This window comes from Thermobia domestica, chromosome 7 (assembly GCF_964235325.1).
Source record: "Thermobia domestica chromosome 7, izTheDome1.hap1.1, whole genome shotgun sequence".
NCBI lineage: Eukaryota > Metazoa > Arthropoda > Insecta > Zygentoma > Lepismatidae > Thermobia > Thermobia domestica.
In genome coordinates this window covers 35,336,150-35,397,097 of record NC_137460.1, presented here as the reverse complement: position 1 = coordinate 35,397,097, position 60,948 = coordinate 35,336,150, and the positions used below count along the sequence as shown (strand labels likewise).

At 37.4% G+C, this 60,948-nt stretch overlaps 1 protein-coding gene across 1 annotated transcript; it reads left to right on the top strand.

The window, feature by feature from the left end:
• Nucleotides 1-818: 818 nt before the first annotated feature.
• On the top strand, nucleotides 819-25,059 carry LOC145688846 (uncharacterized). Its single transcript, XM_081763013.1, has 2 exons — nucleotides 819-973; nucleotides 23,283-25,059. The coding sequence occupies exons 1-2, from the start codon at nucleotides 971-973 to the stop codon at nucleotides 24,441-24,443; spliced, it is 1,164 nt and encodes a 387-aa protein (XP_081619139.1). The 5' UTR covers nucleotides 819-970; the 3' UTR covers nucleotides 24,444-25,059.
• The last annotated feature ends 35,889 nt before the right edge of the window (nucleotides 25,060-60,948 follow it).

The window sequence follows — 60,948 nt, the reverse complement described above, 5'->3', positions numbered from 1 at the left end:
TTGCATTTATATAACATAGGTAACAAACACTCCAAGAATTTGCACCATAGTTGTAAATATATAAATAAAAATCTTTTTTTTACGTAACTCAAAGTATTGTCCCATCTAAACAAGTAAATTACATGGAACACGCATCAACAATACGGGCACAACATATGAGGAGCAAACGAAGTATATTAACTTCCTCATTTAGAAATGAAAGCTTTCAGTTCTTTTACTTGGACAAGATGGATTCTATAATGACATGCACAAAACAAGAATATGGTCTAGATATTTACATATCCATGTTATGAAGGAAAAATCATCATCAAATTGTTTTAACAGGAAAGAGCTCCACTAAGAACATAATATTTATTTTTTCTGGTTATGACCAAAATATTTTTTAGCTTTCTTGCATAAATTATTTTCTCTCTTTCTTCTCATACAAAGTTATTATAATTCGTTTATGGCCATGACCATCTCATTTCTCGCATGAGATTCTTTTTTTTTATATGTATATATTTTTAAATGGCCTATATTTCCGTGTGAAGTACGGGCTTCATTTATTTTTTCTATCATGCTATGTTTTCTTTTTCTTTCCCTTTATGAACAATATTACAACTCTTTCCCTCTCTCACACACACACTCACAGAATATAATTTGTGTAACTTCTTATAGTAGAGTGTTAAGCAAAGGACTTGGGAATATTTGTAGCCAGTTTGTTGTTTAATTAAACAGAAAGTCAACCTTGACATGATCCAATGATTAACTCAATGGAAAGAGAAAAAAAAAGGAGGGACACAGCGCCTAACTTCCATTAGAACAGCTGTGTCGTTGAAGGAAGTAACTTGCATTATTTATAGGCTCTCTTACCTGTTCGTGTGTTTGTGTGTGGTTCTTGACAGTTCGTGAAATAATCTACATTTTTAGTTATCGTTTCTTTGTATTTTGCAACACTGCAGATGAAAGGGAAATTATAAATGACTCAATCATGGTAAGTGAATGGAACAGTTCTGTTTTTGCTAAAAGAGAATATTTTATTTTATTTCGTCTTTTTAAAATACCTACTCATTTAATGACACAATCATTATGGTATAATATTCCGATCTCAGTTGGAATTAATAGTGTGGATTGAAGAGATTTCCTATTTTGGATATGAAACGATATAGTGAAACAGAGGTGGCTCGCGAGGAATGTCACACCAATAAATATTAAACTGACTTTAAGAGAGTGGGGTCACGATTGCTCACTGGTAGAGCTTTCACCTTTGGTCCATGGGGTCATTGGTTCGATTCCCGCTCGTGTCAAGTGGTGGCCAAACACCGTGTGCGTGGGTTTTCTTAGGGTTCCCCCGTTTCCTTCCACTTTCTTCATTCCGCCATTACATTCATTTCTCATCATCACTCTTTCTTTTAGAATAGCCACCATAACCATGGGACTAAACCTCAAAGATTTTCTAAACTAAGAGATAAAACTATTTCTTTAAACTCTAAACTATTTCATCTATATAAAAATATAGAAGTGACAAAGTTGTTTTCACCCAGGACATATTACTACAGATACAAACGTGATTTCTGGATAGAGTACTCCTTTTATCATTAGGTAACGGAATCACGAGGAAATCAAGCGGTAACGGAAGGTAAACTTTTCTGCCAAGAATTGATTTTATTTTAATTTCAGCGTCCCTTTCAGGAACGAGGCTATAATGAAACGTGGACCTACACAGGCCCGTATCCAGGGGGGTCTAGGTTGAGCCGCCCCCCCCTAAATTTTTGCTGGTACCCCTAAAAGTTTCACGGTAGGCTTGTAAATGAACTATAATATGGTTGGATTGGGCCTCCCTAACTTCAGCTGCCCTTCCCTACATTTTTGGGCTGGCTACCAGCCTGGACTACAACTTAAGATGAAATCTGAACCACGTGAGCTCTCGCTGGAAATCGAACTCGGGCCTCCCACGCCAGAGGTGCGTACACTATTCACATATCCACGTAGGAGCTCTTGTCCAGAATTGAAAAAAATGAAATGAAATCTTTGAGTTTAACGTTTCACGGCCGATTAGGCTAAAGGAGACGGTGATGATGAGTGATGAATGAAATAGTGGAATGAAGAAAGTGGGAGGAAACGGGAGAACCCCGAGAAAATCCACGCACACGGTGTTTGTCCACCACAAAGTTCATTTAGCGGGGACTGGGATCGAACCCGGGACCCCAAACACCAGAGGTGAACTCTCTACCACTGAGCCACTGCGGCCTATTATCCAAAATTGAGTATCTCACGAATCCCTGAAGTTAAAGATGAAATATTTTAGTTTAACGTCCCACGACTATGCTCTTTATACTAAAGGAGACGATACTTAAGGCAAATGAATGAAGAATTGGTGACGAAAGAATTATCGGAATGACAATAGACCCCTATGGGTAGAACCGGAAGTGCCGCGAGTAAACCCAAGAACAGGATGTTGTCCACGACAAACTTACTTGGCCGGCGATCGAACGAGGGACCCTACGCTCCAAAGGTAAGTGCGCTACCCGTGAGCCACCCTGTCCTCCTGAAGTTAAAAGTATGAATCTTGGCACTATAAGTTTTCATTAAATACAATAACACGCATGCTTCATCTCGCTCCTGAGAGTGCAGAAAAGAGGGGCATTTCTGTAATATTCTACTTAAATTTCTGTTCCTTTACTCAGAACGTGTTGAATTTAGCTGAAATTGAGGGTATGAAAATTTGTTTATAAATGACAATACGTGTTTTATCGTATTAGAAAATTCTGCTACTGAAGGGGGTGTAAGGTGGCAGTTTCTGCAATAGTACTGAATATTCAAATTCTCTGGTTGTATTTTTACTTATTACACCTTATTCTTCCCATGCAAAATACCGGGCATTTCAGCTAGTTCTTTGATTAGCACATTATAGCTAAGTTCTCCTTCCTTATTTGAGGCAATAAAACTCTTTAATATTTATTGCTGTGACTTACCTTGCGAGCCTCCTCTGTAGTCACTTTAGATAGTGGTGAGAGTGACCGAGCGATCAGAGTTATTTCAGTTTAACATCGCACGGTTATGCCCTTAAGACTAAGGGAGACAATGATCAAGACAATTGAATGTTATTGAAATAATTAGTGGAATGAGAATGTTGGAGGAAACGGAAGTACCCCGGGAAAACTCACAGACACGATGTTGTCCACCACAAACTTAGTTGGCCGGGATCGAGTCAGGAATCTCATACACCAGAGCAGAGGCAGTGAAAGAAAGAAACCACTCTATATTCCAGTCCCACATCAAGTATAATGGTTCTTAGCTGTTTTGATTGTCTATTATGTTCGTATTCCATAAGTTTGAAGTAAAAAAAAAAAAAAAAAGAAAAAGAAAAAGAGAGAACTATTGCTTTTCTGTAATACAAGATATAAAAGTAGATTGCTTACTTTGTCATGAAGATGTCCTTAGTTCCATCTCAGGCTATATAAATTTGTTAGGGTGGTTCACTTTAATTTTAAAGTCAATCCAGAACATATCACTACCAAATATCAAATATTATTTAAAAAAAAAACAACTTTAAATTATAGTGAACATATTGGTTAAAAATAGGCCTATGCTATTAATTTATGAAAAACCGAAGCTTCTTGAATTCACACGAATCCATAAAATTGCTATAGACAGCCAAATGACTTCTTTTAAGTTTGGATACAGATCAGCACATCAATTTGCAGTGTCGCTATTTCTAGGGTCCTTAGATTGAAGTGTTGTAGAGGGTATGGTGGCAGGAAAGAGAGGAAGGGGACGAAGAAGGCTAGAGATTGTGGACGGTATCAAAATTGAAAGATCGTACGTGAAGGCGAAGAGGTTAGCGGAAGGAAGACTATAGAGCATGAAACCTTATCAGTTGCGGCAAGTGACCTGCCAATAATCGTAGAACACCTATGATGAGATGAGATTGGAAAAAATGAAATGAAATCTTTGAGTTTTACGTCCCACAGTTATGCTAAATTAGACGGTGATAATGAGTAATGAATGAAATGGTTGAATGAAGAAAGTGGGAGGAAACGGGAGAACTCCGAGAAAAACCACGCACACGGTGCTTGTCCACCACAAAGTTCACTTGGCGGGGGCTGGGATAGAACTCGGGATCCCAAGCACCAGAAGTGAATTCTCTACCACTGAGCCACCGCGGCCCCGAGATGACATTGGGGTTCGTTACACTTCGATTCAAGTAGATTTCAATTACTTCACATTTTTAAGTTACTATCAAATCTTTGAGCTCCACATGGAACAATGTTGTTAATGGTAACAAAACTGATACGCCTAAATTAGTTCTACTGGGATTGGGTTTCAGATTTGCACCTCCCCCCTAAAAAAAAAGGTCTAGTACTGCAAGAGAGCTTTTGATATAAACAGTTTTGGAGCCGGTGCCCAAACAGAGAAATGTTTTGTAACAAAGAATCAATTTTACTTTGCTATAGGTGGTTTCCTTGGGTTATTGTTTAAAGCTCATCGCTTAACACCTTTTAAGGCTTGAAACGATCTTGATTCGTACTGGATTGGAGTTTAAAGTCTAGTTCAGCAACGAGGCTATATGAGACATGGACCTACAGTTTTAAGGTGGAACCCGAACCACATGAGCTCCCGCCGGAAATCGAACCTGGGTCTACCCCACCAAGGAACGATCTTGAGTTAACGATGTTCGCAAATGACCGTTCCGAAACATAAATTCATGAGACTTTGTTTTTTTTTAGTTTCAAGACCAGTCCGGTACATCGAAATGCATTTCGGTTTTATGCACAGAATCAAAATAACTTATATCAAGAGCTCCCTCGTGGCTAAGCGGTTAGCGTACGTTTCATTGGCGCGGGAGACCCTTGAGTTAATTCCCGGCTGCATCTCATGTGATCCGAATTCCACGTTAATCAGTAAGTTCACGTCTCATTTAGCCTCGCTGCTGAAAGGAACGCCAAAATCAAATCAAAATCAACGAGATATGTCAAATTGTATTTCAGTTTTGTGAACAGAACCATACGCCGAAATGTATTTCAATTCTCTGCCCGAAACACCGAGTGAAAACGTTTATTTAGACTCTGCAATCGGAACCTAAAACACTTTCGGTTTCGTTATCATTAAGAATCTTACACTGGAAAGAAAGTCAGAAGTACATGCAGTAAACATCCAGCTACGCAGGAGTGCGGAATTTATGATAAACAAAATTATACAAAAGCTATTAATATAAGCAGTTACACTTCAGTATTACCGAAAACAGCGGAATTTATGATAAACAAAATTATACAAAAGCTATTAATATAAGCAGTTACACTTCAGTATTACCGAAAACACTGTAATCTTCATTTGTCTACGTTTTCTGCCTCATTTTACAGAAAGAGCTCCTTTATAGCTAAGCGGTTAGCGTACGCGCCTTTGGCATGGGAGACCCCGGTTCGATCCCGGCGGGTGCCCATGTGGTTTCTGATTCCACGTTAATCAGTAGATCCATGTTTCATATAGCCTCGCTGCTGAAAGGGAAGTTAAACTCAAAAATCACTCAATTAATCCTTTTACAGAAACATTATGTTTTTTTAAAAAAAAGAGAGAGAGAGAGAAAAGATAGAAAACAATGCCTAATTAACATGTCTATGTATGATAAGACGATGTCACCTTTATAGGGCAAAATGTCGGAACACTTCATGTGGTTTGCCACTTTTCAAAGCAAACTGTACTTCATGAAGCTCTTCGGGAAAGGGGGGGGGAGCAAGGGTGTCATGTTATGGTTTCCAGGGGGGTGCAAGTGTGAGCGATATTTCAAATGTAGTCTCAATTTCTGCTGTAACTATTCTAAAAAATCTGTTGGGTTTTCGATCTTCCGAAGTACAATTTCCTGTAGAGGTGGGCGAACGCCCCATCTTGCCCCCCCCCAGACGAAAGCCCTTGTGGAGGTGGAGGACACACGGATGAATAATCAGTTAACGGAATTTCCTGTCTTTCTTTTTAAAAGTACCTTGAACTTATTTTGTTCTGGGGGTTCAGAGAGAAAGGACAACATGTCGCAAAACACACCAATGGAAGTTTAGCATTTACTTTAGTTAGCAATTGAAACCGATTACTTTATACAATTAGAAGTAGAGCTAAAAAGTTAAACTAGAAAAGTACCAGTAGAAATAAATAAAGAGCACACGCACGCACGCACACACACACACACACACACACACACACACACACACACACACACACACACACACACACACACACTACATAAGATTAAATTGCTTTTGGGGAGAGCTTATGCTAGTAGAAGAATTCAGGGGTTTGCTTCACGGACAACGGAAACAGAGGCCTTCAAAATTTATTATCTATTGCGGATCTGGGGACACCGTGGCTTAATGGTAGAGTGTTTACCTTTGGTGCGTAGGGTCCCTGGTTCGATTTCCGGCCAATAAGTTTATGATGGATAACATCGTGCTCCTGTGTTTTCTCGGGATACTTCCGTTTCCTCCCAGTTTCTCATTCTACCAATTCTTCCATCATCATTCACTTCCTTTAATTATTGTCTCCCTTAGCCTAACAGGCATAATAGTGGGACATGAAATTCAAAGATATCATTTCATTGCCTATAGCAGGTTTGCCCCAACAGTCGATCTTTTATCGACTATCGGTCAAATCACGAAACTTATTAGGAAAAAAAAAATATTACCTGAAAAGAAACCTCACACAACCATACCATTTTCTTTAAGTGAGTTTCAATTAAGGTAAAATGATTTTGATTAAAAGGACGAAAACATATTATTTTTCCATTTTAGAATAGGAACACTATTTCTTATTTGTAGGGTAAATGAACATGTTTGAGTATGTTTGTTGTGCAAGACTTGTGTTGCTCTGATAAAGGAAGATAATTTGGAAAGGTATTTCTCGATTTTGCAAAAGAAGAGATGTAACTTCGACTTCTTATCTGAAAGTGAATGCAAGGAAATGATAGAACAGCACTACTGAGAATTTAGACAAGTAGGATAGCCAAAGCTATTCATAGTTTGAGGTAGATCACTTAATCAAAAAGTTCGGTCACCTTTGCCCTGCTGTATATTATTATACGAAAGAATAAAAGTGAGTCATTCACCAAAGGGAAAGACATTTGACTATAACTATAAAAACGTAAAATTTGGACAGAAAACTCCTCTTACCACGAAAGTAAGCGACAACATATAGTATTTTTAGAAATACATATCAATAACATCGAAAAGTCGAAAGTCATGAGAATATCCCTTAGGAACGCACTATTACGGATCAGAGTAGAAGAAATAGAACTTGGAGAGGTCGATAATTTCAAGTATCTAGGAAGTATTTTGACGAGAGACACTTATTGCGTCAAAGAAATCAGGACAAGAATTGCCATAGCCAAAGAAACATTCAAACAAGAAAAGATCACTCATAACTAACAAGCTTAATATTGGACTTAGGAAGAAGTTGTTGAAGTACTATATATGATTGTATGGTTTAGAAACTTGGACATTACAGAAGCTAGAGAATAAATATTTAGAGAGCTTCGAAATGTGGTGTTAGAGGAAAATAGAGAAGATAAAATGGACAGAGCGAGCAACAAATGAAGATGCTTTAAAACAGATAGGAGAGGAGAGGACACCTGTAGCCAGCATCCTTAGTAGAGAGGTCAATATTGGATTGGACACATCTTGCGAAGAAATTGCCTTCTTCACACCGCCATAGAAGGAAAGATGGAAAGAAAGCGAGAAATAGGAAGAACAAAAGTAATCGATGATTTGAAAAATAGACGAAAATATTGGGAGTTAAAAGAGAAAGCTGAAGATCGAGAAACATGGAAGAAACATTTTCAAACCTAAAATTTAAAAATAAATAAATAAAATAAAACAATCTCAGGACGTGTCGAATGGCAGAATAACAATAATAATAATAATAATAATAATAATTATAATAATAGGGGAATAACTTCCTTCAAAAATATACCTATTTTTTTTAAATAATAGAGTATTATGCGAATCACTGAAGAGTTATTGAAATAAAACCCGGCATTTAAGCTTTCCATAAAAATAAGAGAATACAAGTTTCAGCGTTTACGAAAATTCCGCTCCTAAAAGGAATAATTGGAGGCTAATTTCTATAGAATTCCTTTACGAGTCTTTATTCACAAGAAAGATCGTGTCTCATATAGTCTCGGTGCTGAAAAGAGATATTAAATCGCAATTAACAAATTAATTAATTTTATTTCTCACGGGCAGTTATAGGAAGAAAACGTTTTGAGGAAAGTTTTATATCAAATTAGTTTAACCTTTAATTGGCAAGTATTGAAAAATTCCTGTAGAAATATTTCAGAATATTTGTTTTAATGATTGAAACACGTCTTCCTCACCTTGATTTCATAATTTCTAAAGTATTTTTGCATCTTTTGAAATACAAAATACAGGATGTGTATTTCCAGGTAACATTGCCTTAAAATGGCTAATAATGTGCTGTTACTGAACAGCGTTGCTCATGGTCAATTATAATTAGGAATATTTCTAAGAAGGAATTAGTCGAAATATTTTTCTATAGTTCAAGGAAGCACAAATAAAACAAATATTCACGGAATTCGGGAAATAAAGCGTCTGTAGTATGAACTTTATTGCCTATTTTTGCCGAAGATTACAACTATCTAGACAAGTGATCCGCAAATCACGTATATTAATATTATATGGAAACAATAATGCTAATCGTGTGATCACTGAAGATATCAATAATACCAATTAAGCGATCACTAGAGATGGGCACGAGCGGGTTCGAGAGAGTTTTCTTTGAAACTCGACTCAACTCGAAACAGATATCTTTGAATCGGCTCAAAAAGTTTCCTCCAACTCGACTCGAATTTGGGTCGAGTTTCGAGTCGAGTCGAGCCAAAATGAGCTAAATCCTGTGTGTAGTTTCAAGTACTCTCAAGTACCTTACATAGACAATATAAATATGAATGATACTACTACTACAATTTATAATTATTAATAATTTATTATTATTATAATTATTATTATTATTAATTTATTATTATTAATTTATTATTATTATTATTATTATTATTATTATTATTATTATTATTATTATAGTTCTGTTCTGGGCTTGAGTTCAGGAGGAGCTATTCAGGCTCGAGTCAAAAATTGTTAAAAATTATATGGCGCCAACCAAACATGTTCAAAATTGCTCGGAACAGGTTTAGGATTGTTAACGCCTCGAGCAGATCGGCTCACAGCTCATTCATTATCGAGTTGAATCGAGAAGTAAGCCGAGCCAACAGGACACCCAACCCAGCCGGCCCGTGTCGATGACTCATCCCAACCGAGACGATGGCTCACCCGAGCCGAACCGAACCGAGCTGATGGCTCACCCCAACGGAGCCGGTTCGAGCTGATCTGTCACTTGAGCTCTAGTCTGTGGCTCATCCTAACCGAGCCGGCTCGAGACATCGGGTCAATTGAGCCGGGTCGATGGCTCATCCCAACCGAGCGGTCTCGAGCTGTTCGCTCAGTTGAACCGATTCGAGCCGGCTAACATCACTACAGGGGTTGAGCTCAAAAATTTGACCGTGCAGGTCTCAGCCTTGATGATAAGAACTACAGTAATAGATATATTGGGACTCACGACATTTGAGGTTTGCTTACATTTTTTATGCTTTCGCTTTCCAGTCTAATCAGGTCATGATTTCAAAACGAGCTGAACGAGCGAGCTATTTATCAAACTCGACTCGACTCAAAACTCGATCTCAAAACCAGTGACTCGGCTGGGAACTCGACTTGACACAACTACCTTTGACTCGACTCGAAACTCGAGTCTAATTCGAGTCGAGTTTCAGCTCGACTCTGCCCATCCCAAGCGATCACTGAAGTTATTAATAATACCAATTAAGCGATCACTGAAGTTATCAATAATGCCAATCAAGCGATCACTGAAGCGACCAATTAAGAGATTTATTTCGTATAACGCAATAAAGGGCGATGTTGCTCGTAAACAACAGGGCCAAATAAAGGGTTGACTAGAGTGTCTTATGAAAAAGAAAATATGATTTCTTTGCATACATTAAAGAAAACTGGAACTTCAGCCGTCCCGGAGAAGGTTTCCAGGCGTATGTGGGACAAAGATGATTAAAACCTGTAGCAGTTTTTAATTTTGAATTTGTGGTGAGCAACAATGAATCCACGTAGATTTTCTTGGAATTTTCTCATTTCCTTCCACAATTTTTCTTTCACGCAAGATCTTAACTAGGATTTTTTCTTCACTCTAGATTCTATTCATCTTTCACATCTTTTCGATATTTATTTTAAATATCTCTTCCTTCCACTTTTTCTTTTTCTTAATTTAAGGCGCAATATTTCACTTCAAACTTTTTCTTAAATTTTACTTTTAGACTTTGATAGCATGCTATGTGCAATTATAGGAGATCTTACAGAATGGCTGTCCGTCTGTTCACATATATCTGAGCTAGTGGTTGACCGAAAATGACCAATTCCGGTACCAACTACTTTCTTTCATCAAGATGAGTGCAATCGTTGGGAATACCTCACTCCCGGAAACTATTATTACAGATTTTACGTTTCAAATTATAATTATTTTTTCACCAACGAAAATAAGTGCAAAATCTTTATTCATGTGCATAAATATAACATCCAATGATATTATTGAGAAGTAACATTTGTTGACACATTTTCACCATATTTTTCTTCTTCTAAGATTCCTTAGCACATTTAAGGTAAGTAGAAAGGGAAAGATGTAACATAATCGAAAACAACTGATACTAGTGTCAAATATGTAGTTTTCTGTGTCGATGGGTTGATTGGTGACATTTCCGATGACTAAGTTCAAGTTCACCTCCCTATGAGGGTAAGACCTCCTAAGACCTAGGAGGAGACATAAAAATGATTGAAAACGGTCGATATTAGTGTAGAAGCCGTAGTTTTCGATGTTGTTGAGATGAACAGTGATGCTTCCGATGCCGTTTAAATTCAAATTCAACCCCATTAGTACTCCTGAGGCGGAATGGTAACATATAAAAATAAACTGAAAATGAGCGATATTAGCGTTGAATCATTAGCTTCCAACGTCATTAAGTTAATTGGTGGCAGTCTTGTTGCCCTCGAAGTCCAAGTTCAGCCCCCACTGGAAGCAAGAACATCTTAGCACTCCTAGGGAAAGTGTGAGGAGCAGACAAAAATGATTAAAAAAACCAACGGATATTAGTGTCGAATCCATAGTTTTTAATGGTCGCTTAGATAAAAAGTGACATTCCAGATGTCACTTAAATTCAGGTTAGGCCCCATTAGCAATCTGCAGAGGAGATTAAATTGTGATATGTAAAAATAATTGAAAATGACAGTTTAGTGTCGAGATCCCTACGTAGATTGGTAGCAATTCTTATGACCTTAAAGTTCAGTCTCCAGTAGGGATAAGAGCCCTTAGCACACGTAGGGAGAATGAAAAAAGGTGATGTATAATAATATATTATGTTATATTATGTTATAAACTTCGGTGCTGGTGTCTATTATGAAAAAAGAACGAAAATAGTAAAATGAAATATGAATTTCCAAACAAAATTGTAGTCATCACAATTATTTACTGAGTTGGTCAGAGTTACTGTAGCAGCCAACAGCGTTACGTTATGCAGCTAGGAATACACTAGGAATAGTCTTTTTCGAGTCCCTGAATCAAGTCTGCATTGACGTTCGCTGACCACATTTTGATTTTTTTTTTATTAAGAAATGAGTGAAATAGTCTGGGACCATAATTGCATTCCAAACGCAGAAAAGTGTAAATGCCAATAGTGAATTAGGAAGGAAAGTATAGAGACCGAGGAAAGAAGAATCATGTAAAGGAGAATGTTAGAACAGAATAATGGGGAAAAGTAGGAAAATTATAATTAGCTGTATTGAGAGGTGGACTACACTGCTGTGCACACTCGCAGGCCACACTGTTTCTTGAGACACTGAACCAAGGATGTTATAAAATGGAGGATCTGCCCTTACAACAAAATCTTGAAGCCACACGTCACAGTTTCGCCACCCATACTCTGCCAATTCCGCCCAATAAGATCGCAATGTTTTGAGCCAATAATCATGGCGGAAACGAAAGTAGCCAAACAGATTATGGAGGAAACGAGAGTAGTCAATCAGACGTGCCGATGTTCGGTTGTTTGTTTGGCTTCATTGCTTTAACAGGATAAAGATACATATGGTCAGATCCTCTATTTTATAACATCCTTGCACCGAACGAATGCGAAAGGCCGATGAGTATGACGTACGTGGTTGTCTGAGCACCATATCACGTGAATGCAGTGCCGGACTGGCTACGTTGGTTACTTGGCTATCACGAAGGGCCCGAGGCTCGATGCCTGTAGCCGTTGATGAATTTTCGCGATCGCAAATGATCTCTTGAGTCTTCCTACCAAAAAGGTTGTAAGAAGCCTGAGTTCGTCTGCGTAAGAAACCGTCAAAATAACTGATGTAACTTCAAGATTACGTATGATTGTCTTGATATTGTAAGTTCTTTTGTGGTCTGTTTTGTACTACATATTTATTTAATACAGAAAATATGATTTTGTCACTTATCATATTTTGCAACTAACGTGTTATACACAGTGGTGTAACTAAATGTTTGGGTCCCCCCCGCAGACATCGTGGAGTGGGGCATCTTTTCTGTGTGGCCCCTGGTGGCTTCGGATCTCCGCAATGCGGTGTCTGCGGGGCCCTTATATACGCCATATTTATTGGGTCCTCAACTTGGCCAGTCCGGCACTGCGTGAATGTAACTCTGAACAGCTGATGAAGTTTACCTGAGATCATCATTGTCATTACGATTGGAGCAGAAGTCAATCTACCATCAGGGTCAGCCGGGATCAACGCCACAGCTGAAATGTGTAGTCGTCGCGGACACAAGACCCCAGCCATTCAAATCTGCAAACTACATTTTAGTCGCGGTTGACAGATCAGAACGAACTGTCCAATGGTATTTGCAAACTACGGAAATGTACCATCTTATAATCAATAAGAAGACCCCGTTTAAAAAATCCGTTTAAACGGCAAACGGCATGGAAACACATTTGGCCTACCTTCATGTGCAACAAGGCACAACACTTTGGTATCATATTGCATTCTTCGTTAAAGTTGATTTTACTAATCCTTAGACGGGCTATTGGTGAAAGCGACCAATAGTTCGCGATTTATTATAATACCATCATCCTATGGTGAAAGTATTGCAAACTCACTAAATGTTGATTGTGCCAGTCGCATGAATATTGCGAAATGCATCGAGGTATTACAAGATTGATTAGACAACATCAATCCTTACCCTTCTTTCAAATAGGCAAACTGCCGTCGGATGCCAAACTGTTCATAGATTATGAGACTAAGTCAAAAATAGAAGTTGAACTCCGCTGGAAACGCCAAACTGGTATTTGAATTGTATAGCAGTCGTTTCCAACTCAAAATTGTAAAGATGTAGGAGCACGGTTTTCAATCTGAGAAAAGCAGAGGCAAACATATTGAAAGAAGGAGGGGTAGGGATGACGTGGTATAGTTGATGAACGCGGATCCATGAGTAGTACGTGTGCAAAAAAAAAAAATAGATTTCGACATCGAATTCTTGATTATCTATCCCCACTGTTTTTTTTTAAAAAATCAACATCACATTACCTGCGAGCTTCTACATCTTAATGTGACGTCACAGAGCACTCAGTTGGAAGTGGCTGCTCTAGAGTGTCCCGGAGAATGTCTGGATATCAGTGCTATAAAAACGTTTGGCATTTCCTATAACTGGAATTGCACAAATAGATACAAAGATGCACGGAAATAACAGTACTTGAGACACTTATCATAAGTTGTCACGAATGTCTTACTGGAAACCATGTCAACTAGGATTGCAGAGTTCATTGGAACCAAAGGTGGCTCTGCCAAATACTAACTACATCAATAATGGATCCTTCTATGTATTGGTACATGGCAATCACAACAGTCTCATTTTTCGGGTATCTATTAATTTATTTATTCCAGGGTAGTGTATATGACTAAAGCATACATTTTTCTTTTTTGCCGTTTACTCAAACCATTACGGAATGTATCTATAAGTATAATTACCCCTCTAACCGATACTTAATTAACAGGAGTAATCTACTCTCTGTCAATCACTGGTCATCTATTATTTAATTGACTGATAATTCAGGAAAAGCAACTGTAGAGTGTAACTATAAATATATTATTTGATGTGATTTTCCATTTACTTGTTTTCTCAGAATTTCCTTGTATGCCGTCTACATTTATTGAACAACCATTTCTATAATTATAACTAAAATAAAAGCACAAGCAACTTCCTATTTTTTTAGCTTGCTCAAATGCTAGGTCATTACTCTTTTCCTTCTTAGTGTCTGTTTGCTTTCTGAAAATAAACTCATCCATAATTGTTTCAGTAAGTTTCCAATATTTTCTGTTTACTATGTGACCATTGTGTACGTCGTGGTTCGGATTAACTTCTTAGTCTCATACCTTGCCCCTTTTTCCTTTTTATTTTCCAGCTATCTCACGACGACTATGATCAACGCCCATGCCTACAGCTTCGCCATGCAGTGGCTGGAAGCACAACAGGCGTAGATGTAGACAACGTAAATAGATTTGTTAGGCTACGAATGTGATAAAACTAAATATTAACTTTACAACAAATAATAGACTCAAACTTAAATAATAAATGTATAATGTTACTCAATAAACATGAATATTACATGCACTTGAATTTAAAATATGATTGTAATTTACAATACTTTACTGAATATCGATATTAAGGTGGCGTGGCTTAAGAATATAACAACTCACGTATTCTTCGGCTAGCCTGCATATCACTCCATCGATGTCCTGGGTTCAATCACAGACAGGCCCGTGCTGGGTCACTAACAAGGGCGGTGGACAAGTCTACCAAAAGGGCGCCCATACAAACGTGAATATATATATATATATATATATATATATATATATATATATATATATATTGTGTAACTTAATATACTAAACGCCGGAAGGTGATTTCTGACACCGGCGATAAAACGAAAAGTACAGACCAACCTGGGTGTAGAAATGCCTCTGAGCTATCACCACCCGAAAATTTTCGAGTAAATGCAACAACAGCCATACTCGAGAACAAAATGTCAGATCGAAATCGTGCAAAAGAGAATGTCCATTACTTTATTCGTAAATTCCATTAGTGTACAATCGGATGCAGTGCAGTGGTGGTGCAAGGGTGACTCTCAAAGAAACTGGAGTATTCAATGGAGTATTTTATCAAACGTACGTGTACACGAAACAGCTGTAAAGAATAACAGTTCATAGTCTGATATTGTCAACCGTTGACCGCATTGCAAACATGACATTGTCGAAGCAAATTTTTCCGCGTGCGGTCAAACACACCTGAAATTTCGGAGGTGATTGCCGCAGCTATATTAATTCGAGCAACAAGTTCTTTGGCTGTCGTAGCTAGTGTTGCATACAAAAGGCGTTTTATAACCCTCAAAAAAGAAATCAAGGGGGCGTGAGGTATTGTGAAAGAGATGGTCATAAGGCAGGTTTTCTCTCAAAAACGAACTATCTGGGAATGTTTCATTTAAGTAGGTCTGCATATACCTGTCAGAATGTCACATTTATTATAGGTAATGCTACCTAATTGAAATAGAAACTTTATACGTCGATACCAAATTGTATCGTTTATTGTTGGGTGTACTGTGTTGACATGATACTATAACAAAACCTACAACTCTGAATGATAACCATATTCCCTAACAATATTTTGTGCATCTTTTATTATCTTATCTTATCAACACAGTACAGCCAAAAGAGAAAAGGGAAAAGTTTATATGCTGAAGTTCCAAAAGTTCCAAAACAAACGTAATTTCATTTTTTCTCTATAAGTCAATTAAGAATGAATGTCTAATAAAAATATAAAATTTTAAGCGTCAATAAAACATTTTATTAAAAAAATATATGAACGTCAAAGACCAAAATGGAATTTTGAAGTGTGTGTGTCTAATTGCCAAATTCACATACTAGCTGAGGCCCAATCGGACGCTACCCCGATTTCGTCACTTTAATTTGGAAAGGAAATAGTGACGCCCCTAAGGGTTGGATTATATTTTAAAATCTTTTAACTCTTCTTAACTCGTAATACGGTTATTTCTAAATTTAATTAAATTCGAAACTTCATTAACATCATAACAAATACCCATTGACTTTGTATAACGAACACCATATGTGAATAGATTCATAAACAAATTTATTAAATTCAACATTATTTTCAATTACTTTTAAGATCATACCAAGTAATATTTAATTTTCAATGTTCCGACACCTAACCAGTCTGATATTATGAATTCAATATACTTTTACACATGCTTGATAACAAAGTCAGATGAAAGGATTTATTAACTGAAGAACACACTTTTTTTTTTCAAAAATCACAATTTCATAATTAGTTGTGATATTCATAAGTATTTCTCTAATTGAATTTTCAAATATCTCTAATTGCCTAACATTTCTCTAAATGCCTAATGGTATGGGGACAGCTAAATGTTTATATAAACATAAAGGTGAATGAATAAAAACTCAAAAGAAAATGGAATGGTAAAATTTTATTAATGACGTTTGGTTTCCAAAACTGGAAGCACCTGAAAAGAAATCAAACATACAAAATATAAACATCCTAACAAAAATTCGATACAGAAGTTCTGTATCCAAAACGGGATAACCATAATTTTCAAAAATGGTGGTGGGGGATTGTTAAAGTTTCAAAATCCGAATTCACGATCTAAGTTGATTACCTATTTAAAATTGCCAATGCTGTCCTTCCTCTGCTTTTCACATTCATCTCTCATCTCCAAAAGCTGTAAAGAAACAATAAAACATGGCATTTAAATGAACATACCTAATTATAAATGGATACTGGTGGTTCCTCAGAACGGGCGCGTCGGTGGCGGTATGTACACACCTGAAGCTGAAAAGCAAATTCCTAACTTTCGACATTCGAGGGAAATTGTTAAATAAATGGATAACAATCTTTATTTTCGTTCTCTATAAAAGCTTAAAAGTCATATTCGGTGTTTAGTTTCTCGTCTCTTTCGGGATTCAGTCCAAGTTCGGGCAAAGTTCGCGCTTTGGTTGCGCTAAAACTTTCATTTTCCACCGATGTCGATTACACTTGTACGCCTGCAATTTCATACGCTTACGAGTACTTTTCCAATTACTTTTTTCGATTTGCGGAAGTTTTTTCCTTTTTGCAGCGCATTTACTAAATTTCCACTCAATGACGCGTCTTCGTTTACGACGCTTAAATTTACGATGCATTATGGATTCATGCGCAGATTTCCTTTCATGCTGGCACTTATTGTTGCTGTATTTTCCATGTAATTTACTGCACAATACTCGTACGTATTTACGCTTTTGCATTTTAGTATTCTTCGGAGTCGACGTACACTTTTTTCGCGTCTTGAATTTCTCACAAGTTTGCTGATACATCAGCTTCGATTTACGCTTAAATCTCTTTCTCCCACGATTACTTTGTCCTAACTTTCGTTTTTGAGAACGCTCTTGTTTTACTCTTACTCTACCTTTTGCCGTGCACCTGATGCATGGTTGTACGCGCTGTGAATATACTTTGCATTGAAATCGACGGACATTGACATGATCACGGACGATCAGCTGTTTTTGAGTGGATCTGTGTTTGAACCTTCGTTTTCTACAATTTCGCAATGATAACGCGCTAGTTTTATAAAAGGTGACAATATTAAAAACAAATTTACTCCTTTCTACACCATATTTACTATTGGTACACCTTGAGACCGAATTCATATAAACTACAGAATCAGCAAAACCCAACTGGTTATCGTGGATTATTTCATTTTCCTTCTTGACCTCGGTATTACATTTTAACTTTTCAACTAGCGGCCATTTCCCTTTGTCTGCATGCACTTGAGTAAGACTGTTACTTTTAGACTCGACTACCGTGAATGTTTCTGACAAATTATTTACAAATAAAGCGCTTACCACGTAAAACAAAATTCGCTGGATAGGTCTACACTTTAAACTATTAATCTGGAGTTGTTTCTCACTACCGTGCTCGAAGTTAGTAAAGTCGGAATGGATTTGCAGCACAAAAAGGCAATTTACGTTGGACGTGTATGGTACCAAAGACAAATTCGAATCCGTTAGGTCGCGCAAGACCACTTGCCCGCGACGTAAAAGCGACAACACTATAACTAAATCATCACACAAAAACAACAATTCAATTCTCAAGCCTTCCCTGGCTTCTTGGAGAGGACGGGTACGCGTATTCCCAACGCTACCGTTCATTATGTGTGAACCATCGGCATCCCTTGCCGGTAAATCAATGACACTAACTACACTAGAAACATGATTGTCTGTACGTACACATAACGATCTTCTGCTTACTGCTACTTCCACACTACATATTTCCTTTTCCTGACTGTAACTAACTCTCTGACGTATTAGGCATCTATCTTCCGCGATGTGAGCCTGCGCGAATTCAAGAGTGTTTACAATTTCGCTTCCGCCTTGCACTTCTTTGCGGTTAAGCCGTGCCGTCTGCATGCATTCACAAAACTCAACGAGGCTTTTGTTACATTCTGCTACACGGTTTTTAAACTCAGCAGTTCCTGATTCAACCTGATTGGTCACATTAATTAGTCCAGCGTGTACCTCAATTAAGGAGTTATTAGCCGATATAATATCTCTACTCAAACCATCCAGTCGATGTTTTAATTCAACCCTATTCTGCTTACATTCGCCTATTAATTCATCAGTACTGATCTATTTATCTTTTCACTGTTGTTCTCTAGTTTCTGTTCTAATTTTTGCCCTAATCTATCAAAGTGTTTCTCTAATTGTTCTGTTAACATCGCTTGAAATTGTTCTAAAATATTCGCTTCCATATTTACTTAAATTACAAATAACTAAATCACAATATAAAACATGCAAAAATAAACACTTGACTTCAATAACACAATGTAAACAAACACCTTTCTAAAACTTTTTCATCATTTCAATTACACAAAGTTTTCATTTTGCTTTAAAATTTCATTTTTCAAAGTGTTTCGATAAACAGTTAACATAAACAAACGAATTATTATTCATTCATCATTATATAAAAGGTGCATATATAAGTACTGGTGTATGTGTATTTTCAGCTAGGATCAGCTGTTCGGTATTTTCGTCTGCGCGTACTATAAAAATTGATGGAAGAAAAATTCGCGAACAAATAAAATGTTTTAATTTCTTACGAAACAAATTATACTAATGATATTTCTATGATAATTAGATTTACTTTGTTTTTTCAAACCCCTACTGATTGTTTTCTTTTTCTGTTCTTTCTTTTTATTTTTTCGCGAGTTAAAACAATCTACGCGTGATTTTACACCAAGTCTGCTGCTTGTGACTACGTGATTCAAATTCTTACTGTTGTCGGGTTTTAATAAATGAACGCTAATATATTTAAATACAATTCTATCCGAAGATTAAACTGGGTCGTGTCACGGTTTAGCCATTTCGGGTTGTGACCATTATGTACGTCGTGGTTCGGATTAATTTCTTAGTCTCATACCTTGCCCCTTTTTCCTTTTTATTTTCCAGCTATCTCATGACGACTATGATCAACGCCCATGCCTACAGCTTCGCCATGCAGTGGCTGGAAGCACAACAGGCGTAGATGTAGACAACGTAAATAGATTTGTTAGGCTACGAATGTGATAAAACTAAATATTAACTTTACAACAAATAATAGACTCAAACTTAAATAATAAATGTATAATGTTACTCAATAAACATGAATATTACATGCACTTGAATTTAAAATATGATTGTAATTTACAATACTTTACTGAATATCGATATTAAGGTGGTGTGGCTTAAGAATATAACAACTCACGTATTCTTCGGCTAGCCTGCATATCACTCCATCGATGTCCTGGGTTCAATCACAGATGCTGCTTCTGGAATTAATGTTTTGGGTTTGAGTCCCGACTGCTGCTTCCTCGATGAGTATCCCAAACTGATGTTACGATTATAATCCCTTGTCCATGAGGTTGTCGATGACGCTTTATCATACAAATTCACTTATGTAAAGGTTACTGCGAGAAAATACGAACTATCACTTTTCACATATACAAAACTTCACCAATTCTGACTTGACACTCGATGTATTAAAAAAAATGTTTATATGCGCGTAACCATATAGTATTGCTATAATTGTAGGCAGCATGAACGCCGCTTTCGATAAAGTACGGCGAGCGCAGGAGTAAACAGTGACGTGGAGATGGTCCTTCCAGGGGTGCCGGAGCACTGAAGCTTTTCCTAGTTAGCTTCTTCGTATGAATGCTTGAGACGGGATTTTCCCGTTTATGACGTTTAATGTTGAGTCCAAGCTCTTTGGCTGAAGAGATGAGGATGCTTTGAATTAACAAATCAGAGATGAACGGTAACAAGACGAAGGTGTTATTGCAACTTTCCCGTTTTTCCGGACTCAAGGAATCGTTCACAAAGGGAGTCATTGTCTCTGCATCGTATGTCCATATTTGGCCACAAAATCTGACTGAGGCTTACCAACACAAACGAAGAGGCATACCAAAGCGATGAGAGAAGAGTTTCTAGAGCGTTTGGAATATACGAGGCTTGGTTAATAAAGTTCAAAATAAATCTATTTTTCCAATGTCTCTTTTAAATCCAAAAAAATAAGCTTTAGGACGGTGACAACTACCATTACAACTTTCACGAGAGTATACATGTAGAGAAAAATCAAGAGAAAACATCAATAGATTATACAAAAGTTTTGGACAAAAATTTATTTAAAAAAAAAACTCAAGAAAGTCAGTATAAAATGCAAGTTCATCCTGCCAAATGCACATCCAAGAAAAAAACACCACCGTCTTCAAAGCTTCTGGCTAGCCGTAGCTCACACTTACCCATTGAATGACAGAGGTCTCATTCGATTCAATTTTCGTCGTGACCTAAATTTCAAATCAGAAAAAAAATCGGGAATGGTAAGATCGGGAATCAGAAAAAAAGATGGTGTGTGTTAAAACAGAATAATGGGGAAAAGTAGGAAAATTATAATTAGCTCTATTGGGAGGTGGACTACACTGATGTACTCACTCGCAGACAACAATGTTTCTTGAGACACCGAACGATTGCGAAAGGCCGATGAGTATGACGTAGGTGGTTGTCTGAGCACCATATTACGTGAATGTAACTCTGAACAGCTGACGAAGTTTACCTGAAATCGTAATTAGCATTACTATTGGAGCAGAAGTCAATCTATCATCAGGATCAGCCGGGATCAACGCCACAGCTGAAACGTGTAGTCGTCGAGGACACAAGGCCCAAGCCGTTCAAATCTGCAAACCACACTTAATCAAGGTTGACAGATCAGAACGAACCGTCCAATGGTATTTGCATACTACGGGAATGTACTATCATATAATCAATAAGAAGACTTAGTTTAAAAAACGGCAAATGGCATGGAAACACATTTGGGCTACCTACATGTCCAATTAAAAAGAAATAAGTTATCTACTCCTATACTTCAGGCCCAAGTTCGATCCCTAGATTGAAACGAATCGTTTGATGCTTGAGCATTCCTTAGATTTTTTTAAAAAAAGACACCGTGCTCAACGATTTCACACCAGCGATGTCTTCATGAACATTATAACCAAGTTGATTAATTTATCATGACTGAGTTAAAGGAGATATTTAATATCACCCTATCACTGCGTCTCTTATATTATTTAGCTATACATGATGTGTTTCATTAATTTTCAGCTTCGATTTAACTACATAATTACTGTACTGATTTAATCCCTAATAAGCTTTTTCTTACTTTTTGCACTCGTATCATCCCCACATATTCCTTCGGTACAGCAAGAACATTATAAATTTTCATAAGTTATTCCTGTTTATAAGTATAAAAATCTGGGAGCTCTACTCGTATAGCCCATAATATACAATCTGCTCTCGGACTCAGTCTAGTTCCATTAATAAAGTACCATTAGCTCTATTCGGGTTTAGAATTAGTAGAGTTGAAACATTTTCAATTCTTATTCACAAATAAAAATAAACCAAAAAAACATAAATCTTCCTCAGCTAATTAAGATATTATTTACAAGACAAACTAACAACCTGTCCTGCGCACACTTGTGATCAGAGATGTTCATCCGTCCCCTTAGTTCTGTGATACATTTGTCTCTTGAGGCACTGCATGTTCCCAGAAAGGCACTGTCTATTTCTATATTTCTCAGTGATTCTGTTCTCTAACAGCATTCCCCCTTATTCATGGATTGTAGTTTAGTTTCCCCTTTCAGTATTCAGGCCATATTAGACGTGGAGCTATAGATTAAGGTGGAATTCGAACCACCGTAATGCATTTATTTTTTTAAGGTTCTCTCTCCCGGAATCGAACACAGAACTACGTGCACCAAGGGCACAGGCGCACACTAGCTACTAGACCAACGAGCAGATCTTGATTAAAAGTGTCGTTCTCGTACGGATCACAACTTCTAGTTACTGACTAAATCATATGTCTTATGTCTTCGATTCTACCCCATTCCTAACAGACAAGGAAAGAAGCACTTTGTACTTTTTCTGTCTTCTCTGTGCCAATGCAACATTTAAGGAGTGATAGGTGGCTAGGATAAACAAAACAAGAAAAAACAAGACAGTATATTTTATCATAGATTGTAGAACTAACACGTATTAATATTTGGCAATTCTTACGATTTGCAAGAGATTGCAAAGAGAACCATTGTAGTTTTTTATATCAAGCATTATGATGTTTGCCTTTCTCGTCATGGCTGTAAAAACATAATGAGAGCTTAATAAATTTTTTATGTTAACGGAAGCGAGTAGGGAAATAGCGAAATGATGGTTGAGAACGAGTAACTAAGTTAGAAGCCAGCAGAGGCTCTTAATTGAAGTCAATAGGAATAAAACTCTTAATTTTATTGCTATAAGCTACTATGCTCACTGACGTCTTATGAGCATACGAACACTTGAAACAGAATAAAAATTTATCATTATTCCCCCAGAATTTAGGAAGTTCCTTCAGCACATTTTTACAATTTATCACTATGTACGGCTTGTTATTGTACTTCTTCTTCTTCTTCTTCTACTACTACTACTACTACTACTAATAATAATAATAATAATAATAATAATAATAATAAAATTGTAATAAAGATGAGACTAATGTGAGCCATTAGTTTAAAATTGTATTCTAATATGTGTTTCTCTTTTGTTTTGCAGATCCTCGAATTCGCAATTATATTGTTTCTCTCGCTTGATTATAACGAAGCTGCAAAATTCCCAAGACATATTGACGGATATTATTACCCTAAACCGCAGCGACCATTTTTATTGCCAACAAAATCATCTCCTCAGGCTTCTCCTTCCAACGCTCCTGAGGAACAGAGTTTTGATACCAATGGTGCTCCCAAACCTATGCCTGATTCAACACAATTCGCTGATAGTAGCGATGGATACAATTACCCAAAACCCGATAAACCATTTGAGTTTCTAACACCTCCAGATGAATCTTCAACAGCAGGAGAGGAAGATAAACAAACCACTCCAGGTGAACAGACAACTCTTAGTGGTGAGGCAACAACAGTGCCCGGTGAACCTGGTTCCATGATGGAAGGATTAGAAGCACTTGCATCAACTATTTCACCAGAAAGTACACCTATTCCTCCAACTGACTCATCATTGACTACAATAGAAGGAGCAGAAGCCACATCTCCCGAATCGGACATGACAACATCTTCAACATCAACAGACGAAGAGTCAACAAGTCCAGAATCAGACACGCCCACTTCTTTAACATCAACAGACGAATCTACCACTCTTGAATCAGACACATCCACTTCTCTATCAGCAGACGAAGAATCAACATCATCTGAATCAGATACTACCACATCTTCAACGTCAACCGACGAAGAATTAACAACACCTGAATCAGACCAGCCTACATCTTCAACATCGACAGACGAAGAAGAATCAACAGCTCCTGAATCAGACATGCCTACATCTTCAACACCAACAGACGAAGAAGAATCTACAAACCCTGAATCAGACATGCTCACATCTTCAACATCAACAGGTGAAGAAAGCACGACAATTTCTCCACAAGATAGTGGAACCACTGACACTACTGATAAACCTGAATATACAACAGTGCCATCGGACGTGGATTCAACTGAAGCAACAACTTCGGGTGAACCCACTTCTTCAACGGACTCAACAACTGTGAAAGGTGATAAAGAATCACTGGAAGACTATAAGACTTCAACTGAAACCCCAGTGAGTCCAACGGAAGTACTTGAGCCTTCCGATAGTGAGGGATATTACTATCCAAAGCCAAAAATACCTTTCCCATTGCCCCTTAGAATGTCTCGTTCCTATAAATAGGCTACTTTTGACAATGAAACAACGAAAAGAAGCAAATTAAATTACATATAGATTTTAAAATATAGAAGGTAAGCTTATTCAAATCCAAAATTCTAGCATCATATTTGTTACCATATTGTAACACCATATAATAATTTCGCCATTTAACATTTTGAGGTGCATTTTTACGAGCCATCGTACACAAATATGATAATTTTACGGTGTAAGTATGTACCCATAATCGAAGCACGAGGACAAGTCAAAAATTATCTACACTTTTCACTCTACAGTTTATTTAAGTCAAGCTAGGGTAATACTATGCACATCATTTTTCTATGTAATCTCAACGCACTTGGCCTAACGGTCAACGAGCTTACGTATTCCTTCCAAATAAAGGTTTTCGGTTGGTCGTGAAGCCACTTTTGTAACGCATTTTGCACGTCTAGATCTGAGGCAAATCGGAAACCGAGCTCGTGGTGGATGATTTGATGGACAGAGCCATGACTGATGTTCAAAGCAGCTGCTACCTCATCGATAGTGATTCGCCTATTCGCCAGAACCATCTCTCGAGCTTGCTGAGTGTTATCATCTCTAGTGGAGGTTGATGGCTTCCCTGCTCCCTCTTCATGCGTTACACATGTTCGACCACTTTTAAACTTCTGGAGCCACAAAAAACACAGTTTTACGTGATAATGCACTTGTCCTATATTGCCATGAATGTCTGACCCTTTGACACCCTCCGACCAGACGAATCGGATCACTACTCGTTGTTCCTCTTTGGTGCAAACTTCTAGTATAGCAGCCATTATATATCTGCAACAGAAGGAAGAAAAATGAAAAAATGAAGGAATTAAGATCACATTTTCACAGCATTACCACAATAGTATAATAATAAAATATGCGAGGACAGAAGATAAAGTGCGCAATGTAAGAAAAGATATGACAAAAGTATAGATAATTTTTGACTCGCCTTCGTAGATGAACATTGCACACGGAACGCCATGATTATAAGAGTGTTATATAAATATTCACTGTCAGAACTCTCAGTAACATTGTGGTACGTTCTAAACGATTCTTTTTGAACGCGACATGCTGAAAGATCTGTCAGTTAGTTATTGTGAAAAACGAACAGAGGAGAGGAAGTGTAAATATTAATTAAGTCCTCACATAAATAGTGGCTGTAGTTTTTAGGAAAATCTTCGTTTACACTCGCATACCCACTGTTGCTTCGCGCCTGATCACTAGCACTTACAGCCTAGTTTCATCCGCGCCTGTTTCATCCGAGTCCATCAGCCGCTGTTTCATCCGATCCCTCCAGCCTCGCCTGTCTATTTTGAACGGAAACAGGTGCATTTATTTCTTGTAACGATCACTGAGCACAGTTCATTGCATGCATTTTGCATGAATTATCATTTTTATGCCATATCAGTTTGTAGACATATTATAAATCCACATGCTACTATTTGGGCTACGCTAAGACACACTAGAATGTATTAGGGTATTATGTGTACAAAGCAATAAAAGCCTCGAAAAATAATTTTATAAAGTAGACGACATCTCGTAAAACTGAACACAACTTGAAACTAAATAACAATATGATGATGACTCATTTCGCAGAAATATTAGTTTTAATGTAAATTAAATTATAAAACACAACATATTTATATGTACGATGAAAACAGTTTTCGAGCCCATAGTAGTGTTATGATTCTAGAAGCCAATCAATAAGTGGACATGCCACAAATTTCCGTCTTACATTTGTTATTCGGGAAAATCAAGCTTTGAGCTTATTCTCTGTATATTTTAACGGTCCTCGATGTAAAGTAACCTTAAGATTTAATTTCTTTTGTAAGCCAAAAATTTTAATTAAGTTGATTCTACTCCTGGTCTTCATATTAACATGAGTCACAGATACATCAAAAACAGATGAGAGTAAACAAAGAACGTAAAGTGAAACCAAATTTGAGATTTTGCGGTTAGCTATCATAGTAAGAATATACACGACAGAAATCTGATATAGAAAAATTAAAAGTATCAGAATATTTTTTTTCTCTTTAAAAGGTTGTATGTCAGTATATACAGTAGTATATACAGGGCTGGATCCAGGATTGTCTGAGGGGGGAGGTGTACCGATAACTATCAAAATAACCAATCACACAAACTCTTCAAAGTGACATATGGCAATATTCTTTACCCCTGACAAAACTTATGCATGGAACGGAGGAAAGTATTTTAAAGAGGGTCGCAAATGATATGCAGGAAAAAATGATCTCCCCTAATGGCTTCTGTTTTCTTTCTTATATGACAAATGTTATATTGTTTTGCTTGGTACATCCTTTTCTCTCGATGTTTAGAAAATCGACTTAAAACTATTGCTTCTGCAGAAACATGATGGCAGAAATTTTCGGAAAGGGTGGCTATTTTCACTCCTAGCTTCTCATTTTAGATAATGTATATTTACAACGGAGGGGGTGCACGTGCACCTTTGCACCCTCCCCTAAATCCGGCCCTGAGTATACATATTGTTTATGAATATACCGTACTGTTCGTAAGCATTTGTTCAAACAACTTCTGTCATGTGGTAATGTGGTAGGAGATTTTGATTTTTTTTTAACTTACTATGTATTTGAAATGACTTGAAAGAAAAATTGCAACTTAACCTATCGGTTTATAATGCATATATGTAAGAACTAAATAATTTGTGTATATCGTAATGAGAACCTTTCTATCATAATTTGTAAATAACGTTGTTCAAGGTATAATATTCAACATTTCAAACCAGTTCAAGAATCTAGTCGTACTCTTAAAATGGTCATAAGAATGATAATGTGGTGTAAAAACAATTTGTACTGTAAATTTAAAATACTTTTGTTACAAACACTCATTAAATTATAAGCTATGACATAAATAAATAAAATATAAAGCAGTTCATGATAGCTAATTATTTTAATTACATTTCATGGTGTGGTTAAATACCCGAAATTACATTCAAATATTCTAAGCGTACGTAAAGTACATTCTGTCAAATAAATACCAGGAGTCCTAACACGTTCGCTGCGGCAGTGTAAAACCGAATTTGGATCTCACTACTATACGAGTCACCGTGTGTCTCGTTGACGGGTAGCACGTGGATGCTAGTAATGTTAAAAATCTGTACAAACGAAAATACCACAAATGCACAGAAGTAATGAAATTGCATACAATGGCACCGCAAAGAAATGAAATATGACACGAGCCACCGGTGATTCGCAACGCAGCGAACGTGTTAACTGGAGGACCAATCAGAAAACGACCGTTAGGAAGATCTAGGCGCAGATGGGAGGACAATATTAAGATGGATCTCGCAGAAATAGGAATACAAAGTAGAAACTGGATCCACTTGGCTAAGGATAGAAGCCGTTGGAGAGCTTTTCTTAATGCGGCATTGAACCTCCGGGTTCCATAGGCCATAGAGTTATATTTTTATTTTTAAATCCCAGGAGTTATCTATTTAAAAAGCCCGCATAAAATGTATTTTTTCTCCTGTATTACCAATGTTCAATGTTGTCAATTCTTATACCGGCAAGAGGAGTGGTCGTAGTAAGTGTTGATAGAGAGCCTCAGTTATGGATAAATTTGGTCTCCCTCTTTTCCTCGTGAGGGCTTACCCTTCCTTGCATAAACTTTGCTCAACTTTTGATTTGAATTCAAGAAGTGATTTTGGCTTATTTCTTCGTATGCCCGTAATATTGGTATCCCTTCTGTATAGGAGTTATGCATTGATACATACCAAATCCAACAAGTGAAAGAATATTCGTAGGTATACCACTTCTTTGACCGAATTTCAATGCGGTACAAGCCAATTAGAGAGTAACTCAACTCTATATCCCCATAAAGGTATTGTATGTAGTAACCGTTGAAGAACAAGGAACGTCATTTTTTTTTTTTTGTTTCTGAGATTTGTCATATATCTTTATAGTACCGATGGGTTATGGAGAACAGAATGAAAACAACAGTCTGATGCAGCGGTTGTTGTATCATTTGAGAGCATGTAGAGTCACTCCATCCACCACAACTTCCTGTTTATCATATGAACTCGTTTAAGCGCTGTTGCTTCTTAGAAGACAGTCTTTCAGTCTATTCTCTCTGACTGTCCCAAGAGAGAATCGCACCGCCAACTGTCATCGCCAGTTTAGCAAGCTCGACTTCCAGAGCTAATGAAGTAAACCAATTGTCAAATTACACAAGGTAGTTTTTGTGACGAGACACAGATTCACCCAGGAACAAGATTACCACCGGCACCAGGCATACCAGGTGGAGTATTAATTTTGCCAGTATATATGTAGAAATCATACAATTCCATTGGCATCGCATAACAAAAATGCTTTGAAACCAAACCGTTTTTTTTTTTTTTTTTTTTTTAACGAACACACGGTCTCAAATTATGTCTGCATTTGAATAGTATTATCTGTTCGTCAACACAGAGTTGCTGAGACTTCGGAATTTCTTGCTCCATAAAATAGCAATAGATTCATGTTTAACCTGTGAACAATAATTTATTATAAATATAATTGTGACATAATAGGACAAGAAAATAAATAAATAAATACATTTTTCAAAACTGAAAGTTTATTAGTCCACCAGTGAAACTTGTGTAAGTCTTACAACGCATTATACACACGGAAAGAAAACATAACTTCAAAATTGTCACTTTCTCTTGGAAGCAACATGAGAACAATTTTGCATTTTTGAGTCTTCTACTAAAATATCACACGATTGTCATGGAAATCATGTTTTATGAAGAACTTCTGAACCTATAGTAGGAGATCTACCCATCTGACTCGCAATTACCTAATGTTGCTTTGAGGCAATATAATAAATATTACAATTTCCCTACAAGCTGTTTCTTGTAGTTATCAAACAAGAATACCTATATGTTCCAAAGATACTTATCTCTCCAAAATATATTTACGTAATGATATCCTCTTCAAAAAATCTCGTTTAATTACATTCGAATACACACAATTTACAGAAGCGCACGAATACACAGAACAAAATCTTGCATCTCGTGTCCAGAAAAAAATGAAATGAAATCTTTGAGTTTTACGTCCCACGGTTATGCCGGTTAGGCTAAAGGAGACGGTGATAATGAGTAATGAATGAAATGGTGGAATGAAGAAAGTGGGAGGAAACGGGAGAACCCCGAGAAAACCCACGCACACGGTGTTTGTCCACCACAAAGTTCACTTGGCGAGGGCTGGGTTCGAACCCGGGACCCCAAGCGCCAGAGGTGAACGCTCTACCATTGAGCCACCGCGGCCCCCTATCTCGTGTCCAGGGCCGGCCTTAAGCTGATTTGACCGATTTCTCCCAATCGGGCTCCGCGCATAAGGGGCCCCGCGCTAGTGCCGTCTACACTACTGTCCAGTCTAATCTACTCTCCAGTGCCGTTTTAACAGCATATTAGGCCTCAAAGCAAACAAATGTGTTGTGGTCCCTATGACTAAATTTTGTTCCCAATACATGTAATTAATTCATGCGATTCTGTTCGTGGGCCTCCCAATGCTTGACAGGTCCCCGGCCGAAGTAGCTATGGTGTCGTTAAGATGGATCTGCTACTCTCGGTTGTCAAGTACACACAACAACATATTGCAATACAGGTACATCCATGGACTCCACAAGAGGGAGTATAGCCTCTCCCTAACAAGTAAATGAATAGTTTGTATTAAGTTTCCGAGCATAAGCAAATGAATTTAATGCTACAGCAGTTTATACATATATATATATATATATATATATATATATATATATATATATATATATATATATATATATATATAACTTTAGAGGTAGCCTATGCTTTGGGTCGGAATTCAGTTATGAGTACTTTTTTACCTCTGAGGGCGAGATATAATTAAATCATCACCATCATCATAATCAACCATTATCAATCCACTGCTGGATGAAGGTCTTTCCAAGTCTTCTCCACAACTATCTATCCTGAGCAATTCGTTTCCAGGTTACTCCCCAGTGGTTCTTGATTTCGTCACACCTTCTTGTATGCGGACGTTTCCTAGCCTGTTTTTGTCTCGTGGTACCCAGTCTAGAATTGTTTTCGTCCATCGATCATAATTTTTTCTTACAATACGTCCAGCACATTTTCCTGCTCATGTTAAATTATTTCATTAGTACCAACCATTTGTTGCCAAATAATTCATTTCTATATATTTAGGCTACAAATAGTTCAAATCCGCTACTTTCGGATCACAGACACGCTATTTTTTTATCTTCGGATCTGGCAACACTGACTGAATAATTTAAATCAACATAATGTGAGGAACCCCATTTGGTCTAGCGGCAAACACGCTTGACTTTGGTTTGCATGGTCCCGAGTTCAATTCTGGTGGGGGTAAAGTTGAACGACCGAAGTGGTTCGGATTCCACTATAATTAGTAGTTCCACGTCTTCGTTGGACGCTTTAGCATAACCGTGGGATGTTAAGCTAAAACAAACCTAACCAAAAATGAACACAATGTGTATTACTAACAGTAAGTCTTTGAATAATTGCATATAGCTATAGTATATTGAAACATGACTAAATAGTAGTTATGTTTAGCTTGATATCATCTATCGCTTTGGTTATTATGAGACCGATAGATGACTAGATTTTGGGGTATCTTCTCCACCACCAGCAACTAGCGCTGGAATATAAAAATAAATCTCATCTGAAAGATAATTCTTCAACTAAAGCATGTGGGAAATGTAGCTCATGGTATTTAGAAATCATAACTCATACTCAAATTTGCTTTTAAAAGTGCAGCAGATAGGGTAAGGACAATTAAGTATAAGAGTAATTAGTCTGGCGTAGTCACTTATTGTTTCGACGAAATAAACAGTACCTTCTTCAAAGTTAGTAACTCCATTCTTCTCCTCCCTCTCTCGCTGGCTCGTTGCTGTTCTTCCAACTCCAAACGAAGTGCCCCGAGAAACACCCACCATCCAGTTTTGTTTCCCGGACTGAGGCCTCAAACCACACCTCCTGATTTCCTCAATACCAAATATGGTCACTCCATAACTGACCTTCTCCTAACACCGTGTTCGTGATGTCACATGAGTCAAAACGTTTGAGAGTCGAAGACCTCACACGCTGGGAACTTCACCTCCTGATCCTGAATTGTATTTTCTGAGGAATTTCAAGTGCAAAGCTAAACCTCAGCGAAAAGTAGAAAATACAAAATACACACTTAATAATCGTTGACGTAGTTACCAGACAATAACTTTTAGTTGAGGCAATCGAATGAGTCAGCTAGAGAAAAGCTAACTGGGCGCTCGAAATATTTACAAATAAGTTGAATGTGAGCAATGTCCTCAAACGCAGACTAGTGACACTGCCAAGAAATGGAAACGTAGCCAGACACAAGTAGAAAGTTGATAAGTTGCACAAAGGTAGGAAAACAAACAAGGGTAGTGACTTTATATGAGGTTAAAGGAATCTGCTATTGCACTTATCTTTTAATAAAACACAAAGGTATACAAATATGCTTCTAGGAAGCTTGAGACTACATAATTGAACTTTCCGAGGAAAGAAAAAAAAATAAAAATAATCCAGCGAAGTAGATGACGTGAATCCAAAAGTCTGTCGTTGGAATCGAACCAGGGACCTCCGACGTATCGTATCGTAACATGCCCTCCCCGCAAACAAGATGATTGAGTCTAAGAGCTGAATACATGGAAGATCTAGAACAATCATCGACATCTAAAAGAAACTTAAAAAACACATGTAAGTATACATTCAAATTTTTTCTCAATATTCAAAATTAACAACCAAAAAAAAAAACCTAAATCATACTTAGTTACGACCTCGAAGTTAAGATTAAAAAACACTAGATGGCATAGGCTGTATCGGACGACGAATCCAGGCAGACGACAAGTTCTCAAATAAGCGAAAGTGGCGACGCCATACATCTAGTACGAGAAACTAAAACAAAAGATGATTTTTAAAAAGTGATGAGAAAAATCAAAATAAAGATATTTTAAAGGTAAGTCCTACAAATATACAACAACAACAACAAAAAAACAAAGTTATAATATAAATATATGTATAGTCTTGAAGTAGGGGGAAAAAACTGATATGGATAAACGAATAACTAAGCCAAAGTAAACGGAAACAAACCCGGTATTGAAATGTGTAAAGCACAAGCAAACTTAAAAGAAAAATAATGATAATATTTCTGTTATGTTTAGCCTTCCTTACTGAAACAAAAGTTAATAAGCAGTATACAGCAAACGAAGGGCAGTAATAATTTAAAAAAAATTAATTAATTGAAATACAATCAGCCTTGCACTAAAGTTTTTTTTATATAATATAGAATGAAATAAATAATCCACAATGTAAAGTCTCTAATGTAGATCTCACTCTAATGGAAGACAAAGCTTAATAATTTACGCATAACTAGGTAACTACCCATAGAATAGCACAGAATGTTGGCGGAACAAAACCGGGGGGCAAAGAGTGGTCCTATTAATCTCTAGAAAATTGAACCATGAAGGATTTAATCTTCACAGTGTCCGTAGAAATGGACTTATCGCGGTCCATATTCGCACTTGCCGACAAGAAAAATAGGACACGACAGACCACCACCAAACTACTCCTAACCTAACGCGGCCTATAAGTGAAGATGTCCAGGTGAAATATCCAAGGTGACGGGGCGACGTAAGAAATACTGCTCGGGGCGACGTAACAACAACCAGTCGGCAGGATCGAAGATCACAATAAGTCAAATCCACTAGGCGAGAAACTTCCATGTCCAATAGCAAGGCTGAGGCGTAGATTTCTCAATTGTAATCCATATCAGAAAGGCAAAATAAGTCCAGACAAAGCATTGAAAGTAAAAAGTATGTTCGTAGTCAGAGGTAGAAGTTTAAACACTAATAAAATCACAGTCTATAATGTAAATAAAATACGATCTGTCGTAGCGTACAAATTATGTAGTATTATTATTAATAAATATCTTTGTTTCTACTAATCACATTAAATTCAAAGTTTATACAACATATGCATATACAATAAAGATGATACTACTCCACTTCTACCTTTTTCTTCTTTTTCCAGAATTCCTACTTGAATCCAATAATGGGACGTAGGCTTCAATGCATCCAAGGATTTCCACAAGGTAACTATAATCTCAATATCCTTCAAATAATATAATCAAAATACTAATGCATCATATGCCACTACGAATTCTTAAAAACAATATATATATATAAGTAAGCAATACAACTGTACAATGTTAATACAAAGTTATTATATCAACGCCTATAAATATCTCTCTAATAATAGTACCTAATCCCAAGTTGCAGTAAGTTCCAATAAATATCAATAATATGTTATATAGTCATGTAAATAAGAAACTGAAGGCGAAGGATGAACATTAGTTCTATTGCTTTCAGTAGTAGTTGGTGGAGGGGGTGGAGGCAGGCTAGCACTTCTAAAAACTTTAGGATTTCGACGTAACATGGGGCGTCGCTTATAAATTTTAAATAACAGAAAAACTGCTAACAACAGTAATAAAATTTCCACAATATGAACAATGATCCACAACACATCTTGATCCAAAGACATAGATTCTGCTCTAGCGCCTTTCATACAAAGAGTACACAAGAAAAAACCTTGTTTATATAGTAAGTAACCTATAGCTAATGTCAAAATAATATTCCAAATCACGAGAAAAATAGGAATAAAATTGTCTCTATAATAAATTGGAGTATAGGGAACCACAGTAGCGACAGAATAACTAGAAAGATTTAGATGAGGTACAGAATAGTGCCAATTGAGATTTAATAAATTTGAGGAATTGAAAACTTCATGAGTTTTAAATTTCTGATTAAGGTGAACAAAACTATTGGCAGACAAGAAAGCCGGAAATAAATGCACTACAGTAGGCGTAACTAATTCCGTTTGAAAACAAGGAAAGACGGCTTTCGCAAATAAATGGCTATTAACTCTTAATGTCGTACCACAAGGCAGTTTAATCATAATCGAACCATACTTAGCTTTATCTGTAATGTCTATGAGTTTAGTGTTAGTTCCAGTCACTAATTGAACCGTAGCAGGCGGATGAGTCAACACATAAGTATGTGGTTGTAATTCCAGCAATTGGCTTTGAGAATTGCCATGACAAATATAAGAGCACGATGAAATTATATCATGGACAGTTATACCAAAATATCCTTTATATAAACATTGCGCTAAATGAGAAGACACAGAAACATGTGATGGGATTTTACATAAGGGTGAAACTTGCAAATTACATGACAAAAGGTCTGATCCAGTAATTGGTAGGGCTAAAATATGACCCTGAAAGATAACATAACTGGGTGAAATACTAATTGAACATGTTTGGTTATGATAACCAAATGGAATGGCCTTAACTGAAAATAATTTAAATTGCACATCTTGTTCTCTAAGTGGCACTTTAAAATGCACAAAAATGTAATTATCAGTAATAGTGCACGAAAGTAATTTCAAAGTATAATATATATCAATATCTTCAGCAGGAATAGCCAAAATCATACGTTGTTTAGTTATAGATTCCTGTAAAATGTGAAGCTGAGCTTGCAATACTTCATAAGGCACCAATACGGGATCTAACTTCCCTGCTCGGCAGCTTTGAATGGACGTTTGATAACGCTGAAATTCTAATACTTTCAAAATGTGCATCGATAACTGATATAATTCACCCAAAATCGCAAAAACTTCCAATTGGTCCTTATTTGATAAATTTTCTAAGGTCCTGGCCAAAAATTTAGATTGATCCAACAAAGTCTTAAAAAAAACTTCCATCTTTTGAAAATTTTTACCCAATTTCGCCTGGAAATTTGTTAATTCAACAGACGCATTCTGAATATACACAGAATTCCTCAGTAACTGCTGTCTTAGTTCAATAACTGTAGATTCTAATTTATCTTGTTTCTTCTGAAAAGACGATAACTGTCCTTGGGTAGCCACGTTACAGCAAAATGAAAAAAGATTCCCTAAAATAGCAATACCTCTCTTAGAACGCGAATGTTCTCGGTATCTATAAGGTTCATTAATTTTCAAAAAATTACTCGCTATATGTGAATGTAATGCGTCAAGACTATGAGCTAAAGAGCATGTCTGAATAGAGTACGAAGAATTATCGGCACAGTGTAATGATTTAAATAAAGAAGACGCAGGCAGGGATTGCGGAAAGGTGAAACTTACGTTAAACATGATGGGAATAGCATATTGGTATAATATGTGGCCATGTAACTCATTAAAAAAAATCCACTTGAAATCGACACATCAAAATTGGCAGAAGTACCAAAGGCAATGGATAAAACCAGGATCATCTGTAAAAAATACAGACGAACACACATATAACACCCAAAATAAATAAATAAAATTAAACTCAGAACAAAACTCAAAATTCAAGTGCGTTAACGTATAGAATGCATATATATATATATATATATATATATATATATATATATATATATATATATATATATATATATATATATCTTAACTACCATAGTGTAACTTGATTCATTAAATAATAAAGCAAATAGATGCATTCAAACAAAGTAACTCAGCTTAGTAGCATTAAATCAAACTGCTATACTTCTCATAAAATGTTGAAATTACTTAAAAACCATAACGTAGCAGTCATAAAGACAAAATTGTAATAAAAATAACACTAAAATTGATACTCAAACAGGTATATATTGTAATTAATAACACAACTAAGCAAAACTTATATCATAAAATGCGCATATTGACTAAATTAGGATATATATATAAAAAAATACGTCATAATCAGGAAATTAACATCAAAATAGAGATAACTAATGTCAAAATTAGGAAAACTGCAGTTTAAAGTCTTAATTCGGTGAAATTCAAACGTCACAGACCAGGGTAAAATACACAATTAGGTCAATATGTAATATTATATATATAGATCATGATCTAAGCAATTATACTCGAGTAAAAAAGTCATAATGAAAATTGCAAAATAAATAAATAAATAAAATAAGTACTAGACCAGCTAGTATAAAAATGTCATATTTGATAATTTTTTTTTTAAGCTTATGATCTGAATAGAAAATAAACTAACGTCAAATCAAAGTATAATAAATATCCAAGTTAAGTTTCTCTTTTCCTTTGCAGGTAAGTGAAAGGAAAACTCCTCGTCCAGGATCTATATAACCGAAGACTAGTGATCAGTGAGAGTGTGTGCGTAATACAGTGCCGTGAAACATTAGTGAATTCTTTTTTTTTCTAATTCATAAGTATCACATGTAGGTAAGAGTAGCTGTAAGAACTCTACTAACCTTCATATATGCGCTACTAACCACTGTCTTTTTTTTTTTAAATCCGCACTGGGAAATAAACAAACATATTATTTTCATACAATTTCCGGTTCTCTTTATCAAAAATACACAGCACAATACGATCGAAATCTTGCAAATTAGCTTCCAGAACATTTCTAATCGTGGATAAAGCAATCTTCATTGCCTGAAACTTATCAAAATTGAATTTCCCAGTTCCCAAATTAGGGAACGCTATCGTCCGACAATTATTCTCCAAAGCGCGTTGTAGACAATTCGTGTAACATTGTCCTAAAATTCTTTTATTATTATCTCTAGGCGCGCAAGTGAATAACACATATTCCGCTGGTAAATTAAAAGCCGAAGAGATCTTAGCTTCACCAGGTTTTAACGAACCTAGCTTTTTACAAACTTCAGCTAGTTCCTTCCCTGCCCCTCTGTGAATTGCTCCGTCGACTCCAGACAAGGGAGTAAGGGTCTCATTCGCTGCATTAACCACGATGTCACACTTCAGATCCGCAATATTACCATAATATACACTCACTTTCTTGTTAATGTCCTCATTATAACTATATAATGGCTTCTTGTATGCGAAGTTCTGAGACGAATCCATTAAAGTTGGAAGCTCCAACACATCCACAACTCGCTGAATTTCCACGGGATCACTGAGTGCAGTGGTGAATGTTAGCTGGTTAAACTCTATATTATGTTGAGAACAATCTTTGGCAACATTAATCACTTGCATGTCACGTATTTCTTCTTCTTCTTCCTCGCCTGTCATCGGTTCTGGGGTTACATCCGGGTAATACGGTTTAAGTCTAGTAATGGCAATCGACTCAATTTTTTCTCTTCCCTTTGAAGTTTTGTACTTCACAAAATAAGCATTTTCATAATCTTTTCGTACTATAACAGCAGGTCCAAAAAATAATCCTGAAAATGCTTTGGCATTACCTCTCCGTCTTGAAGGGTCAAAGATCCATACACGCTGTCCTTCCGTGAACTGTACAGATCTATGATGTTTATTGTAAGACCTCTCTGAAGTACGAAATCGATTAAAAAGTTTATCCTGAGCCTGTTCTCTAATGTCAACAAGAGTGGCTAGACGCTCTTGATTCACACTGTGTACACACGGTCCATTAATGATAGCCTGGTGTTCTAAATAAGGATCCACTCCGTGTAACAGTTTAAATGGGCTAAATGACGTGGAATGGTTCACAGTGATATTGTGGGCAAAAGTGACGGCTGGCACGTGATCCACCCAACTACCATGATTGTTAGGATCCACTTTCCTTTTCAATAGTGCTTCAATATGGCGGACAGAAGTCTCAACAAGACCATTGGTCTGGTGAAAGTAAGGATTAACAAAGTTCATTCTAATATCTAAAATATTACATAGTTCTTGAAACAAAGAACTCGTAAACGCCGTAGATCTATCTAAAATCACTTCTTTGAACAAACCAAAGCGTAAAATTACATGATTGTACAAAAAATCTGCCAAAGCAGCGGCTGTCTGTTCACCCAACGTAGCCGTTACTACGTAACGAGTATTGTAGTCTATTGCGATTGCTAAATATTTGTGCCGCAGAATATTGGCATCAGAATACCTCCCAGCTACATCAATACCAATACGAAAAAAAGGAGGCACGCTAGGCATAGTTTGTAAAACACCTGGAGGCGAACCCGGTACCTTTTTGAAACGTTGGCACACCTGGCAGCTTTTGCATCGCTCAATGACGAACTTTTTCATGTATGGAAAATATACTGAATTTAACAACAAATTATATGTTTTTGTAAATCCTGAATGTGAACTACCCAATGAAGAACTATGAGCTGACTGAAACACTTTCTCTCGTAAGGAAGCAGGAATAGCTACCAACAGCTGTGTACCAGTTGGACGTCTATGTTTTCGGTACAACAACCCATCCTTCATCTCATATCGCAGTGCCTGTCGTTCAATATCGTAATTTTGCGGTATTTTCCCTTCTAAAAAGAGAATGATATCTTTGTAACAGGAATCCTTCCGCTGTTTTTCTTTTAACTTATCATCTTCTTCTATAGTAAAGACCCGGGGATCTTCTAGATTCTTCTGTTCATCCGCTTCGTCTCTTGTGCAATCTACATGGCGACTAATACTGTCTACAAGACTATTGGAAGCACCCGAAATATGAGAAATAGTGTAATTATAGGTCTCCAACTCCGCAAGAATTCGAGAAAATTTAGCCACATTCTTAGTTTGACGTAAATAAACCAGCGATCTACAATCGGTACGCAAATAAAAGTGACGTCCTAATAAAAAATATCTAAAGCGTCTTAGCGTAAAGATCAACGCTGCAAGTTCCAAATGAAATGGGTGATAAGATTTCTCGTGTGGCCCTACAGCACGAGAACAGTAAGCTATTGGAACCAAAGGAGCATCTTTTTCATCACTTTCAGGTTGCAGGACTGCCCCAGCTAAACCGCGTTGTGAGGCGTCCGTGACGACGTACACGTCTCTTTCTGGATGAAATTTCATAAGAGTAGGCGCAGACAAGATCACTTCTTTGAGCTTTTCAAAAGCTTGTTGTTGTTCACTCGTCCATTTGTATGGAACATTTTTTTTCAATAGACGCTGTAACGGCTCCGCTATAGACGAAAAGTTGGCAACATGGTTTCTAACAAATGAACACAACCCTAAGAAACTTTTCAATTGTTTTTGTGTTCTTGGACGTCTATAATTTTGAATCGATTCAGTAATACGTTCAGAAATAGAAATACCACGCTTAGAAACGCGGTGACCCAATATTTCCAATGAAAAATGGCCTAATTTGGTTTTTTCAGGAGATATTTTCAAACCTCTGCGTCTTAATCGTTCAAATAGTTCACGTGTTGTATTAATAATGCCATCTATCGTATCGTCTGACCACAAAATATCATCGAGATAATAAAATACTTTATTTTCATCTAATCCTTCTAGTGTTAGTTTCATTAAATCATTTAACGCCGCTGGAGAAGTAACTCCTCCCATAGGAATGGAAGTGAAACAGTACTGCTTAAGTCCAGGAACTGAAAAAGCAGTTACTAATTGGCTTTTTTCAGACAAAGGCACTTGAAAGAAACCTTGCGAGAGATCTGTCGAACAAATCAGGTTTTTACCACTAGAACGCACTAATATGTCCTGAATTGGTGGTACCGGAAAATTAATAGGCCTTATTTTAGCATTCGTAAATCTCATATCTGCCACGAACCTCCAAGATCCATTTTTTTCTTAACTAATATGATGGGATTATTGTAACTACTATGACAAGGACGAATGACGTTTTGTTTAAGTAACTGTTCAACTTGCTCGTGAACAGCATCACGAAGATGGAACGGGATGGGAAACTGGCGGATGTATACTGGGTCTTCATCCTTTAACTGAAATTCGTGAACATAGTCCCGTGCCTTTGAAAAATCGTCCGGGGACCAACTAAACACATCTCTGTACTCCGTAACTAAATCATAAAATCGTTGTCTGTCATGTTCAGAGAGTTCAGGGTTCACATCCACCCTGGTACAATCAAATTTTTCAGATTGAGTCTTTTGAAGACCAGTATCTTCTGTAACATTACTACAAAAATGTTCTTCCCTATTCAGAACAGCATGCCCTAAAACTTTATTCTTCCATAGCAAAAATTGCTTGTCAGTAGGATTCGAAACCCAAATATGTGAATTAACGCTGTCAACCGCAGTATCTCTTAATAAAACATGTACAGCACCCACTACGAACTTATTAGGTACCAAATAATCTCTATTTCCCAATAAATCAAAACCTTTCTTCACTTTAACACATGTTCGCGAACGTGGGGGCAACCAAACAGACGAAAAAACCTTATACACAGGAGATACGAGCGTTGCAAATTCGTTAGACACAGAATTAACTGTACTGTCGGTGGGCAGAGTAAATTTAGGAATCCTACCAAACCGCGTAACTTCCAAGCATAAATCATGTAAATTTAAATTTGCCTTATGTGCTAATAAAAAATCCTGCCCCAATAGGGGTGGATGGGAATACGCTGGGATAACCCGGAAAGGATGGCAAAAAACTTGAGATCCAAGCTTGAATCGAACCAAAGCTATCTTGTTAACAGACAAAGTATTCCCTGTCACGCCTTTCAAAAAACTATTTGTTGCTTGAACTTTAGCAAAACGCGGGACCATGACCTGACCAATACAAGACACCTGTGATCCAGAATCCAATAATAAAGGACTCTCTTTCCCATTGATAGTAACATTAACATGAGGAAGCGCACGATCAATCTGAATAGGGACTTTAAGACGTTGAAGAGCTGATGGCCCTGCGTCATCAACTCTATTGATCAGTTTAAATTACTTCTACAGTGGGTGGCAATATGGTTTTCTTTTCCACATTTATGACAAATAATAGGACCCCTCTGCTGTGTCCTGTTCCCTGCATTGTTATTCTGACCACCCCGGGAACGATTTTGCTGAAACCGTTGGCCATTGCCCCGTCTATTATAATTACGTCCATAATTGTTATTACTATTGTTATTATTAGTATTACGTCTCGAAAACGAACGTTGATCATCTGTCCTCTTATTTTCTGCTTGCAAAGACAATTGCGTTAATTGCTTTTGTATAGCAGCCAGCTGATCTTTAACCTGATCAGTTTCCTGTGTATTCGTAGCTTGAGAGGGCAAAGTCCGTACTACAGCCTGGGAAAGCTGACTTTGCGGAACAGAAGCCGATTGAACTTGAGTATTCTCAGGTGGATTACATTGCATTAACTGAGAATTAGCTAACAACGGATTTTTCTTAATCAGCTTTTCAATTGCTTTTCTTTCTAACAACACGCGTGCCTTCTCCTCGTCCAACAAATCTTGCACTAAAGCTTCAACAGTAACATATTGTTTTTTTATTGCCAATCTCATATACTCCGGAGATAATCCATCGATTATTAACTGCACTTGCTTAGCTACTGGCGCGTCCTTATCGTTACGTAAAATTAAATTACGCTTGGCGTAAACGTATGATAGAATACTCTCTCCCTCATTTTGTTCTCGCATCCGCATTTCCTGTTCGGTAAGTTGAGGCAAAAGCGCGTCCTTGAAAGCAGCTATTAACTTCTGTTTAAACTGCTCATATGACAACTCCGGAAAATCTGCTTGTTTTGACGTAGTGTCAAACCAATAGGCTGCTGACCCCTTTAAAAGCGAACCCAGAATCCATTTTTTCTTTACGTCTGTCCAATTATTTACCTGAGCCAATACTTCAAATTGATCGATATAGCGAACAATATCATCGCCCATACGTCCAAAAAATGGTTCTGGCCGAAGGATATGACTCAAAATGCCAATATTATCCTGATTTCCCCCAACAGCCATGTCTACAGTAAACTCAAACCTGTCAGAATCTAATGAAGAAACAGTGTCAATACTCGAAAGCGAATGCGTAAATTGTAATTGCTTTTTAATCTTATCAAAACATTGTCGCGTAAAATGTATGCGACACGGAGATGATGTAATAATCGGCTCAAAAAATTCAGTAGCATCTAAATCATCACAAAAATCGGATAAAAACACATTATCCTCAGCAAAGTAACGCAACATATAAAAATAATCTATAAATAAATGTAGTCAGAACAAAAAAGTGAAAAACGCCAATTTTTTTTTTAACCCAGCTGCACAGGTACTACAGAGATCAAACCTAAAGCATCTCCATCATGAAACATGACTAAATAGTAGTTATGTTTAGCTTGATATCATCTATCGCTTTGGTTATTATGAGACCAATAGATGACTAGATTTTGGGGTATCTTCTCCACCACCAGCAACTAGCGCTGGAATATAAAAATAAATCTCATCTGAAAGATAATTCTTCAACTAAAGCATGTGGGAAATGTAGCTCATGGTATTTAGAAATCATAACTCATACTCAAATTTGCTTTTAAAAGTGCAGCAGATAGGGTAAGGACAATTAAGTATAAGAGTAATTAGTCTGGCGTAGTCACTTATTGTTTCGACGAAATAAACAGTACCTTCTTCAAAGTTAGTAACTCCATTCTTCTCCTCCCTCTCTCGCTGGCTCGTTGCTGTTCTTCCAACTCCAAACGAAGTGCCCCGAGAAACACCCACCATCCAGTTTTGTTTCCCGGACTGAGGCCTCAAACCACACCTCCTGATTTCCTCAATACCAAATATGGTCACTCCATAACTGACCTTCTCCTAACACCGTGTTCGTGATGTCACATGAGTCAAAACGTTTGAGAGTCGAAGACCTCACACGCTGGGGACTTCACCTCCTGATCCTGAATTGTATTTTCTGAGGAATTTCAAGTGCAAAGCTAAACCTCAGCGAAAAGTAGAAAATACAAAATACACACTTAATAATCGTTGACGTAGTTACCAGACAATAACTTTTAGTTGAGGCAATCGAATGAGTCAGCTAGAGAAAAGCTAACTGGGCGCTCGAAATATTTACAAATAAGTTGAATGTGAGCAATGTCCTCAAACGCAGACTAGTGACACTGCCAAGAAATGGAAACGTAGCCAGACACAAGTAGAAAGTTGATAAGTTGCACAAAGGTAGGAAAACAAACAAGGGTAGTGACTTTATATGAGGTTAAAGGAATCTGCTATTGCACTTATCTTTTAATAAAACACAAAGGTATACAAATATGCTTCTAGGAAGCTTGAGACTACATAATTGAACTTTCCGAGGAAAGAAAAAAAATAAAAATAATCCAGCGAAGTAGATGACGTGAATCCAAAAGTCTGTCGTTGGAATCGAACCAGGGACCTCCGACGTATCGTATCGTAACAATATGGTAGGGAGGGTCCTTGAATAATTGCACATAGCTATATGAATCGAGTTTGAGGCGGTCGGTGGTCAAACTAAAGCAAATGAAATGTAATTAGGGTGTAGTTAGAACTTTTATTTAAGCACTTTTTAAATCTATAGTGTACACCAGGCCTAAGGCTTAGGGGAAACCACTAGTGTTACTGAAAATTTATCAGTTACATTTAAGTTATAATCTGTCTTTATATGTATTCCTGGAACGAAAACTTGGACATTAACATTATAAGTAGCCCAAAGACTATGAAAAATGTCTTGTTTTGAAAACATTCTTGCATTATAAAACAAATTACGAGTAATTTTAAAATATTTTGCAGTTTAGCTACGTTATTTCCACTATATTTAGAATATATATATATATATATATATATATATATATATATATATATATATATATATATATATATATATATATATATATATATATATATATATATATATTCATCCTCACGGCATTGTCAAGGCTCTATATTTGTATTTTACATTTATTATTGCAACCGGGTGTTTCTGACTTCCGAATACGGTAGCCCGATCATCACCCTTGTTCTTCGCGCGCACAGTCATTCGAAGAACTGAAAACGTACTCTATACACAAACAGTTTATGGTTGTGAACTCGGAAAGCCTGGTACTTCTGCTTGTCAAGGTCAAAAAGTGGGAGAAAAAAGGATGTGTAGAATGTAAAGAGGGTGCAACAGTGACTGATGCTTGTAAGGGAACGTATTCATTTGTAGTTCGTGCACATTCCGCCTGTAGCGCTACTGTGGCACAACGTATATTGTAACTGTATAACTCTTGTACACCGCTAGTAGGTCTATTCGCGTTAGTGACGACCGAAACTATGTTGTCAGCTCTGACTGCGATAAGGCACTGCCGTGCTGCTTTTCCTTTTCTTTTTTTCCCCCCTTTTCCATTTGTGAGACGCCAAACATGTTGTTTTTGCTTGTTGCACGCGCTGAACGTGTTTCGGCGAGCGAAGTATTTTAGAAGTTGACTACATATTCTTGTTTGCGATAGTTTTAAATTGGTTAACTGTTGAAAAATATACGAAAATAAAGCTGTACATGTTAAGGTATATTAGTCGAGGACGTAGCTACTGACAGTGTTGATTACAGATTTTCTCGAGGAAGAATTTAATTACAGTAGAGGTGAAAAGGAGACGTCCATTTAGACAACCCCCCCTTATCAGACTCAATCAGAAATGGTCTCAATCGTTTGTACACAAATGTGCAGGCGAAATTTTCGTTTGTACACAATTAGGGGCGCCGTCAGAACGAAAACAAAGTGGGGGCTGTCTAAATAGTAGCCCCCCATCAACATGTCCTATTCAAGCACAAATTGTCGCAATCATTTGTACATCGTTTCTACAGAAATGTGAAGGCGAAATTTTCGTTTGTACACAATTAGGGGCGCCGTCAGAACGAAAACAAAGTGGGGCTGTCTAAGTGATACCCCACCATGTCCAATTCAATGACAAATTGTCGCAATCGTTTTTACATCGTTTCTACAGAAATGTGAAGGCTAAATTTTCGTTTGTACACAATTAGGGGCGCCGCCAGAACGGAAACAAAGTCGGGGATGCCTAAGTGGTAGCCCCTCCTACCATGTCCAGTTGAATCACAAATTGTCGCAATTGTTTGTACTTCGTTTGTACAGAAATGTGCAGGCGAAATGTATGTTCGCACGGAATTAGGGGCGCCGCCAGAACGAAAAAAATTGGGGGCCGTCTAAGTGGTAGCCCCCGACCATGTCCTATTCAATCACAAATTGTCGCAATCGTTTGTACTTCGTTTGTACAGAAATGTGCACGCGAAATTTTCGTTTGTACATAATTAAGGGCGCCGCCAGAACAGAAAAAATGGGGGCTGTCTAAGTGGTATCCCCCCACCATGTCCAATTCAATCACAAGTTGTCGCATTCGTTTGTGCATCGTTTGTACAGAAATGTGCAGGCGAAATGTTTGTTTGAACAAACTTAGGGGCGCCGCCAGAATGAAAACAAAGGGGGGAGCTGTCTGAGTGGTAGCTCCCCCCACGATGTCCAATTGAATCACAAAGTATCGCAATCGTTTGTACATTGTTTGTACAGAAATGTGCAGGTCAAATTTTCGTTTGTACACTATTAAGGGCGCCGCCAGAACGAAAACAATGTGAGGGCTGTCTCAATGGTAGCCCCCCCCCATTTCCAATTCAATCAGAAATTGTCACAATCGTTTCTATATCGTTTGTACAGAAATGTGCAGGCTAAATTATTGTTTGTACATAACTAAGGGCGCCGCCAGAACGAAAACAAAGTGGGGGGCTGTTTAAGTGATAGCCCCCCACCATGTCCAATTCAATCACAAATTGTCGCATTCGTTTCTACATCGTTTGTACAGAAATGTGCATGCAAAATTTTCGTTTGTACATAATTAGGGGCGCCGCCAGGGCGAAAACAAACTGGGGGGCTTTCTAAGTGATAGCCCAATCACCATGTTCAATTCAATCACAAATTGTCGCAATCGTTTGTACATCGTTTGTACAGAAATATGCAGGCGAAATTTTCGTTTGTACACAATTAGGGGCGACCTCAGAACGAAAACAGTGGGGGGCTGTCTAAATGGTAGCCCTCCCACCATGTGCAATTGAATCACAAATTGTCGCAATCGTTTGAATATAGTTATAAAGAAATGTGCAGGCGAGATTTTCGTTTGTACACAATTAGGGTCGCCGACAGAACGAAAACAAAGTGGGGGGCTGTCTAAATGTTAGCCGTCCCACCATGTTCAATTCAACCACAAACTGTCGCACTTGTTTGTACGCCTTTGTACATAAATGTGCAGCTGAAATTTTCGTTCGCACATAAATGTTCCCCCCCCAAAAACGATAACAAACTATGGGCTCTCTAATTGATAGGCCTCCCACCATGTCGAATTCAACCACAAACTGTCGCACTTGTTTGTTACGGTTTTGTACAGAAATTTGCAGGCGAAATTTTCGTTTGTACACAATTGCGGGCGCGCTAAAACGATAACAAAGTATAGGCTACCTAATTGGTAGCACCTCCCTACGTCCGATTCAAAAGAAAATTATCTCAATTGTTTGCACATCGTTTGAGCAGTAATGCGCAGGAGAATTTTTTTTCTAAGCTATCAGATGCGTGGACAGAACGAAAAAAAAGGGGAGTTGTCTAAGTGCTAGCCCCACCATGTTCGATTGAACCACAAATTGTCGCGATCGTTTATACATAGTTTGTGCAGAAATGTGCAGGTAAAATTTTCGTTTGTATTAAATAATATACGGATGTGAGTATTTTTAATATCTGCGATCAACATTAACCGGTTTGAATAACGGTTGATGAGTTTGAAAATGGTTCCTATTGCACTAGTTGAAAAAAAATTCTTTTTCTCTGGCACACGGAAGAAAATGCCTGATTCTAATAGAACTTTTCACGTAGAATTCGAATCTGCAATCAATTTTTATCCATCACCCTCAGTTTTCCCGTGACAGAGGTGTTTTCGGAAAATTTCCCCTCAAATTTCTTTTCTTTTTCTTTTTTTCTTTTTTTAAAACCATTTTCATACTTGTAGCTTGGGTACCTTAGGTATATAAACGCACAAATTATATTGTATGTTAGCCTGATTTATACTTAGTAAGCCCTCTAAGTTTCATAAGAATAGCATTATTCTATCTAGAGAAATAAACATATTTATATAAAAAATATGCTATGTGTACTGTTCATTTTACAATATTCATTAGTGCAGATAAAATCACATATAACTTCCACGAAAATTACAATATAAGCATGGTTTATATCTTATTGGATTTAAAATAAAACATATTTTCAATGATGTATACACCGTGTCACCATTTTATATCTACTTAATAAATAATACAAAAGAAGTGAGTGGTATCTTCTTAATAAATGGACACTTACTTACCTCAACTAATGTGTTTTAGTTGTCGACTTTCTTCTGTGTTTGGTTTCTGGAACATCTCTTTTAAGTGTCCAACAGTAATCAGCTAGCATTTTTGAACTACACTGTCACTGGTACCTCTTCTCCATGGAGGAAATGTCCTGATGAAAATGTTCCCCATACTCATCACTAACAGCACCAAGCTTTTCAGGAAAGAAATGCAGGTGGGAGTCTAGAAAGTGAACTTTAAGGGACATGTTGCAACCCATTTCATTGAATGATTGCCGGAAATCACTCACAATTTCACGGTAATTTGGGGCTTTCTTGTTTCCTAAAAAATTCTCTGTTAAACATTTAAATGGACACCAAGCTGCTTTCTCAACCAGAGTTAAGAGATCCTCAAATTTTTGGTCACGAATCAAACATCTTATTTGGGGGTCTACAAAACTCCCTAGCGTCACTAACCGGAGGAATTTTTTCCTTGAGGTAACAAGATCCTGCATTACTTTTGTCCATTGCCCTAACAAAGTTTTTGAAGAGCCCCAACTTTATGTGAAGAGGAGGTAGAATTATCTAATCAGGGCTCACCAGTGAGGAATAAACAGCATTCTTCTGTCCAGGAGTTAATACATGCGTTGGCCATTCCTTCTTGATGTAATGTTCCGCTTTGTTCCTGCTGTCCCATTCGCAGAGGAAACAACAATATTTCGTATAACCAAGCTGCAAACCCATTAACAAAGAAATGACTTGAAAATCACAGCAAACGGTCCACTTGTATTTCTCATACTGAATTTTTTCTAACACTATTTCGATGTTTTCATAGGTTTCCTTCATATTAGTTGCATAAGCCAAAGGCACTGAAGGAAATTTGTTGCTATTGTGCAAAAGGACAGCCTTAAAACTAGTTTTCAAAGAGTCAATAAGCAATCTCCACTCTGTACTTATATGTGCATGTCCAAGCCTATCCATCACAGCACAGACATTATTACAATACACTAAATCATTTTCTTGAGAATAGTAGTTTTGAAACTCTGTATGAAGGTTTCGAAAAATACACACTTTAGTGTCACGATGGAGCAGATTCCAGCCTTAAGTTTAGAATCAAGAAGTTCTGTCTGTGTATTGGAGAGTTTTAAATCCCATATGAGGTCATTTAGTTCACCCGGAGTTATCAGATGGGAATCCAATGTAGATGTGCTTCCTACATAAGTAGGATCATCATCTTCATTTGGAACTTCAATAGTTGCCTCAAGTACGTAATCCTCATTTTCCGTAAGATGAGGAGGAGGTACCGGTCCAGGTAATTCTGCACTGTGTGGAACTGGCCTAATTGCTGATGCAAATTAGGGTACTGTACTGTGTGGTTAGATTTACTGCTTATTTCTTTTATCTGTGTCATACAAAAGTAGCAGTCTGAAGAATGATCTTTTGGTTCCCTCCAGATCATCGGTACTGCGAAGTTCATGTTTCGTCCACCATTTGCCCACCCAGTCAGACGTTTCACGCAAGTACAACAAATGTAGTGAGGAACCCAGTTCTTATCCTGGTCTCCTACACAGCAACCAAAATATAACTGATAACACTTCCTCACAAGTGGAGTAAAACATCGACGTTGTGATTTAAATATCAGCTCCCCACATACATAACAGAAATTGTCCGGTTTATTTACACACTTCCTCGACATCTTGTATCCTGTAAGGTATCACACACATACATACACACACACACACACACACAGACACACACACACACACACACACACACACAGGAATCTACACTCTATCAAATTCCCACAAAATCCCTCTAGACATTCCCTCATACAAAAATGGTGACATGGTGTACACATCATTGAAAATGTTTTATTGGAAGTCCAATGAGGTATAAACCGTGGTATATTGTAATTTTCGTGGAAATTATATGTGTTGAAGACCGACCCGACCCCACCCGTGACCCAAATTGACTGACCCGACCCGACAACCCGACCCGAGCTGACCCGATTGGCCCGACCCAAAGTGACCCGAGTGAACCAACCCGAGGTGACTTAACCCGACAACCGACCCGAGTGACTTGACCTTACAATCTAACCAGTTTGAGAGAGCTAGAACTTTACAAAACTGCCACCAGAAAAAAAATGCTGACCAATTCTTATGCATAAACCATTGTTTCGGCTTTTTTTACTTGTAGTATAATTATCCTCCTCCTCCTCCTCAGTGTTCTCCCATTAATAAACAGGCCAGTTTCCGTGAACTAGGTAAGAAGCTTCCATTTTTGCGATTTCCCGCTAATATCTGCCTCGCAACCCAACATAAAGTACCACCCTCCTTATTACAATCTATCAATTCCAACCTTCTTACACACTCTCGATCTCCTGATATCACCCCCTTTACTACATCCCTCAGAATGCAATCCCTTAGCAAGATCAAAACTTGTGATCCGTCCATTTTTCGCTTCCTTATATCGTCTAATATTGCTCTCGTCTCTTGCATTTTTTCAGCATTTCCTAATTCGTTTTCCTCTCTACCCTTCTAACCTTCTTTATTTTACTCCACATCCAAATTTCCAAGGTTAAAATTTAAGCAATTAAGTTCGAAAGTCAAAATAAAATTTGACTGAGTTCTGAAGACAAGTTCTGAAGGCTAAAAGAATAAAAGTTCTGAAGACAACATTATTTTCTAGTAAGGAATGTATATAGAACTTCTTTTAATATTTTTTGCTGTGTAACAAACAACAATTTCATCACGTTAACATTCCGATTTTTCTATTTAAAAACAACGTTGCTGTCTGATAGAATCATAAGGAACTAATTGCACTGAAATATCATTCTGTAGGGAATTACCTTTTATTTTTTCTTGATTAATTTATCTAGAAGATATTTGCAACGTTATATAAAATTAGCAATTATTGCGGAGAAAGTCAAATCACTACCCCAGCAATAATAATAATAATAATAATAATAATAATAATAATAATAATAATAATAATAATAATAATATTTGAAGGTGACCAAGAAAGTTCTGTCTCTTTGTGGAGGTCTGTGTTCAATTTGCCTTCACACCGTGAGTTGAATGCGAATGGATATAAGGTGAAGGTCAGTTGTTGGACGAGACGAGACGAGACAGAATTTTCATGAAAGGGTACGAGATGAGACAGAGCTCTTTCAATAGAAACATATGCACTTTTCCAGACGAGACTACCTTCACGACACATTTTCGAAACGAGAATGCCCGAAACCAGGTCTCGTGAGCAACACTAGTAAGTATATCCAACATACTACTTGGTTGTGGCTGTTCAGATACACCGTGAACGTGCGTAAGGACTGAGTGAACATGGGGCCTTCACAGAGCGTCATAAGGGCTTGTTTGCTGTACGAGTTCAAATTGCTGCTCCGCGGGGCGGAAGATATGACAGACCTTTAATGAGGGTGTCGTGACTACGCGGAGAGTGCAGTGGTATGACGGTTTAAGGACGGTGACGAAACACTCGAAGACGCACCACGTGCCGGAAGACAAACAGATGTTCAAAATAAAGATCTTCAGGCAGCAATTGAGGCGAAGACAGACATGTGAGGAACTGGTACTACATTTCAGTGTAAGTGGAGAAACCATTCGGCACCACCACCATCAACTTGGGAAGCACTGCAAGTTGGGTTTATAGGTCCTACATGATTTGACTTGGAGCCAGAAAGCAACGCGAGCAGACACCTGTGTTTCTTTGGTGTCTCGTCTGAGGAAGGAGCAATTTCTGGACAGGGTGTTGACATGTGATGGGAAGTGGGTCCTGTACGAAGCTCCACGGCGCCGTCATTGTTGGTTAGCATCCCATGAACCGGTTCAAAAACAGCCCAAGCCAGCACTACGCCAGAATAAGGTTCTCCTGTGCATTTTGTGGACTGCTCGAGGCATCGTCCATCGGGAACTGCTACCAGCTGGTCAGATCATCAATGCAACTGTGTACTGTCACTGTGTACTGTCTGGATCCAGCAGTTCTGAATCGCAAAGGGGTCCTCTTGTTACAAGGCAACGCTAAGCCCCACGTGGCTAAAATGACCCAGTACATCATTCTACGCCTTGGATGGAAAACACTATTGGATCCGCCATACTCCACGGACATTGTACCGTCCGATTATCACCTGTTCCATTCCTTGGGCAATCACATTAGAGAACGCCAATTCAAATCGCTAGTAGAGGTTCAATATGCACTTGATACCTTCTTCACTTCACTTCCCACCAAGTTCGACTGCGATGGAATCCATGGCCTTCCAGAACGTTTTCAGAAGGTCGTCGAGGCTGATGGAGACGATTTTTGATATTCCAGGTACGTCTTAGGTTACATACCAATGTTCGAAGGTGTTGGTGAAAAGGCGGCGGAACTTTCTTGGGCACTCTTAAAGTTATAATAATAATAATAATAATAATAATAATAATAATAATAATAATAATAATAATAATAATAATAATAATAATAATAATGTGTCCTGCTCAAAGGCAGATGTTTGACCCGAAGGTCCATGGGTATTGATTCCAGCTCGTACCAAGTAAGTTTTCTGGTGAACAAACCCCATGTGCATGGGTTTTCTCGGTGTTCTCCCATTTCCTCCCACTTTCTTCATTCAACCACTTCAATTATTTCTCATCATCACTGTCTCTCTTAGCGTTGGTGCATAACGTGGGACGTTAACTAGATATTTCCTTTCAATTTCACTTAATGTGACATTTAACTTGACATAGAAACGCAGAAAGGAAAAAAGTCAGTAGTAATATTAATTACAATACCAATTAGTTAATATAGGGTAAAATTAAAATTTTATTACTATTTCACCTTCAATTGAAGACATGAAAATGACAACCAGATAAAGACCAATTTCTAAAAAATGAGATTTCCATATATTCGAAATCTATGTTCAGTGGTCTATCAGTGAGTGTGAAAACAAGAGTTGTATGCTTACCCATTCCCCCACCAGAGGGCTTTTAAACTTACCCGTTTTTTTGTTGACAATGACAACCAGACAAAGACCGGATGTATCTGGTTTTCGTTCTCAGTTTCTGAATAAATATGTTCTGGCTTGGTTGAAAGGCTTGCCTTATACAAAAAGGTCGGTAGCACGCCTCCGATGGATATGAGAGGGAAATCTGAGGGTTTCAGGCAGTGTTTCCTTCAGAAACAATGTTCCGGGGGGGGGGCACATTTCGTATTCCGGGGGGGTCATTGCTGGTACTATTCTATTTATTATTATATTATAGACGTATTATTTTGGTCTCCTCCGGGGGGCACTCTCAGAGCTCCGGGGAGGCAGTGCCCCCCTAAAATCATGTCTGGAAGAAACACTGGTTCCAGGGTTAGTAAAAAGCCAGAGAATGTTACGCGTCAAGTAATAGAATACATCAAATCTTTTCCTACCAGGAAATCACACTATTCTCGAAGAGATTCTTAGAGAGAATATTTACAACAGGACCTTACTGTAAAAAAAAAAAAAAAAAAAAAAAAAAAAAAAAAAAAAAAAAGCATGAAATTTAATTGGAGAAACATGAACCAGAGGTTTTCCATAATATTTCTCAAGGGATCAAATGTAAGCCAGAAATTTCGTACGAATATTATAATAATGGTTTTAACAGCACATTCAATTTAGCTTTTGGTAAACCTCGCAGTGATGTGTGTCCTACTTGCGACGAATTAAAAGTCAAAATAGATAGAGCAATCGATGAGGATAAAATGAACTTGCAGTGTGAAAGAGAGGTGCATTTGTTAAAAGCACGAACATTCTATGATGATTTGAAAGAAAAAAGCAAACAAGCCCAGGAAGATCCATCAGTCGATATTTTATGTTTAGACTATCAGCAGAACTTCCCTCTCCCTGTTCTACCTATTGGAGAAATATTCTACAATAGATAAATATGGATTTATAACCAGTGCATTTATTCTGCCAAGACAGGAACATCAAAAATGTACATGTATGACGAAACAGTCACAAAAAAGGGAGCAAATGAAAGTGTGTCTTTCCTACTATTACATCGAAAATTTCGTGGACCCTAGTGTAAAAACTCTATACATTTTTACAGACAACTGTGGAGGACAAAACAAAAACGTAACTCTTGTCCAGTATTTATCCTTACTTGCTACTACTAAGAAATTTGAAAATATTGTTCATCACAATCCAGAACGAGGACACTCATTTCTCCCATGTGACAGACAGTTTGCACAGATTGAAAAACTCAGACGCCAAAAAGAGTATATAACTACTGGAGGAATGGTATTCACTTGTTTAGAGAGCATCCATAAAGTTTTGCGTCATAAAAGTTCAGCAAAACATGGTCAAGGACTTTTATAATTTCTTGGCACCTTGGTTCGTTAGGAATAAGGAATGCGGACAAGGCGTTCAAAATCTCTACTTACAAGGTTTTCCAGTATGAAGACAAAAACATTTGCGTATCCCACGGACACTCTCCGGAAATAGAATATGATTGTTTTATCGGAGTCAAGAAGATTGCAGACATTAGTGAAGTAAATCTGAGCAATGCACCTCGAGCTTACTACAACTCCCTTCCAATTAGCGCAAAGAAGTTGCAAGATGTGCGCAAATTGTGTTCCAAATACCTCCAGACATTTATAAAGGATGGTATGTCAATCTTCACTGTGTAGAAATTGAAAATAACACGAGTGATACTGATACAGATATGAACAAGTAGCAGACATTTTTAGTGAGTGTGAAAAACAGATATCTCCATTTGCATTTTTGTATTTCTGTAATAATGTTCTGTAATAATAATAAAAAATAAAGATTTTTTTATTATTAACTATAAGTATCTTGTACAGTTAAGAGTTACACTTAATTCCAACCATGTTGTAGCAATTATACTGGATATACGTAAGTATTCTTTGGTCTTTACCTTGTTATCACTCTCACTCAGTTAATATTTTTATCTGGTTTTGTTTTCTACGTCTCTTGTAAAATTAGCATTTTGGTCTTTATCTGGTTGTCATTTTCATGCCTTCAATTAGTCACATTTATCATTCATACACCAACTTCGAATTGAATTCTACAACAAAGCTCTTTATAGTATTCCGTATAGAAAATAAGTGAAGAATGTGACGACCCGACCCGAGTGACCCGACACGAGCTAACCCGACTGACCCGACCCGACAACCCGACCCGTTTGAGAGCACTATCAGAGGGGTACTATTTACAGTACAATTTATTTTGTATGGTTTAGCATACTTTAAGGCTACCATACTTTTTGAAAACAGAAAAAACGGGACGTCTTACAAATTAGTAGTAAATATTGCATTTTGTATTAATTTTATCTTTCGAATTTTACTACAGTATCGCACTAGTTATACAACTTAAAATAATGTATTAATATAGTCCATACTCAGTGGCGTATTTAGGGGGAGGGCTTCCGGGCTCAAGCCCCCCACCGAAATCTTACTTACTATAGTAAAGTATATGAAATATCTTGCAGAATTTTCATATTTTCAGGCAAAGCACCCCCGGAAGTTAGCAAAGCCCCTCCCGAAACAAAATCGTAAATACGCCACTGTCCATACTTAATCAACAGTGCTAAACATTATTATAGAAGCTAGAAGCTGTTATACAATATAAACGCAATCAGTGAACATACAATATTTAGGCAAAAATTATATTTTCAATATTATTACGCATACCACCTTTATATGCTCTACATGTCTATAAAGAAAAATATCCAGATTTATGAAGTTGTTTCAAAATTTCAATAGGCTGATTTATTTTTGTTAACCTAAAATGCGAACTAAAAGAAAGCAATTTGCATAATTGTTTTTCTGAAGCAGAAAAAAAAATGTGTTTTCGGGGCTGGTCTGCAACGTCACAAGAATTTGTTGCCACCTCGGGGTATACATTCTTACTTTTAGTGATAAGAGTGCTACTTAGGAGGATTTAAACATTGCATGTTATATCCGGGGAAGCAGCGATTGCAATAATAATAAAGATTAGAATGAAATTGTTCCTATAGTACTGTCGGAATTAAAAGCAAAAGGAATAAGTCGATTTTATTATATTTTCAGAAATTTTGATATGTAATTAATAATAATAATAAAGAAAAAAACAGGACAAGAAGGAAAATTTCTGCACACCGGGACAAATTTTAAGAAACCGGGGAGTATGGTAGCCTTACATACTTATTTGCATGCGGAGTGTCAGTACGGAGCCACTACGTAGCAGAGTTGAAACAAAACCTCGTAAATAGGTTGCCAACTCAGGAAAACAAAATTACCGGCACACCCTCAAAATTCTCTGTGCAAATGAGAAACTGAAGACTGTATTGATCGTTATTGTATTTACCAGCAATTGCCACTTGTTTAAAATTATCGAAACAGATGAATAATACTGGATATTAATCTTTATGTAACAATAGTTGATTCATAAAATGAAATTTACTCTTCACTTCAAACAAAGGAAATTGCTTTAAAAAGTCATTTTCTACTCTCAATAAATGAATAAAATTCTTTTACAATAAAATATAAGTGTTATCAAATTTGTTGTATTAAATAAATAAAAAAAAACTGCCATACATTAAAAAAATATCGATAATGTATAATACAACGAAAATTTGTGTTTGTAAAGGCACTGTTGAAAAATTTCGATGTTCAATGTTATATTCTGGATTGCAGATTCCAAAATACCGGTCAGAAGGGGTCTAATAAGAAGTTTGTACCGGTCACGGCCTTAATCAAAATCACAGCAAATACCGGCCAGTTAGCAACTCTACTCGTAAATCAGAATGCTGAATGCACCAAAATACTTCACCATGCATTCTATAGTTTCTGCAAAATGAATTTAATGAAGATGATCAAATAAAACAAAATACTGTGTTATAATTTTCCCTTTAACAGTCTACTTTGTGAATTTGTTATATCTTCCACTTATCAATTTCCTGTACGAGATGAGAATAACGGTTTCTGCGCAAGATAGAAAGAAAAAAATAAATTTTTCTCATAAGGATTCAGTTCACGTAAGAAATAATGAATAAGTTTAATAATAAGAGCCGAGGAGTGATAAACTAACTCAGCAATAATGATTGTAAGTATAAATATAAATATAAAAAAAACAAAAAAACATTTAATTCCATCATCGTTAGGATGGATGCCATTAATTGTGTACAAACAAAAATTACGCATGCATATTTCTGTACAAACGATGTACAAACGATTACGAAAATTTGTGATTCAATTGGACATGTTGGTGGGAGGCTACCACTTAGAGAGCCCCCAGTTTGTTTTCGTTCTGGCGGCGCCCCTAATTGTGTACAAACGAAAATTTTGCCTGAACATTTCTGTAAAAACGACGTACAAACGATTGCGACAATTTGTGATTGAATTGGACATGGTCGGGGGCTACCACTTAGACAGCCCCACTTTGTTTTCGTTCTGGCGGCGCCCCTAATTGTGAACAAACAAACATTTTGCCTGCCCGTTTCTGTACAAACGAAGTACAAACGATTGCGATAATTTGTGATTGAATTGGACATGGTGGGGGGGCTACCACTTAGACAGCCCCCTTTCTTCTGTTCTGGCGGCACCCCTAATTGTGTACAAACGAAACTTTTGCCTGCACATTTCTGTACACACGAAGTAGAAACGATTGCGATAATTTGTGATTGAATAGAACATGTTGGTGGGGGGCTACCAGTTAGAGAGTCCCCCACTTTGTTTTCGTTCTAGCGGCGCCCCTAATTGTGTACGAACATACATTTTGCCTGCACATTTCTGTACAAATGAAGTACAAACGTTTGTGACAATTTGTGATTCAATTGGACATGATGGGGTGGGCTACCACTTAGACAGCCCCTCACTTTGTTTTCGCCCTGGCGGCGCCCCTAAGTTTGTTCAAACAAACATTTCGCCTGCACATTTCTGTACAAACGATGCACAAACGAATGCGACAACTTGTGATTGAATTGGACATGGTGGGGGGCTACCACTTAGACAGCCCCCATTTTTTTTCGGTTCTGGCGGCGCCCTTAATTATGTACAAACGAAAATTTCGGGTGCACATTTCTGTACAAACGAAGTACAAACGATTGCGACAATTTGTGATTGAATAGGAGATGGTCGGGGACTACCACTTAGACAGCCCCCAATTTTTTTGTTCTGGCGGCGCCCCTAATTGCGTGCGAACATACATTTCGCCTGCACATTTCTGTACAAATGAAGTACAAACAATTGCGACAATTTGTGATTCAATTCGACATGGTGGGAGGGGGGGCTACCACTTAGACAGCTCCCAATTTTTTCTGTTCTGGCGGCGCCCCTAATTGTGTACAAACAAAAATTTCGCTTCACGTTTCTGTACAAACGAAGTACAAACGATTGCTATAATTTGTGATTGAATAGAACATGTTGGTGGGGGGCTACCATTGAGACAGCCCCACTTTGTTTTCGTTCTGGCGCCGCCCCTAATAGTGTACAAACGAAAATTTAGCCTGCACATTTCTGTACAAACAATGTACAAACGATTGCGATACTTTGTGATTCAATTGGACATCGTGGGGGAGCTACCACTCAGACAGTTCCCCATTTTGTTTTCGTTCTGGCGGCGCCCCTAAGTTTGTTCAAACAAACATTTCGCCTGCACATTTCTGTACAAACGATGCACAAACGAATGCGACAACTTGTGATTGAATTGGACATGGTGGGGGCTACCACTTAGACAGCCCCCATTTTTTTCTGTTCTGGCGGCGCCCTTAATTATGTACAAACGAAAATTTCAGGTGCACATTTCTGTACAAACGAAGTACAAACGATTGCGACAATTTGTGATTGAATAGGAGATGGTCGGGGGCTACCACTTAGACAGCCCCCATTTTTTTCTGTTCTGGCGGCGCCCCTAATTGTGTACAAACGATTGCGACAATTTGTGATTGAATAGGACATGGTCGGGGGCTACCACTTAGACAGCCCCCATTTTTTTCTGTTCTGGCGGCGCCCCTAATTGTGTACAAACGAAAATTTCGCCTGCACATTTCTGCACAAACGAAGTACAAACGATTGCGATAATTAGTGATTGAATAGAACATGTTGGTGGGGGGGCTACCAGTTAAACAGCCCCAATTTGTTTTCGTTTTGGCGGCGCCCCTAATAGTGTACAAACGAAAGTTTGGCCTGTACATTTCTGTACATACAATGTACAAACGATTGCGGCAATTTGTGATTCAATTGGACATGGTAGGGGCTACCATTTAGGGGAACTCCCTCGAGAGGAATCACTCTACTTATTTATTGCAAAAAGCAGAATTTAAAAATTCGCATTCGTCCAAAGTTATCGTGTGAAGTAACAGCCGTTTGTATGTACGTACTAATATTGATAAGTTCCACTACGCGATCCCAATTAATAGTTCATATACCCGCGCCACACACACACACTAGCATTTGTACACACGAAAGTATACCTGGTAGTATCCACACGCTTACGCCGGAACTAGAAACAAACAAATACACACACACACACACACACACACACACACACACACACACACACAGGGAGAGAGAAAGAGAGAGAGAGAATATCTTGTTGCACTTTTATACTGAATGCACCATTACTCACAAAATCAGTTAAAAAAGAAAAAAAGAAAAAAAGTTGTAAATGAAACTTTCAAAGATTGGTACCACTGCTGCGTGTCACACATGAGATTGTTCCATAATGATTGATTCGTAATATGATGTATATGGGTTTCTTAATGGTAGTATAACAAAATGCCTTCAAATTGACCACTAAATAAAAAGTGAAATTTATTTCTCAAATTTTGTAAAATCGAAGTCGGTGGGCATTATGGGAACAGTCTACAATAACAATATATGCAAATAAATATTAATATACTTCACGTTTTCCAGTGGGTGCAAGAAAGCTTCGAATAGTATTTGTTGCCACAAGCATTAGCTGATGTAAATATATATATATATATATATATATATATATATATATATATATATATATATATATATATATATATATATATATATATATTAAGTGGGCAACACTGCTTAAAATAATGTAACCGCGACTTGTAATTAAAACCACCAAAAACTATCATTGTAATATTATAGAAGCAAAGGAAAGCAACAATCATTATAAAAATTTAACACAAATACGCCATCTGAAACAGTATATTAATCACTGCCCATGTGTTTGGTATTAGGGATGGCCACAAAGTTCCGGCGGAACCGGTTCTGCGAGGAACCGGTTCTTGAAGATCCGGTTTTCTGAACTGGTTCCGGAATCGATTCCAGAACCGGATTTTGGGAATCGGTTCCAGACCTGGATCCGAAGAACCGGTTCCAAACCAGTAACCGAAAACCGGTTTCGGAACCGGATCTTCTAGAACCGGATCCGTTCAGACCCGAAAACCGGTTCTGGCCATCCCTATTTGGTATCTCTAAAACGGTTTGAAACAACGATAATTGTTGTAAATCATTATGATCATTTAAGTGTTTTAGAAGCATCTACATGATGAGACGTGATATGTCAGCACGCTTTGACAGTAAAGTCTTTAGACAAATTTAAAATTTTCCTATTCTTGTAACTTTGTTCCTTCATTCATTCAAAATACATTATACCATGATCGAAGTATTTGACGCTAACATACAATCGATGCGCATTGCACAGTCCATGACATTTGAGTTATTAGAGATCTCCAAAATGTTGATGTTAGTGATACTGTATTGTCCTTTGTTACACTGAATAATGTATGTGGTATTATGGTTTTATTTAATATCTAAATTAAAAATATGTAATACCATACGTAAAGCCGTTTGAGAAAATAAAATTTTATGTTGCGTTAACAACACTGCTTGTTTATCTAGTGGTGTTGCAGAGTATATAGAAGAACTTTCCCTTCACTACGGTATTTCACACAACTTGGTACAAAATTTCAGCATTATATATCACGGATCCAAGGTGAGAGCTATAGGGGTTATAGCCTTCCTTGGCGCTCAGGTATATACTCGATAAAATGGGCTTCAATCCTACTTTCTTTACATTGCATAAAGGAGCAAACTATGGTTTAGCCACTCCTTTGATCATATCCTAGATCCGTGGCTATATATATATATATATATATATATATATATATATATATATATATATATATATATATATATATATATATATATATATATATATATATATATATATACTGGGTGTCAAAAAATTCCACCGACAAACTTCGGGAGGTAAATCCACTCATACAAAGAAACAAAAAAGCTCAGTAAACATGGGTCCGGAAACGCGTTGTGTCGGAGATATAAGGCGCCGAAACCGTGGGAAATGAATCTTCAAATGCGTATATTTCAGAAACTGTTCAACGTAGACGGTGCGGTTTGAAAACTCACTAGCGAAGTCATACCTGCTCTTGTTAAACATGCATCTTTCATAATCTTGCAATGCCTACGGAAGGGATTCCCCAAAGGAGCATAGGGATTCCGGATAATCTGCCGAGTGAAGA